Here is a 70,651-nt window from a genome sequence, read left to right on the forward strand (position 1 = left end):
CATCCTGTGTATACAATTGCTTTGTTTGTGGCAATTGGATCATCGGACTTTTTCACCAGATAAACCCTTTTTGAATGACCACAGCAAACATCCTCAAATGCGGGGGCAGTAAAATCAAACGAAGTCAGTGTGTGAATCAAACATTTCCAGTATCGGTTCCACCCTTTTCCCCACAGGCCTGCTGGATTCCTCCCTTGTCATCTAAAGCCAACGGGTGCCTATGATGACCTTACAGGGGCACCTAAAACTGCCCTGAAGCCAGGCGAAGAGGCCCATTTGACCTGCCCACTGCTGCCAGTGACTCCCCCCGGTCTCGAGTTGGGGAGGGTCTTCTCTAACCCTGCTCTGGGATGCTCAGGGATGATGAAAGTTGGTCAGGGCACATTGACTACCTCTGCCCTGCAGGTTATGATTCTTTCGGCAGCAATGCATGACTTGGAGCCCCGCCAGCCTTCCTCAACCTGGTGCCCTCCTGGTGCTCTGGACCGCAGTTCCCATTAGCCCCAGCCAGAGCCTTTGTGGCCCAAAACTTCTGGAGGGAACTAAGCTGAGGCTGTCCCACACGTAGGGCCTGTGCTGCACCTCTGGGTGGCAGCCCCTCCCTCTGTGGCTACAGGAATGATTTCCCACCCTGTGGCAATCCAGAGATGAATGAGGAGCTGGCTGTGCACCACCCGGTACATGTCGTACAGCCACAGCCCTTCCTTGCTGGTGCACAGCTCTGCTTGCTGCAGCTCCACGCAGGACAGGCCGCTCCTTAGAAGAGTGGCAGAAATGGGTCGGGAGGAAACTGCAGAGGCTCTCAAGGCAGTCTTTGAGCCTGACTGAGCTTAGGAGTTCTCCTGCGAAGGGCTGCATCGTGGGGCAACAGAGCTGCGGAGGGAGAAGGGAGCAGCTCACGAGGTCTCCAACTCAGACCACACCCTTGCTGGGAACTCAACAGATTATCTCAGGGCCCCTGGGGCCACTCAAAAGACTTCATCTCCCATCGTCTCTGACCACTGGCCAGGTTGGCTGGGGCAAATGGGAGACGGAGTCGCTCAGCATCTGTGAGGCTACAAGTTCCTCATCCCCTGTGTTCTCCTTTTTCTTTCCTTGTTCTGAAAGCTTCATGCAGGCGTAGGGTCTGTGTCTGCCCCCCCCCAATATGTTTTACATCTGTGTCACCAGGAACATCCCAAATTGTATTGTGGGCTCAAGGAACTCAGGCAAGGTGTGGTCGGGGAGACATGACTTTTCGAGAATGCACCAGGAAGAAGAGTTTAATAAATCACCCTACTTACATAACAAAATTTCTCGGAAACAGTAACTAGCAAGGCCGATTGTTACTCAGAAGTAGCTGGAAAATGTGTACAAAACACTTAGCCACCCGTATGACTCAGAGTTACCCATTTCTGTTCACTGGCGTCACAAGCCTTCTTTTTTCTTCTGCAGCCAGCGCCCTTGCCGAAAGGTAAGCTGGAGCCTTAAGTCTGCAGCTCTTTCAAGAAAACAGACTGCGTGTCTCATCTTAGTAGGAGACGGCTCGATGATCCACTTTTGCCGAAGAGATGCTCTGCAAAGTCTCTGTGAAGAGCTCTTGGCTCTATCCTTCCCAGTTCCCAAAGCGTCATTAAAGAAGCTGTCATGATGGAAAAATCTGAAAAACATCAAGAAACCACTAGCTACCTTGGCGGAAACTATTTTGCTAGTTTCTTCTCATCGGCTCCCTACAAACTCTGGTTTATAAAGAGGCCTCCAGCCTCTCTCTCTAACACAAATCCCTGCTTGTCAGCATAAACCAGGGGTTGCTCATGTGGTATCTTCCAGATGTTGTTGGCCTGTGAAAGTCTCATCCTTCAAGAAGATACTTGTGGAGGCTGAAAGGAGCCATGGTCTAACGACACCTAAAAGCACCACACTGGTTCTCCTGGGCCTAAGCTATCTTTGTTACATCCACACAGCGTTCAAAACTCCCATTATTCTAGACACATTTTGCGACAGGGAGTTTCATTAATGCGAGCAGTTTCTGAGCTCTGGGCGCAGTACTGAGCCTAAGATTTCAGATTAAAACTGCCACTGCTGGAAGAAAAGGAGGACCTTTTACTGCTTCCCCACTTCCAGCCACCCTCTGAAGACTGGAGAAGGGAACCTCGTATTCTTAGGGGGTAGGCACGGGAAGGACTAGACCATATGAAAAAGGGTCGTAAGATTTTAGCTGCAGCTCATTCATTTTCAGCTTTGTATTCTTGTTATTAAAAAAAAGCACACCTAGACATTCCGCTGCGGTGCCCATAACCTAGGCTCAAGGTGGCCTTTAGCTCCTAGAATTCCTATCTCAGTTTGTAACACTGCATCCGCACCAGCGCTAACCAGGGCTCCCTCAGAAACCGTAGCCTGAAACCATGGTTTGAAGTGAGTTAATAAAACATAGTTACGAAATAATTTGGTTAGTATAACCATGGTTATGATAAGGGGACATATGGGAAAGGGGGTTTGCGTCTGAGTAGGGAGAGAGGCGAGGAAGGGCGTTTGCCTAATCCCATCTTGCATGCTATCATTTGGAGCAGTGTTTTGTCAAAGTGGGTGATAATGCCCCCCCCCCGGGGGGGGCACAGGAACGATCCAGGAGGGCGGGAGTAGCTTTGGGTGCAATTGGGGGGCGTTGAATAAAAATAAGAGGGTAGTGGAAGCATAAAGAAGATAATTTTGAAAAACCATTAGTGCATGTTTCATCTGTTGTGTAATGAGGCTTACTGCCCATGTCGTGCACCGTTGTGGGACAGAAACAACGCCCCCCTCTCCCCCCTGATCTGGTGGCCCTGCTGGAGCTGAGGGGTTTTCCCGAGCTTTTCGGCTTCAACCAGGCCTGGGAAGTGGATCACAGCTTACCTGCCTATTTGGCCAATGGCAGGGGGGCACTGAGTATTTTTTTTCTGAAAAGGGGGCAGTAGGCCAAATAAGTTTAGGAACCTCTGATTTGGAGGAAGACAGAATGACACCCGTGCTGAGCCAATGATTATCCTTTCCAGGGCTGCAGGGAGGAGGGAGGAAACACAGAAATGAGATTTGGGTGGGCTTCCACTCAAAACCATCATCTAGGCAGGATTGGATCATTCAACCACAAGTACAGCAACCTTATATTGTTATGGCTCCCAAAAATGGAAGGTTTTCTGGAGCACAACTGGTCCATCTCTGGTGCCTTTCCACCTACCGCTTTCTTCTTTCTGATGATGAATATATGAATGTCCTCGCTCCGATACTCCTCGTCGTGCTTCTCCAAGGGAACCTTCTCCAGATCAAAGTCCCTCTGAAGAAGCTGCAATTTAAAATTGCACAAGAATAAAAGAGTGCAGCTACGTGTCCTTGGCCTCATTCAGATCTGAGCCTCCCAGAGAAATTGCACCACTTATGTAACCATAACCTCAGCAGCACAGCACAGAAATCCTCCACGCAGACTCCCGGGAGCTCAGCTGCTGCATCAAAGGCACACCTGGCCCCACATCCTGCTTCTCAAAGGGGCAAATCAGATGCCTATGGGAAGCCCACAACCAGGGTATGAGCGCCACAGCCCTCGGCCACAGCTGTTCCCCAGCACGCTGCCTCTGATTCTGGAGGAATTTTTCAGCCACTGCTAGCTTTCTTCTCCATGCCTGATCCCCTTCTAAAGCAATCTAATTCGGTGCCATCACAATATCCTGCAGTCATTTTGTAGTTTAACTATGTGCTGTGCCTGTCCTGACTCTCCCACCATTCACTTCCACTGGATGACCCCCGATTCTAGTACTATCTAAGACACAGAAAAACTATCCGTACCACATTCTTCAGACCATGTGTAATTTCATAGATAATAATACAATAACAATTTAATAGTTATATACAACCCATCTGATTGGCCTGGCCTTGCCACCCTGGGCGGCTTCCAACAAATTAGAAACATTAATCACAATAAAACATTAAAAGCTTCCCTAAACAGGGCTGCCTTCAGATGTCTTCTAAAAGTCAAGATAGTGGCTTATTTCCCTGACATCTGGTGGGAGGGCGTTCCACAGGGCAGGTGCCACTACCGAGAAGGCCCTCTGCCTGGTTCCCTGTAACTTCACTTCTCGCAGGGAGGGAACTGCCAAAAGGCCCTCAGAGCTGGACCTCAGTGTCCAGGCTGAACAATGGGAGTGGAGACGCTCCATGATACAGGTCTATCGCGTTCTCTAAACTAAAGAGTCTCAAATGTTGTGAGATTCTCCATCTCCTTGATCATTTCGGTTGCCCTTTCCTGAACTTCTCCAGATCTACAATATCCTTTTGGAGGAGAGGTGGCCAGAAAGCATTCAATGTGTGTCACAGCACATATTTTTGTTTTTTAAACAAGCAGTAAGACTTGGGGTTAGTCTAGAAGACCCTTGGGGTTCCTTCCAAGTTTACAATTCTATGATTCTATGACACTGGCAGATTTATGTTTGATTTTTATATCCCGTTCTAGAAAGCGCCTTGGGATACTTCCAGGCTTTTCTCCACAGGAACAAGGGCTCCTCTAAGACATTCTGCACTGGCAGACGACTCACCTCAAAGTATTTTTTCTCCACTTCTGGGTTCTTCCCCATAGTCCTTTCTTCATAGCAGCAAAGGATGGTCGTCTCAGGGCCAGCCAGGTCCTTCAGAGTCTTGAGCAACGGCTCCAGTGACTGTCCGTAAAGCAGAAAGCACTTGCCACTTAACTTCATTCCACACTTGCAGCTAAAAGGTGAATCTACAAGAAAAAATGTGATTTACCTCTTCGTAGTAGATGCAGTCTGCCATCAGGATGTAATCAGGTGACGGAAGGAAGTCGGATACTTCTTCACCCCTAAACAAGAAGAAGGCGGATGCAATACAGAAAAGAACATTTGGTTTTATTTGTGCCCTCTTGTTCAGTCGACAGCGGCTCCCAAAGCAGCTTTATGATTAAATGCATAAAAAAGTACAAGTCTATCTACAAGTTATGCAGTTATGTGTGGCAGAGTCTTCTGGGCAACCCCAAGAGCACAAGCCAGGCCAACCTTCACCAACCTGGTGACGCTGAGGAGGGGTTGGGCCAGATGACCTTCGCGGTCCCTTCTACAATTCTGTTAACTAAGACTAAAACTTTGGATCACATGCTGGCTGGGGCTGATGGGAGTTGTAGTCGAAGGTGTAAGGAGGGCAGCAGAGGGCAGAATGATGCAGGGCCTGGCAGATCTACCTCTGCTGACCTACCAATTTAGTTCAACGCTCAGCCACCCCCATGCAAAACCTTCTAAGCTTCAAATATACATAAAATGCTAAGTCAGTTCAAAGCAAAGTATGGAACAGCTAGAGGAAGTTGAAAGCAAGCGCATGTTCATATGATTATCTGTGACTTCACGCTACAGATCACGGCCCTACCGAAGAGTCACTCTCTGGTTAAAGTTGACTTCCACTCCCTAAAATTGGTTTGCAGTTTCTTGAGGAAATTTTAAATTACAGAACAAGAAGTTCATACGAACCATTTCAGTACCTTGGCTTGAATGGAGCCTGTGATAAGATGCCGATTATTCTCAATGTTCATTTTCAGCAAATCCTGAACTTCATCGAGATCAGTAACTGTAACGTTTGCACTACAAAAGAGGTGGGGGGGGGCTATATTAGTTGCCCGTCTCATTCTCTCTCTCTCACACACACAATATGCAAGAAACCACACAATGCACAGGTTTTTAAGCATCCCTCATTCAGCTGAGAAAAAGTCCTGTTTGCAACTAAGTTCTTCCCAAAGTGACTATGCTTAAAACTCCGTGCATGAGCTAACACAGATTCAGTTCTGGTGGGAATGAATCAGGCATGAACAATTAGGGCACACACCAAAATAACCTGGTTAAATAAATCCTGCATAAAAAGGGATATAAATGAAAATAAAAAGTGGCAATGATTAATACAATGCTGCAAAACCCTTCGGCATGTTGGAACACTATTTCAATCTCTAGTAATAAACATTAAATCTGCGCGATTAGCAGTGCAATTGTGGGGTTTTTTTGGGGGGGGGGAGCCTGGACTCAATTCCTTTAGCTCTAGGTGCAGGACCACAAGATGGGAGTGCTGGCTACTAGTGAGATGGCCTTAAAAAGACTTTAGACAAATTCATGGAGGATAAGGCCATCTTTTCTTATAATATTCTAGTAGTTTATGAAGTTGTAAACTTCCCCCTGCCATGCAGGGATCTCAGCTAAAGAATCCCCGACAGATGGAATATCCTGTCTCTGTAGGAGTACATAAAGGTAAAGGGACCCCTGACCATTAGGTCCAGTTGTGACCGACTCTGGGGTTGCAGCGCTCATCTGGCTTTACTGGCCGAGGGAGCCGGCGTCCAGCTTCCGGGTCATGTGGCCAGCATGACTAAGCCGTTTCTGGCGAACCAGAGCAGTGCATGGAAACGCCGTTTACCTTCCCGCCAGAGCGGGACCTATTTATCTACTTGCACTTCGTGCTTTCGAACTGCTAGGTGGGCAGGAGCAGGGACTGAGCAATGGGAGCTCACCCCGTCACGGGAATTCGAACCGCCAACCTTCTGATCAGCAAGTCCTAGGCTCTGTGGTTTAACCCACAGCGCTGGGTTAAACCCAGGTAGCACTGGGGTTATTACTGTTAATATTGAAGGCACCAGGGTGCCGCTGCTACCCATCAGTGTGGGCAATACTGAACTAAATGGACCAACTAGATGGGCCTGAGGACTGGAATCTTACTGTTAATTTTAAGGGAAGAGCTATAGCTCGGTGGGAAGGGCACCTATATTATTATTATTATTATTATTATTATTATTATTATTATTATTAAGGTCCCATGCTCAACCCCAAGAAGGCACCAGCGCCTCCAGGTAGCGCTGGGGTCGTTCTTCTTAAAGGTTGGAGGGTGCCGCTGCTGCCCATCAGTGTGGGCAATACTGGACCAATTAGATGGGCCAAAGGACTGGAATCTTACTGTTAATTTTAAGGGAAGAGCTATAGCTCGGTGGGAAGGGCACCTATATTATTATAATATTATTATTATTATTATTATTATTATTATTATTATTATTAAGGTCCCATGCTCAACCCCAAGAAGGCACCAGCGCCTCCAGGTAGCGCTGGCTGGGGTTGTTCTTCTTAAAGGTTGGAGGGTGCCGCTGCTGCCAGTCAGTGTGGGCAATACTGGACTAATTAGATGGGCCTGAGGACTGGAATCTTACAAGGGAAGAGCTATAGCTCGGTGGGAAGGGCACCTATATTATTATTATTATTATTTTATTATTATTATTATTATTAAGGTCCCATGCTCAACCCCAAGAAGGCACCAGCGCCTCCAGGTAGTGCTGGCTGGGGTTGTTCTTCTTAAAGGTTGGAGGGTGCCGCTGCTGCCAGTCAGTGTGGGCAATACTGGACTAATTAGATGGGCCTGAGGACTGGAATCTTACAAGGGAAGAGCTATAGCTCGGTGGGAAGGGCACCTATATTATTATTATTATATTATTATTATTATTATTATTAAGGTCCCATGCTCAACCCCAAGAAGGCACCAGCGCCTCCAGGTAGCGCTGGCTGGGGTTGTTCTTCTTAAAGGTTGGAGGGTGGCGCTGCTGCCAGTCAGTGTGGGCAATACTGGACTAATGAGATGGGCCTGAGGACTGGAATCTTACAAGGGAAGAGCTATAGCTCGGTGGGAAGGGCACCTATATTATTATTATTATATTATTATTATTATTATTATTAAGGTCCCATGCTCAACCCCAAGAAGGCACCAGCGCCTCCAGGTAGCGCTGGCTGGGGTTGTTCTTCTTAAAGGTTGGAGGGTGCCGCTGCTGCCAGTCAGTGTGGGCAATACTGGACTAATTAGATGGGCCTGAGGACTGGAATCTTACAAGGGAAGAGCTATAGCTCGGTGGGAAGGGCACCTATATTATTATTATTATTATTATTATTATTATTATTATTATTATTAAGGTCCCATGCTCAACCCCAAGAAGGCACCAGCGCCTCCAGGTAGCGCTGGCTGGGGTTGTTCTTCTTAAAGGTTGGAGGGTGCCGCTGCTGCCAGTCAGTGTGGGCAATACTGGACTAATTAGATGGGCCTGAGGACTGGAATCTTACAAGGGAAGAGCTATAGCTCGGGGGGAAGGGCACCTATATTATTATTATTATTATTATTATTATTATTATTATTATTATTATTAAGGTCCCATGCTCAACCCCAAGCAGGCACCCGCGCGCCTCCAGGTAGCGCTGGCTGGGGTCGTTCTTCTTCAAGGTTGGCGGGTGGCGCTGCTGCCAGTCAGTGTCGGAAGCCCCCCGGCCCGGCCCGGCCCGGCGGCGGAGGCGACGGCGAGGGCGCCGTACCCGAGGCTGGCGGCCATGAGGCCCACGAGTCCGGTGCCGGCGCCCAGCTCGAGCGCGGCCTTGCGGCGGAGAGGGAGCCCGGCCGGGCCCGCCGCCTGCTTCTCCAGGAAGCGCGCCAGCACCAGCGCCGCGTCCCACACCACGCAGCCCGGCCCGCCCGCCCAGCGCTGCCCCAGCCGGAGCCCCGCCGAGCCGTCCCGCCGGGCCAGGGCGCGCTCCAAGCCCGGAGAGGGCGGGCGGGCCGGAGACGCCATGGCCCCGGCCGGGGGAGAGGGAGAGGAGGGAGAGGAGGCGGCGCGAGAGGGACGGAGGAGGAGCGAGAGGGACGGAGGGAGGAGGCCGCTCTCCCCGCACAGGCACGGGGAAGCCGCCGCCAGGGGAAGCGGAGCCACGGCTGCTTATTATTACATGATATCGGCAGGCAAACGTAACAGCACACTTTGGAACTCCCTGCCTCATGATCACAGTCTTCTTCTTCTTCTTCTTCTTCTTCTTCTTCTTCTTCTTCACATTATATTGGCAGGCAAACCTAAAGGCACGCTTTGGAACTCCCTGCCTCATGATCACAATCTTCTTCTTCTTCTTCACATGATATCGGCAGGCAAACCTAACAGCACACTTTGGAACTCCCTGCCTCATGGTCACAGTCTTCTTCTTCTTCTTCTTCTTCTTCTTCTTCACATTATATTGGCAGGCAAACCTAACACTTTGGAACTCCCTGCCTCATGGTCACAGTCTTCTTCTTCTTCTTCTTCTTCTTCTTCTTCTTCTTCTTCTTCTTCTTCTTCACATTATATTGGCAGGCAAACCTAACACTTTGGAACTCCCTGCCTCATGATCACAGTCTTCTTCTTCTTCACATTATATCGGCAGGCAAACCTAAAGGCACACTTTGGAACTCCCTGCCTCATGGTCACAGTCTTCTTCTTCTTCTTCTTCTTCTTCTTCTTCTTCTTCTTCTTCTTCTTCACATGATATCGGCAGGCAAACCTAACAGCACACTTTGGAACTCCCTGCCTCATGGTCACAGTCTTCTTCTTCTTCTTCTTCTTCTTCTTCTTCACATTATATTGCCAGGCAAACCTAACACTTTGGAACTCCCTGCCTCATGGTCACAGTCTTCTTCTTCTTCTTCTTCTTCTTCTTCTTCTTCTTCACATTATATTGGCAGGCAAACCTAACACTTTGGAACTCCCTGCCTCATGATCACAGTCTTCTTCTTCTTCACATTATATCGGCAGGCAAACCTAAAGGCACACTTTGGAACTCCCTGCTTCCTGATCACAGTCTTCTCCTTCTTCTTCTTCTTCTTCTTCTTCTTCTTCTTCACATGATATCGGCAGGCAAACCTAACAGCACACTTTGGAACTCCCTGCCTCATGGTCACAGTCTTCTTCTTCTTCTTCTTCTTCTTCTTCTTCTTCTTCTTCTTCTTCTTCTTCACATGATATCGGCAGGCAAACCTAACAGCACACTTTGGAACTCCCTGCCTCATGGTCACAGACACACACAGGAAAGCCGCCTCAAAAGCAGAGCCACTGCTGCTTATTATTCACTTTATGTAAAACAGTACACTTTGGAACTCCCTGCCTCATGATCTCAGGGAGGCGCCTTCGCTGTTATAGGAATTCTAAGGTCTCATATGGTTTTCCCAGTACAGTGGTACCTCAGGTTAAGTACTTAATTCGTTCTGGAGGTCCGTTCTCAACCTGAAACTGTTCTTAACCTGAAGCACCACTTTAGCTAATGGGACCTCCTGCTGCCGCCGCGCCGCCGGAGCACGATTTCTGTTCTCATCCTGAAGCAAAGTTCTTAACCCGAGGTAATATTTCTAGGTTAGCGGAGTCTGTAACCTGAAGCGTATGTAACCCGAGGTACCACTGTAGTGATGTATGGAAGTGAGAGCTGGACCATAAAGAAGGCTGGTCGCCGAAGAATGGATGCTTTTGAATTCTGGTGCTGGAGGAGACTCTTGAGAGTCCCATGGATTGCAAGAAGATCCAACCTCTCCATTCTGAAGGAAACCAGCCCTGAGTGCTCACTGGAAGGACAGATCGTGAAGCTGAGGCTCCAAGACTTTGGCCACCTCATGAGAAGAGAAGACTCCCTGGAAGAGACCCTGATGTTGGGAAAGATGGAGCGCACAAGGAGAAGGGGATGACAGAGGACGAGATGGTGGGACAGTGTTCTCGAAGCTACCAGCATGAGTTTGACCAAACTGCGGGAGGCAGTGGAAGACAGGAGTGCCTGGCATGCTCTGGTCCAGGGGGTCACGAAGAGTCGGACACGACTAAACGACTAAACAACAACAACAACAACAAGGTCTCATATATAAAATCGTATGTTCATAAATTTACAACAAACACATAAGTATGCATATAATCCATGTGTCTGAAATAGTGCAGGAGAGCAATCATGAAACCATTTTGACTCTCCCAAATTGACCTCAAATATTTCTCTGCAACATAGCTGTCAACTTCCAGATTTGAAAATAAGGGATCAGCAGCCTCAAAAATAAGGGATCAGCAACCTCACCTGTCCCCGGGGACAGTCTACGGGATATCTAACAATCCGGGATAGCAGCGGGAAATGGCACTGGAATAAGGGAATTTCCCGCAAAAAAGGGAAGGTTGACAGCAAGGAGAGATGAAATGGGAAAATTTCCTCCCCATTGTCTCCCTGCTCACAAATCCTGTCTTAAGGGTGAATCTGTGCATTAACAGGGTGAGCCTGTGACCCAGATTCAGGAACTGAGTATTTAACCATCACAAAAGAATGGCCAGGATGCCCAGGTAAAAGCAATCAGTGATCCTGGCAGACAGGATATCTTCTGTAGATCGCCTCCTTCTATGATGTATGTACAGTGGTGCCTCGCAAGACAAAATTAATCCATTACGCGAGTCTCTTCGTCTAGCGGTTTTTTCGTCTTGCAAAGCAAGCCCATTGACAGCTTAGCGGATTAGCGCTATTAGCGGCTTAGCGGCTTAGCGGATAAGCAGATAAGCGGTTTAGCGGCTTAGAAAAAGGGGGGGGAGGGAAAAAAACCCGCAGGAACTCGCAAGACATTTTCGTCTTGCGAAGCAAGCCCATAGGAAATTCGTTTTGCGAAGCGCCTCCAAAACGGAAAACCCTTTCGTCTAGCGGGTTTTCCATCTTGCGAGGCATTCGTCTTGCGGGGCACCACTGTATGATGTTTTTGGGGGTGGTCTTGAGCTACAGGGGAGGCCATTTTCAAATGTCTATATAAGAGCTTGCACACCAATGTTCTAGGTTCCTCTCCTCCCTCCCTGCGTGGGGTGAGCGGGGGACCCTGTTGCAACAGTTTAATAAAGATCAGGCTTTGCTTCTCAACATTCTCTGGTTGGCCTCTCTTATTTTCTCCTTCTGATAGGGGACCTACTTAAGGACTCTGTAGGGGCTCTTAAGATTCCCTTATTGGGAAGCAGTATTTTTCTTATAACAGGCGCCTGCTAAAAGCACTTTTGGTTAGGAAGCTGGGGCGGCTCCTAATCTGTTTTTAGTCCACCCCTATTTCAACCACCTTTCAAAAGTCTTGCCAGGGTTTCGCAAACTGTTTTTGGACTACAATTCCCACCATCCCTGACTACTGGTTCTGCTAGCGAGGGATGATGGGAGTTGTAGTAAAAAACAAACAAAAACAGTTGGGAGACCCAAGTCTGGGAAACCAAACTATTGCTTATACCGGTAATTTTATTACATTTTTTTGTAAACCGTGCAGAGGTTTTTCATTCACCTTATTAAATAAATAAGCATGCCACCACTTTCGGGCCCTAAAGGCTACTGGCAGTCTCAGTGATAAAACATAAATCAACGCAACTCATTAACAACCAATGTCATGATTATTTTTGTTGTTTTTGGTGATCTGCTGTTTGCCGCCATGGGCGTCTTTGGGGAAGAAGGGCAGGATAGAAATGTATGATAATATTAGGAAGACACCAGAAGAAGCCTCAGTTGGGACTCGTAGCTCACTCCTCTGTCTAATCCTCCAAGATTTTCTCCTTCCCACTTTTTTGCTTCCTTACAGTGATTTATAGCCCTCTGGCCACGAGGCAGATTAATAGCAAAGCTTATTGAGAAATGGCAGACTGGTAACTGGCAGCAGGGTTTACAAATAATTCACTGCATTTCTCTTGGGAAGAGTAAATCCTGCTTGGGTGGGGTATGTGGCGGTTTGATGCCAACCATGTCGTGGAATCTGTGAAAAACCTGCATGCACAAGGAGCACCAACCCCACAGATAAATGGCCCTCTGGAAAACAAAGGCCCTGAAATGCAAGCTTTCGAATCAGCAACCTGAAAATCAAGTTTGACACCAGACAGTGAAGTAGGAAGAGGGGGAACAGGCAATGGACCTCAGGAAAGTGAGCCTGTGGACCACCAAGCCCATTGACATCTGGCGGCATTATTATTATTTAGATTATCTACCACCCTTCGTCACAAGATCTCAGGGTGGTTCAAAAAATACAAGATGGCATGGCCATATCACCAGGAATCGTGATGCCCTCTTCACAGGTTGGTGGCAGTTGAAGATTTCAAACTGTTGCGCACATTACCCAGATCTTTAGAGAGGCCTATTCCACAAAGTATTTGCTGTGTGGAGTTCAAGCTACATGCAGAGCTGCATCCCTGAATGCAGAACATGATGCTAACTCGCTCTCCCTTCCTCCCAGCCACTCTTTGAGAGCCAGCTTTCCCACACTAGCCCCAGAGTAGTTGGGGAAACCCAGCCAGATGGGCAGGATATAAATAATAGATAATAAAATTCTTATAATTTCTTCTTCTTTGGCAATCACTTGCAGCCGAGTAAGATGATCTTCCATGAACCTGTTCTTAACAGTGGGTCCGTAAGTGACTGTGGAGGCCAGTTCTGGATCCACACGTCCTTCCACAGTGGGGACATTGGTTTCTGGGCGGGAGTTGATCACGGTGTGGATTTGCCAAGCGTGCCTTCCTCTTAGCATGTTTCTCCCTTGCGTCCCGAGTTTGAGTGTCTTCAAAGCCCATGACCCCTTTGGGAAAGGCTGTTCTCCAACTGGAGCGCTCACAGGCCAGTGTTCCCCAGTTGTCAGTGTTTATACTACACTCGTACCTCGGGTTGAATGTGCTTCAGGATGAGTGTGTTTGAGTTGCGCTCCGCGGCAACCCAGAAGTAACGGAGCGCGTTACTTCCAGGTTTCACCACTTACGCATGCACAGACGCTGAAAATGACGTCGCGAGCATGTGCAGAAGTGCCGAAACGTGACCCGCACGGACACGCTTGCTTCTGGATGCGAACAGGGCTCCGGAACGGATCCCGTTTGCATCTAGAGCTACCACTACAACTCTTTTGTTGACCACCAGCATTACATTTTCCATTTTTAAGTTTGGAATAGAGTAGTTGCTTTGGAAAACGATAATCAGGTATCCGCACAATATGACTAGTCCAATGAAGTTGATGTTGAAGAACCATTGCTTCAACACGGGTGATCTTTGCTTCTTCCAGTATACTGGCATTAATTCACCTGTCTTCCCAAGTGATGTGTAAATTTTTTGGGAGACACCGTTGATGGAATCTTTCGAAGAGCTGGAGATGGCGTTTATAAGTGGTCCATGTTTCACAACCATACAGTAAGGTTGGCAGTACAATAGCTTTGTAAACAAGCATTTTGGTTTCCCTGCACATGTCCTGGTCCTCAAACACTCTGCACTTCAATTGGGAGAAAGCTGCAGTCGCAGAGCTCAGGCGAGGCTGGATTTCGGCATCAATGTCGGCCCTCGTGAAAAGATAACTGCCCAGGTAGAAGTGATTGACACTTTCCAACATTACACCATTGAGTTGGATTTGTGGCACTGCAGAGGTGTTGTTAACCCTTCTAACGAAGCTTAAATTATGCACAATGCAGCTGACTGCATTCTTGGACAGAGGAATCTGCCTCAAACCAGGTCAAACTATTTGCCTACCTTTTGCAGGGTGTGGGTAGAAACCTTTCCACCTGATACAAGATGTCAAGCTACTGAACCCAAGATCTTCCAACGGCACAAAAAGTAGACACTTCCTTGTGCTTTCTCTCTCGCTGTTTTGCCCTATGGCTGATTTTAAACTGCAGGCTCCTATCTGTGCGGACTGAATAACTCTTTTAGTACCCATGTATACCAGTGAGACAGTATAATAATGATTTGTCAGAAGAAGCACCTTGGAGCTTTTTCATAAGACCCAGAGTGCTAAACAATTACATACTGAGAAATTATATGAAAGGCACGGTTTCCCAAGTGTATTTGCTTCCCAAGTGTTCCCATAATAATTTATCTACTTAAGATTTTGTCTCTTTGGCTGGTCTAATTAGGAACAAGGTGCTCTTCCTCCTCCTTGTTCAGAACTATTTCCCCAAAATTGATAATGTAGCTCTCTTTTTTTCTTCTTTCAGGTTTCTGTACCAGCCCAAGACGTCCAGGTGAGGGATTCCACCTCAAGCAGGAGATACAGTACAATTTTACTGGGCAGCAACTGGTTACTAATTTTTACCTCCAAATGGGCACCCATGTAGATTTCAGGCTTCCAGCACTAAAACATATTGAGCCATCTCTGGTCCAATAAGCAAGGAAGGTTCTGTTTGTGGTCCCTAACCTGCCTGACAATCTTTGCAAGGAAAACGTAACTTGCTCAGACTCTCTTAAAAATTAAGACCAAATTGATTTATTAATCTGGTTAAGAACTCTGATACAAAGCACAGTAAAAGGCCACCGACCAGTCAAGAAAAGGCTTCTGGTTTCTACAGTACTTGGACCAGACTCAGGTTGCCAGCTGCAGCTCAAGAACGCAGAGCTCTGCTGGGCAAATGAAGGTCTCCCTTGTTTTTTTAAGTTTCAAAAAAGGTCCAGATAAAGAAATTCGGTATTTGCTGGTTTAAACACCACATTCCCCAAGGGGGACCTCATAATGAAACAAAAGCGAAAACCTAACTGAAGTTGCTTTGAGTCTGGAAGGCAAAAACTTTTTTCCTGGTATGCAGGAAAATGCTTACGACAGTGTACTGGAGTAACAGACTGCAGAATAGGCCTCAGATCACAGAAATGTATACAGGTTATCCATCTGTAAATATACACTATAAACAACTGTACATAATATGGCGTAATAGCTTTGTTCGCCGAAACAGCAGGCAACTTTTTTAGCTTAAGACATCTCCACTTGCCTGAACAAATAAAGGCACGACCTGACACATGCTAAATACTATCTGCTAAACTGGATGAGGCCGCCCTGCTCTGCTCATGGTTAAGCAGGACATTTGTAGTGCATGCTCTACTCTTCTTCAGTTGCCTATCCCTTCTAAGTCTTCAGCAGCAAAATCCATGGAAAATAAGACATGTTATCCACTAATGTTTGAGAACAGTAGTAATGGTCATTCACAAACCTCTTAGAATTTATATTTATAGATATTTTCTGAAAGGCAGGTAGCTGAAGAGCTGTTGTTTTTTAAAGAAATATCAGAAACATGATATACATCTTCATGCTTTGGTGGGGATTCTACCATTGGAGGTACAACCCACTAGGCAGCCTCCCAAGCAAGACCCACGGAAAAGAATTCAATGCAACCCGGTGAGCCTTGCTTGGGAGAACCTACGTCTTTTTAAAAAATACATATGTAGAAAAGGTTGCATGTGCTCCAGTTTGGAAATAAAATATCCCACTAGCAACCATAATTTTTTTTTGGCTCAGTGCAATGAACTGATGTCAGTTTAGAAGTAGTGTAGTGTGTCATTTACAGTGCAAAAATCTATATTCTTTGTACTGGCAAAACGGTCGGCACTGAGGAGGAGGAGAAGGCAGTGCTGCTGATCCCCTGAGGAGAACGCTGTTGCAAGTGGGTATGAAGGCTGAGGGCGGCAGGAGGTTGTTCTTGCTGCTCCGATGCTTGAGAACGACCAGCAGCGCTCTGGGTACAAGCGTTAACTTTCCAAATCCACTGCCTCGCTGGAATAAATTAAAAGAAAACGGGTACTTTACAGCTACGGTTCCAGTGTCCATGACTACTGCTGTGAAGGTCATTGAGGAGTTTCTGCGTTCTCGAGCAAAGAGTGTCTGTGCAAAGGAGGGTGGGATAGCTCCCTCTTGTAAGTCTTTGGTGGCAGTTTGGGCAGCAGAGGGCTGGAGTTGTGGCGCGGCGGGACCGGGGGAGCCGCGAGGCTGTTGGGATTTGGGCTGAGCGCGCAGCAGCGCCGCAGCACGCGAGGCGACGGGGTGCTCGGAGGAGTGTTGGGCGAGTTCAGGCATGTGCTGGCTTCCCGCAGCCGGTCGGGGTCCCTGTGAAAGCGTCCCACAGGGGGCGGCTGGAGATTGAAGGAACAGTTCACAAAATGCTCTGGAGGGCGAAGGGGCACTGGTGGAGGGGTGTCAGGAAGAGGAGGCGGGTCCCTGGGAGGAGGCGGCGGAGGGCTTAGCAGCAGACCAGTGTAAGCTGGGACTCGGGGCTGTATCTTTGGAGGAGGTGGGTGCCTGGGGGGGATCGCGGGAGGATCGTCATCGGATCTGGAACCGCCCTGGAAGACAAGAGAAGAGAAGTTACCCAGAATGCAGCAAGGCTCCCAGAGTAGCATGAAAGCAGAAGGATATTTAGAGCAGGGATCTTGCACTAGTTTTTTTCCATACCTCTCTATCTTCTCCACAAATCTGCTTTTTAAAATCAAATTTTGTATTCTCCCACCCCAATCTGAACAGCAGCCCCCCGGGCATGCAAGCACACACCACCTAATTGAACCTGATTGTGCAAAATGAAAGGAGCTCATCCCCTGGAGAAGGACATCTCAAAATCTCCAGTAGCACAAATAGGTCCAGCTACTTTTGAGAAGGCTGCTGCTGTGGGATGTAATTCACTGGGAGCAGTCAAGTACAACATTCCTTGTTTTGCTAGAGTGGACATGCAGGGGATGTTTGGTCCAGCCGGTCGAAACTCCCTGTTCCTCCTGGCCTGGAGCATCCTTCCTTGCATGTGACTAGTGGGTGGACGTGACCTTTCCAGACCTGGTAAAAGGACAAGCCATGCTGCCACTCTCCCTCTTTTCCATCTTCTTTTCATCCTGCGAACTTCCCAGACTCCTAACTGCAGTCATTAGGTCAACCCACAAAAGGGGAAAACCTGTTTGTATACGCTTGTAACTTTAAGCCTTAAGCCTGCCTTCAGGGATCACACTCTGCTCTGCCTGATCGTGAGGAAACTTTTTTTTTATTGCTTATGAACAAGACTGTGGTATCTTTATTCTTTTAGGAGGGATTCAAGGGGTCTTAACAGGAAAATATTAGAACACATTTCAATCGGGAAAAGCCAGATGGAACTGCGTATTGTCTTAAGAAACTCACACGAGTTTGCAACTAGTTTTCTGCTGCGTAAAGGGGAATGCACTCTGCTAAATAAAGGAACTTGCTAATGCAACTTATGAAGGATATTAATAAACAATATTAATATTGCCACCCTGAACATTCCCGCAGCTGCAGCATGGAAGCGGCTGGCACACTGCATTCCGAGTCTGTGTGTCTGTCTACATACACACAAACACAAGCAAAAAAGACCAAGGAAGGCAGGAATCAAAATTCACATAGCATTGAGGTATCTGCCCTGTCCAGAATGGGAAATTACACTTTCTTCAGAAACTTACCTAAGGCGGAAGACATACCTTGGAGTTCAAAGAATCGTGATCAAACTTCTTGCGAGGAGGCAGAGGAGGAGGCACCAGAGCCTCTTCACTTAATTTATGCAAACTCCCACATGAGCTGAAGAATGACTCTGAATGAGGGAGGAGAGAGAAGTAAGAGAGCGTGCCATGTCTGACTTTTGCTGCTCTTTACCATCAGGGCCTTCAAGGAATTCGGAAGCCAATCTCTATGACTTCAACATCTCTAACAGAGAAGTACAGCAAATTTGTGAAATGGGCTGGTTTTTTAAACAAGGAACTAGCATAGAAATATTCTCTTTTGCCGGCTGTCAAAGTCCATAGAAATTAACAAATTTGTTTAAGGGAATTCTGTAGTACTCACTTGATTGCGGCAAAAAGACAGGCGCAAATATGCTGTTGTTGCTACCTGTAAAGATAAGGTGGAAAGGAGATCATTTGCATGTCCCATTGTACCAGTCGGCTAAGAAAATAAGAGAAAGCCTGAGTACTGGTTGCTCATAGAATGCCTGCTACATAAGGACATAATTTTCTGCTACCCAAACTTTGCTTAAAGGACATTATGGGTTCTTTGGACCATTTACTCCAGCATACACCTACCTAAAAAGGACTTTCATGTTCATTTCCAAAGGGTCTTGCAGGATGAACATGCATCCAGTGCCTGATAAACCCATTTGTTTCTTAATTTATGGACAGGACTTTGAATATTCTGTGCCCAAAATTGTCTGAATTTTCTGATCAGTATTACAGAAACTGCAGGAAGCCACCTTCTACCCTAATTTCAAAGTTCAAAAAAAGGATGGGGGAGGGGAAGGCCTAAGAGCAACACATTTTTAATTAATCAGATGATGTCAGGTGTTTGGTTGAACTCCCACCCCACCAAACCACAGCCAGCCTGCTTGTTGCCCCTCCTTCATTTGAGCTCAATAAAACCAACATTAAAAACAATCAGGGCTACTGATTTTAAAACTGGCTGCAACGGTTTAGAAGACTCCGGCAGAAAGGAGAAGCTCAAAATATGCACCAAGTCACCCATCAGATATCACACGAGGAGATCAATTCCCATCCCCCATGCCTGTCTTCAAGCCAAGAGGTACAAAGAATTCACTTGGCTCCATTTTATCAGTGTAACTAATTCACTGGAGGCTACTTAGAACACAGACCATAAGAGCTGTTGAGATCCATGTCTAGGAACACGCTGAGGTCTGAAGATGCAGACACCGGCGGAGTGGATGGGATGACTGGCGAGGTTGGTGCTGACGCTGCAGACTCGTGTTCGGCTTCTGTAATTCTACTGAAACTGATCTTGTAGGGCTCCTTTTCAAGAGGTGTTGGGTGGCCCCTCAATGTGCCCGACGTGGAGCTGTGCCTGCCTGCATTGGGCCTTATTCCAGGAGATTTCAGAGAGTAGTTTGTTTTCCTGGGCTAGAGTGAGAAATACGCCATTTCAGAGATCTCCCTCCCACATATGCCTTGCAAGGAAACAAACCAGTGTGGGAAACGTTTAACGATGAAGAAACAGCTATCTGAAAGAACTGGGTTTTATGGGGTTACTCTGAAGTAAGTCTACACAAGGTTTTTCTTTTTCGTCGAACTACAGACCAATTCTGTTCCGCAAAGCAAGTAAAAATAATTTCCTTCCAACATTAGTGTGATACGAAAACCAAACGCATTTTCTCCAATTGGGGACCCCATCAATTAATATTTAACAAATAAAATACCACCCAGTTGTTCTGAAACTCCATAGAAAGAGGGGGGGGGACACTTTTAAAAGTCAAGAAATGGAGTAAACAAACTGGAGGGAAGGGATTTTTATGGGAAGGAAAAATGGCACAGCTTCTGAAGGTATTGGGGGACCACGTGCAGCCCCCCAGAATGTAGGCTGGTTGCTCTCACCTGCCTGAGGTCCAGCCACCCCTCCCTTCAGACAAGCAACCACCTGCATCTTTACGTACAAAGAAGCTCCTGCTCCACCCATTTTTAAAAAAAGTGCAAATCATATGTACACACTTTTAAACAGAATCGAAGACACCACAAGTGACTTACATATCTAGGGGGCTGCTTGCAGTTTCGAGGCTCAATCTCCAGCGATTTGTTGAACAAGTAGTCTGTAAATTCTTTCTCTGGAGAGCTTCCCATGGGGTTCAGATTTTCAAAGAACCTCTGCAAAGACCAAAACACGTTTTCAACCAAACTGAATAAAAATTCCCATTTACAAACTTGGATGTGCCCATGCCCAGGCCCGTCTTTGAGGGAAAAGGTTTTGTGTTTGAGGCAGCAGTTCGACAGGCCAACCCCTCCTTATGCCCTGCACTGAATTCACAGAATGCCATGAGAAGGAAGTCGGAGAACACCTAGCCTAGATGTTTTCCCGTCTTGAGCAACATACATCATTTTCAGGTCATGATGCTCACTTCAGATTAGCAAAGGGTGCCCAGAGTGGAGAAGTGCCCAATTCTGAACTAGGCTCATTTAACTGACACATTTAGCAAATACAGCTTGGAAAATGGATGCTCTGAGACTGCTGTTGCTGTTGTTGTTTAGTTGTGTCCAACTCTTCGTGACCCCCTGGACCAGAGCGCGCCAGGCCCTCCTGTCTTCCACTGCCTCCCGCAGTTTGGGCAGACTCATGTTCGTAGCTTCAAGAACACTGTCCAACCATCTCGTCCTCCATCATCCCCTTCTCCTTGTGCCCTCCATCTTTCCCAACATCAGGGTCTTTTCCAGGGAGTCTTCTCTTCTCATGAGGTGGCCAATGTCTTGGAGCTTCAGCTTCAGCTTCAGAATCTGTCCTTCCAGTGAGCACTCAGGGCTGATTTCCTTCAGAATGGATGCGTTTGATCTTCTTGCAGTCCATGGGACTCTCAAGAGTCTCCTCCAGCACCATAATTCAAAAGAATCAATTCTTCGGCGACCAGCCTTCTTTATGGTGCAGCTCTCACTTCCATACATCACTACTGGCAAAACCATAGCTTTAACTATACAGACCTTTGTTGCCAAGGTGATGTCTCTGCTTTTTAAAAATGCTCTGAGATATGCACAGCTAAATGTGAGCCTCAACTTCACATTTGCAGCTGCTGCCATAGCCTCAGCAGAACACCAAAGAATTTCTTTCACCTTCACATGCACACAGCCAAGACCACCCATGCTCTCCAATTACCCGTATGTCTGGTTCGACCCGTAAGCAATATGGCTGGTTTTGATACTGCTGGATTTCTCCTGTGATTTCAGCCACTTTCCTCCTCTTGCTGAAGTTGATTAATCCTTTCCCTTGTCTTTTAAGGAAGTCGGGATTCCCTTCCTCAGTCTTCAGAATATTTGTTAAGTATATTCCTAATTGGGGAACAGGAAAAGATTTTAAGTTTTCCACCTTCATGCCATCTTGTTTGCCCATGACTAAGTAGGGACATGGGTGGCACTGTGGGTTAAACCACAGAGCCTAGGACTTGCTGATCAGAAGGTCGGCGGTTCAAATCCCCGCAATTACGGGGTGAGCTCCTGTTGCTCGGTCCCTGCTCCTGCCAACCTAGCAGTTCGAAAGCACGTCAAAGGGCAAGTAGATAAATAGGTACCGCTCCAGTGGGAAGGTAAACGGCGTTTCCATGCACTGCTCTGGTTTGCCAGAAGCGGCTTAGTCATGCTGGCCACATGACCTGGAAGCTGTACGCCGGCTCCCTCGGCCAATAAAGCGAGATGAGCGCTGCAACCCCAGAGTCGGTAACGACTGGACCTAATGGTCAGGGGTCCCTTTACCTTTACCTAAGACTGTAAGGAAAGGAAGGAAAGCTCATTCTAATAGCTTCCCTGACTCTTCTCGCTATCTATGCCTTTTGGCCTTGGTGGTGCCTATCTGTAGTATACATGTCAGCTGAGTTTCTGATATTGTTTTTAAACAACTCTCAAGCATTTTGGACTGATTTGACCCTCTTGACTTTGCATTTCAACTTCGTTTGTACCAATCTCTGCTTTTTGGGAACGTTTCCTCCCTTGAAGTCTATTGTGACCATGTTGGATTTTCTTGGGAATTGGCCATGTTCGTTGTAATTTGCCAGCACTATACTGTAGTCACTGTTGCCAAATGGCTTGGCAACACTTACATCTTGCACTAGGTCTTTTGTTGTATTGTGTTTTAAATATTTTGTTGGGAACCGCCAAGACTGACTGTGGCAACCCAGTTGGATGGGTGGAATATAAATAATATAAATATAAATAATATACATACTGTTCTAGGGCAAAATCATTTAGGGTATCTAGAAACTTTACCCCTTTACCCCTTGATCCAGACATATGTAGTCTGAGAGTAGCTACTACAGCTACTCATTACTTTTCTGTTAAAATGTACAGAGAGACAGAATGAAAGAAGAAGTAACATAAAAACTTTTGCTTGTTTAATAATGTAGAAAGCTTCTTTAAAAAACAAAAAAACAGTGCCATGGTTTTATCACCCCTTTCTACACAGAGATGCGGCAAACTGCCCCTTAATTCCGCTTCTGTGCTGTAACTTACCAAAGAAAGGCACACAGGGTGGGTTGATTGACTTGAGTTTAGCAAGGTATTTTTTAAAGTGATCTTGACTTAATTCTACTGCTTCATCCAAAATTTTCTTTTTTCTCTCCTGCAGTGCCTAATTTAACAAGGAGAGAAAGAGAGCCAGACATTGCTATATTTAATACTACAGTATATTTAACACTAGCCAGAAATCTGTGATCGTACTATACATTATTTCATTTAATATCTTCATTTTTTAATTATTCAGCCAATCAAGTTACAAAGTCCGCTTTAGGGTCTGCCAAAGCTATTTTACCCAGTATATGAATCCTAGAATCATAGAGTTGGAAGAGACCACAAGGGCCATCAAGTCCAACCCCCTGCCAAGCAGGAAACACCACCAGAGCACTCCTGACATATGGTTGTCAAGCCTCTGCTTAAAGACCTCCAAAGAAAGAGACTCCATCACACTCCTTGGCAGCAAATTCCACTGTCGAACAGCTCTTACTGTCAGGAAGTTCTTCCTAATGTTTAGGTGGAATCTTCTTTCTTGTAGTTTGGATCCATTGCTCCGTGTCCGCTTCTCTGGAGCAGCAGAAAACAACCTTTCTCCCTCCTCTATGTGACATCCTTTTATATATTTGAACATGGCTATCATGTCACCCCTTAACCTCCTCTTCTCCAAGCTAAACATGCCCAGCTCCCTTAGCCGTTCCTCCTAAGGCATCGTTTCCAGGCCTTTGACCATTTTGGTTGCCCTCCAACCAAAAGTGTCTGAAGACAGACACTAGGAATACCCAGCAAATTGCAAAATGTATTGCATATAAAAAACAATAAAGATGTTCATAATACAGTAACTGCCAAAAAACACTACTATCCACCAGGCTGAATTTTGGCAGAGCAGAAAGCAAAATGGGAACATAGGATCTCTGTGAGCTCTGAGATACACAGGCTTGCTTTTGGAAAAGCAACTCTACCCTTTCCATCCCAGCTCCCCATGTACAACCACATATATTTTCCCAGAGCAAAACCATGCCGATTTGTATTGCACTTCATTAGCCTTTAAATGTGGATTAATTTTAGTTTTTAAAAAGCTGGCTACACTTCCAACACTGCTACAGACACCAAAGCTTACCTCAAATGTGTGATCCAATCTGTACACGGAGACAGAATTCATTGCACTTACAATCTCCAGCACACCATTAAAATTATTCAAGTCTTGGAAAACCTGCAAGATTTCTATAATCCTGCCCAAAATGGCCACTCGCTCTTCAAAGTTCTCTGTTTCCACAATGCACCTAATTTAGGAGAAAAAGGGAGAGAAATTCCATACATTTTTAGCTACCATGCTAAGTTCAAGTTGCTGGTTTTGGTGTATAAAGCTTAGAATCAGGATATCTGAAAAAATAATCTCACCCCTTATATACCAAATCAATGGCTGCACTCTGCAACTGAGAGCCTCCCGCCATCTGTTCAGGAGGGTCATTCTGCTGAGTCCATTGAGGGAATGACTTGCCTAAGGCCACTCAGTAACCTTCATGGCTGGGCAGCGCTTCAAACCCACGTGTCTCTGATCCTACCCAAATGTTCTGTTTATTATACCACACAAATATCAAAGCTAGAACACGATGAAGACCACGTCTGTTTTCCAGAAGGATGCAGCTGCCAGTTGCATACATTAAAATTAAATAAAAAGTGCTTCTTCCTTTTTATCATTAGCTGTTCCCACAAAATTATCTCTTCAGTTCCTCAAAGTTTAAAATCTAATTTGGAAATATGTGTACACAGGCTATCTCAGGAAGCGGAAGAGGGCAATACGCTGTGACTGTCACCTGCAGTGGGGACATTGCAGGTGGCTCCCACCTGCCCCTCAAAGCCATTCTGTACCACGATGATCAGGCGGGATTTTTTTGTTTTGTTTTTTTAAAAAATAATAATATTTATTAGCTGTTTAAAAATTACAAAAAGAAAGAAAAAGAATTAAACAATACAATACAATACAATACAATACAATACAATACAATACAATACAATACAAAAACACTACATAAAACATTGAATTAACAAATCAAAACAAAAACAATTAAAACCACATCCAGTATCTTATCTTTCATTCGCTTGTTTCATCGACTTCCTCACACCTCCCTTTTTGTATTCCACTTCAATTTAACAGTTTCAGGAAATCCTTTCCATCTTCCTCTGTTTTCTGTCCTGTCATTCTTAACATATTCTAACCTTTTCCCCTTTTTTCCCCTTTAATACATTAACAATCTATCTGTACCTAATTCCTTATAACATTTCTGCTAAAGCCGAATATTCATTAATTTTACAGTATTTCTTTAAATAGTCTTTAATTTTTTTCCAATCTTCTTCCACCAACTCTTCTCCCTGGTCTCGGATTCTGCTGGTCATTTCCGCAAATGTCACCGAAAAATTAGGTAGAACATGAATGAATGGCCCTGTTGATCATGGCTTATTATTCTAGTTTATTTCATCAGGTATCCTTCTACTTTCAAATATTTTATAGAAAATATTTCAGGCAATAAGTAACAAGAAGAAAGGTATGGGATGACTATAATCAGATTAATCTGAAAAAGGCAAAGTTACCTGCAATGCTTTTTTTTTTTTTAAGGGGCCCAGGCCTTACTAACAGAACGTAACAAATACAGTCGAACCTTGGAAGTCGAACGGAATCTGTTCCGGAAATCTGTTCGACTTCCAAAATGTTTGAAAACCAAAGCGTAGCTTCTGATTGGCTGCAGGAAGCTCCTGCAGCCAATCGGAAGCTGTGGAAGTCCCGTCAGATTTTTGGCTTCCAAAGACAGTTCGCAAACCGGAACAGTCACTTCCGTGTTTGAGACGTTTGGGAGCCAAGTCGTTCGGGAACCAAGCTGTTTGACTTCCAAGGTGTGACTGTAATGAAACTGTAAATGTTCAGTAAACGTTTTATAATGCAAAAGTAAGGGGTTGTGTGAATGGTGTTATTATACAGTTTAGTCACTAGGTGGTACTGGACTTGGCTGTATATGGAGTTTCCTGCTCCTATTCTGCTCTGGTCTGAAAGACAAAAAAGTTATTGTCCGGCTCCCTGACGAAAAATGTGTGTTCTCATAGCCTTCTATGACAAGAGCCTCCTAGGGCAGTGACCAAAGTGATTCCTCTACTTGATTCACTACTTACTTTTCAAACCAAAGCGTAAGATTTGTGGTATGCCTAATCATTTTCAGCAGATTTGGAGAATTAATTTCTTTATCTTCTTTTGTCCATACACTCCCAACAAGTTCAGATGGCTGGACAGCCCTGAAACAGAAACAGACAGGCCCATGAATATGAGATACGGAAAGCTGAGGAAGAGTCCAGGCATTAATGCTACTGGAGGGATGATACCGAATATCAAGAGATGTGATATGGTGGTCACATGTCTGCTACTGTGGGCTGCTGCTGCCTTTTATGTTGCTCAGCAATTTTCCAGAAAGGGGAATCAAAGGTTACATGAGGACATCAATTTCAGCTAATTAATCAGTGGCCCAAGTCTTCTAAATCTGAGGTCTGACAATTCCATCATTTTAGGCTTGTTTTGTTTTTCAAATGACACGGTCATCTTTTCATGTATGCTTTAGCTGAGATTCCTTCATTGCAGTGGGGGACGCGGGTTGTGCTGTGGTCTAAACCACTGAGCCTCTTGGGCTTGCTGATCAGGAGGTTAGCGGTTCGAATCCCCACGACTGGGTGAGCTCCTGTTGCTCTCTCCCAGCTCCTGCCAACCTAGCAGTTCGAAAGCACACCAGTGCAAGGAGATAAATAGGTACCACTGTGGCAGGAAGATAAACAGTGTTTCCGTGCGCTCTGGTTTCCGTCACAGTGTTCCATTGTGCCAGAAGCGGTTTAGTCATGCTGGTCTGTGGAGAAACGCTGGCTCCCTCGGCCTGAAAGCGAGATGAGCGCCACAACCCCACAGTCACCTTTGACTTAACCATCCCGGGGTCCTTTACCTTTACCATTGCAGTAGGTTGGACTAGATGACCCTTAGGACCCCTTCCAATTCTAAGATTCTATTTTTCTATAATTCTATAATTCACCCTCCCTATTAAGTATCAGATCATGTGTACAAGAAACTAAGTATTAGATGCGCTAACTAAATAAGTGCAAGATTAAAAAAAACAACATTTCTACTAATCCTCTCCTTTCAGAAACCCCCAATTATGGCTTTGCTGTATAAATCTTTATGATTTACACTGTACTTTGGAAAGATCAGAGCACCCACTTTAGAATAATCCAAGCACCCTCCCTTTTTCTGGGTAACTGGACGAGGTTGGATGCCTCCCAAATACCTAATGGAGAATAAAAAAACCACTTTACATTTATTATCCAAGCACTCTTTAAAGGTAAGAGAAATTATAATCAGAGACTCCCTGGTTCATCTGTGTGCATGAAGCTACCTTGAAATGTACTATTGGTCCATTTAGTCCTGGACTGTCCCTTCAAGTCTTTCCCCCATCTTCCTACCTTTTAATTGGAGCTATCAGGGACTAATGCTTTTGAATTATGGTGCTGGAGGAGACTCTTGAGAGTCCCGTGGACTGCAAGAAGATCAAACATATCCATTCTGAAGGAAATCAGCCCTGAGTGCTCACTGGGAGGCCAGATCCTGAAGCTGAGGCTCCAATACTTTGACCACCTCATGAGAAGAGAAGACTCCTTGGAAAAGACCCTGATGTTGGGAAAGATGGAGGACACAAGGAGAAGGGGACGACAGAGGACGAGATGGTGGGACAGTGTTCTCGAAGCTACCAGCATGAGTTTGACCAAATTGCGGGAGGCAGTGGAAGACAGGAGTGCCTGGCGTGCTCTGGTCCAGGGGGTCACGAAGAGTCGGACACGACTAAACGACTAAACAACAACATCAGGGACTAACCTTGGGACAATGTGCATCCCTATGGCTCCTCCCTTGACTGCTCAGCTACTTTGATATGTTGCACCTGATTGGTGCATGACACAAATACCACAGACTGACGGTGCCCACTTGGCATATACTGGTATGTGAGCATGTACAGTCCTCATACTGCTACCTATACCATTCAGACTGAATCTGTACCAATGAACCTGATAGGAGAGGAGCACTCTGCGGTTCGTCAGGTGATGGAGGTCCAACAGAACACACTCTACCTGTAGAGATCAGATTCCAGGAGAGTCAGCTGCCGAGCAATCTCTATGGGGTGCAGCGTCATGAGGTCAAACGTCTCAAACTGGCGACTGATGTGCCACTCAATTGGGGGTGGAGGGCTCTCAAAAGTTATGTTGTGGCTAATGCCGTTTGCATGAGCTTGCTTCTTCCTCCGGATGATCTTAACAATGGATTCCACCCACTTCTTCATGGATTTGCCTGAAAGACATATTGGATACGGCGGGAAGATCATACAGATGCTTTAATTATTTTGTGGCAGGGTTGCTCAGTTTCATATTCACTGGTTTGGGATTTTACAGTGGCTGAATTTATGGCCAACTCTGCAGGAAATGAAACGGCCACCTTCTGCATGCAGAAGTATGCGCTGTACCACGGCACAGAGCAATTAATCCACTGCCCCCCATCTCTGGAAATCTTGTTCAACAATCCCCTCTAACACCTTATGTACACATCTAGTATTCTTCATCAGCCCTGCCTTTTTGCAAGCTCTGTATGCCACGTAAGAAGATAAAAAGAGCCCTGTTGGAACAGGCTAAAGGCTTGTTTAAACCAGCATCCTGACTTCACAGCGGCTAACTAGATGCCGATGGGAAGCCCAGGAGCACAACCTGAGCACAAGAGCGCACTCTCCACCTGTGAGTCCCATCAGCTGGTATTCAAATGCACACTGCCTTTGACAGTGGAGTCAGAACACGGCCTTCATGGATAATAGCAACTGACAATCATAATCTCCACGATTTCATCCGATCCTCTTTCAAAGCTATCCAAGTTGGCTGGCCATTGCAGCATCTTGTGGGAGTGAACGCCATAGTCTGATTATGTGCTATGTGAAGAAGTACTGTATTTTTCCGTGTATAAGACTACATTTTCCCCTAAATTTTTGAAGTTTAAAGTAAGGGATTGTCTTATACACGAATAGTGCATAGTGCATTTTCTTAATTTTGGGTTAAAAAACTAGGGGGCATCATACATGGGGGCATCTTATACACGGAAAAATGTGGTACTTGTCTGGTCTGAATCTGCCAACTATCAGCTTCATTGGATGAGTTATAGAATAGGCTGGGGAAAGCAGTTTAAATATATCAGTGCTATCAAGATCTTCCAAAGGGCTACACCTTTATGTACACAGTGGCCCAGTTTGCACATAATGCTAAGAGAAACCATGGCTTAGCTTGAACGAGCAAACATGCAGGCTCCCGGAGAGCCGACTGAAGCCACTTTGCTCCTCCCGTTGTTGCACACATAGCTTTCGACAAAAAGCACGGGTGAAGTTGCTCTTAAATCATTTACAGCACTACTTTATATGTGAACTTTTCCTGGAAGAAGCAAGACACAAATTCAAAGAGCTTCTGATTGAAGTTATGAAATTGAGATGCTTTTCCTGTTGCAAAACAAAGTTAAATGGAAAGGAAACTGACAGCATGTCGCTGGCTTGCAGTGCTTGTAAATACCATTGTCTTCTGAGTAAGCACAGCCAAGCAGAATTTTCAGAATTTCTTAAGATGCTAAATCCACACAGCAGATGAGATAGAGCAATTTAAACAAAAGTTAACTCAAGACACATACCTCTTACAGTGGAAATAAATGTTTCCAATTTATCAAGTAGCTCCTGATCTCTCTCAAAGTCATAATAATGGTGTTCCACCCAGTGCCGAAACACATTTAATATCCTGGGGTGAAAAGAAGTGGGAGGTGAAGAAAAAAATGCCACCAGTTTAGTTTTCATAAAGCCAGACTGAGGCAGACACGTTCAACCAAGGAGAAATCAAGGCTGGAGATGGATGGCATTTTCTAATTTTTTTAAAAAAATGTGGATTATTTTGTGAGCCACCAAGTTATTTTCTGATTAGAGGATTAAAGTCCCCTGTGTCTAACAAACTGCAAATGTCTCCACACAGACACAGGGACTAGGAGCACACATCTTCTCCCAAAATGGCTTGAACTGTGTAACTCTCATTATTGTTACATTATTGAAGCCTTGTAGGCAAGGCTTCAAGTGGAAAGTTGTAAATAAAGGCCTAGATATCAGACACACATATGAAGACCCACAAAACGACTTCCTAACAGTTAATCCAAAACGTTGAGTTGCATCAATGCTAGACAAACTCAGAGTAGAACCACTGAAATTAATGGACATTGCTAAATTAAAGGTAAAGGTAAAGGGACCCCTGACCATTAGGTCCAGTCGTGACCGACTCTGGGGTTGCGGCACTCATCTTGCATTATTGGCCGAGGGAGCCGGCGTACAGCTTCCGGGTCATGTGGTCAGCATGACTAAACCGCTTCTGGTGAACCAAAGCAGCGCACGGAAACACCGTTTACCTTCCCGCCGGAGCTGTACCTATTTATCTACTTGCACTTTGACATGCTTTCGAACTGCTAGGTTGGCAGAAGCAGGGACCAAGCAACAGGAGATCACCCCGTTGCGGGGATTCAAACTGCCGACCTTCTGATCGGCAAGTCCTAGGCTCTGTGGCTTAACCCACAGCGCCACCCGCGTCCCTATTGCTAAATTAGGTTCATCCATTTCAATGGGTAAAACTTAGCTGGCTACAACCCATAATCTGCCTTAGAGGTATGCAATTTGGAATCTCCCCAGTCCATGTATTATTTCAGACACATTTAGGCACAGGTTAATTCCCAAGATCATGCTCATGTTTTTCATAAGGGAAGCAGAAACATCTTCCAACAATATTAGTGAAAATTCCCCCTTCCCCCCTGTAGTGCCACAGTAACACCTCCAATATTACGTGGGCCTCTGGTCAAACAACAATCTAGAGTCCACCATTTGCCCTGGCCTATCTGTGACTTATGAATTAGATACTTTCACTATTATCTTTCTCACTACTACTTAACATTGACACAGACCTTTATACTGTTTGCATTAAGTTTGTATTGCTAAATTGCTATAACCCACCCTGGGACCTTAGAGTGAAGAGCAGGTAAGAAATCAAATTAATAATAATAATAATTTTTACTACAAGCCTGGTAATGTAATTTATATTGCTTTGCGTGGGGAACCCTGTAATCATACCTAGCTCTTTAAGTGCTTTACACATTTAATCACTGTAATTCTTACAATATAATTTGTAAGGTGAGCCAATTTATTACCCCCATTTTGCAGACAGGGCATCCTGCGAGAAAAGATTTTCCCCCCTAAGGACACCCAGTGAGAGTTCTGAGTTTACCAGATCACATTTTCAGCTGCTATGCTGCACCTTCTCTCTTGGTGCCTTGTCTACTGATTTCCAGGGTAAGCTCCCAGGCTGCAGTTCTACCACGTCCTTACGCAAGAGGAAGTCCCACTGAACTCAAGGGGTCTGACTTTGTATAGTATTGCACTGTCTGGCCTACCCACATCAACCAGGTCCACTCCCAAGCAACATGAGCATTGTGCACTCTCACATGAAATGAGGTAATCCCCGCATTCTCTCCCCTGATGGTTTAAGTCAGTTTCTAAGAAAGAGATGAAAGCTCAAACCTGAGTTGCACTGGCTGGACGTATTCTTTGCGAAATCTTTTAAGGTCTGCACTGATTGGCTGTTCTCCTTTCTCTATTGCCAGCCTATCGGCTTCTGTTGGCTCAGGCTCTGGGATTTCAAATCTAGTAATAAACAGGAGTTGAAAGGTGAGTTGCATGACATCCAGAATACAAAGAAAGGAGGACTACTTTAGAATACATTCTGATCCATAACAGGGTGGGGGGGGGGCTAAAGTGCTAACATTGAGACATATTAAAGCTGTTGATTCTAGGGCACTGAATTCCCTAACCTGCAAATAGCCTGTTATTTATTAGATCTATCTTAATTCTGATATTCCAATTTTTGCATCCCCCAAAGACTTTTTTTTATAGCAAAAGGTCAAGAATATGTTTCTATATCTTTTGATGCTTTTGCAAAATGAAGTTCTGCTCCCTTGATATCTCAACAATTACCTTTCCTGGCTACTACTTTAAATTCCAGTAATGGGAATAATATTTATCTCCCAGAGTCATTCTGGACATGATTAGCATGTCTTAACAGACCCATCGAAGTTGCACAAATGAAGTGCAGTTTCCAATGTTATAGAAAATTTGCAGAATGACCATTTTTTAAACGGTTACCAAGAAATAATTTCTTAAAAACTAGTACACAATAGTGTACTTTCAGGGATAATTTCTACAGTAACTAAAAACTAAAATTGCTGATCCACTGTAGGAAGAGAGTCTCTCTCTCCAAGTCCTACTGCATTTTCTTCTCAGACTGCTATCTGACCTCACATTCTCTGAACAGTTGGGACGAGCCTTAGTGCTGACAATGCAATGCTTCTTAACAGGCCTCTCACAAAAATCATACATTCATAAAACATTTTAAAAATGACTTGATCAGATTCCTGCAATCTCTCTCTTTTGTTTTCAAGCCTTTCTTCCCAGCTGGGAGGTTTATAAAGCCAACTGAGAAGCTAAGATCCAGAACTGTGTTGTTAATAGGCCAAATTTGACACCACCCTTCTTTCCCTCTCTTCACTTTAGATTTATTAGGAATATCTTTTGCACAGAAAATCAAACTTCAGCAACATTATTTTTTCAGTACACATTCTGCTTTCAGTTTAGGCCAGACTGTTTCAGCTTCAGATTGCCAGAGACCACACAAGCCTAAAAGCATTATTTAATTAAACACTTAATGGACTCTGGAGAACAGAAGAGAGTTAGGAAAAGCCCTTAGAATAGACAGCAGCTCCAAGATGATTGTGCCAACACAAGAAATCCGCTTACACTTCTTATTGCAAATGTAACAGCTAAATCAATTGCCAAGTGACTGAGGTTTTTTTAACTTACCGTTCTGTCAACAAAGCTAGGAGTTCTTGGGGCTTACAAAATGAGCGGTACGTGGTAAGAAAAGTACGCACAAAATTAGGATCTAGAAAAACAAACAGGAATAAGTTTAAATACAATTATCACATGAAAGATCTCTGACCTGGTTTCAGTTAACAATTGCTCCTTTCCCCTGTGACAATATGGAATGAAGAGCGATATCAACCCTCCAGGTAGCAAAGCCAGATACCTGCATACATGTGATAGGTCAGTCTTTCAATGAGCTTCACTACAGTTCCACCTTTGATAATGGGAATTCCGTTGCGGCTCTGAAGGTTGTCTTCAAAAACGATATTCTCCTCGGAGTCCTCCACTGCAAAGCGGTAGACATTCGGACTGGGGAGCCGCAGGGGCTGTTCATTCTCTTCTTTCAACAGCACCGCATCCAACATTCGGTCGAGGGTGCTGCGGTATTGCAGGGAGATCAATGCAGCCATCCAATTGTTCTTCTCCTCACTAGACTTGGCCGCAAACATGAAGCTGTTCTCATCTTTAGGGACCAGTTCAAAGGCGTTCTTGTATTCACAGGTGTCATCCTTATCAACTATGTGGACTTTCCTCATGACAATCTTTTCCTTCAGTCGGTACTCTGCGTTGCTGTAGCCCGGGAGCCGCGACTGACCATGATTGGCTTTGCAGCTGATCATCAAGCCATCGAAAAGAAAGACGTGTCGCTCGTGTTTGGCTCCAACTCTTGCCAACGTCCCTTCCATTATGAATTCATTACAGCACTGGCCGATATCTTTGCCTTCCCAGCCATCGATGTTCTTCTGGATCTCATTCATTTTTTTAATGGCAAGGTGCTTGCTTCTTACTTGGCGATTATAGAACCAAAACACTGGCTCCCTAAAACACAGAATATATGATTCAGGTAGGCAGCCGTGTTGGTCTGACACAGTCGAAATAAATAAAGAAAAAATTAAAAATTGTCCAGTAGCACCTTAGAGACCAACTAAGTTTGTTCTGGGTATAAACTTTCTAAGGTGCTACTGGACAATTTTTTAATTTTTTAATTTATTTCAACACAATATATGAGTTTAAGAGTTTTCCCCAATATCGACAGTTGTTAGCTAGGAGGAAAAACATTATCAAGGAGCAGGTTAAGCTGCTTGATTTCATTTAAATACTCCTCTGGCCACATTCACCACCACAAAAATGAGCTTTAAAAACACATGCAAGTTAAGCCAAAGCACCACACACACCCCAAACTAGCATGGGGATCACACACATTAGCTGTATATCCTTGCCTGCTACTGAATTCACGACTGAATGGGAACCACAGACAGCCCAGGTTCCAATTTGTGTATGCACGATGAATGTAGGTGTTTAGAAAACATGCTTGCTTTTTAAGCACAAAAGGTGACATCTAGTGCCAAACAGATTTCTGCTTGCACGGGGGGGGGGCTTCACCTTCCTCTCCTGTACATGCCCACCCCCCAATTTTGAAGAGAGGAGGAGAGAAAAGGGAAGACCTGCCATGCAAGTTGAAACCCACTGTGAACTTGGGCAGGTGGATGGCTCCCATCTCGTGAACAGGTCCTAAAAGAAGAGAAACTACAGTGGTGCCTCGCAAGACGAAATTAATTCATTCCGCGAGTCTCTTCGTCTTGTGGTTTTTTCGTCTTGCGAAGCACCCCTATTAGTGGCTTAGCGGCTTTTAGCGGCTTAGAAAAAGGGGGAGGGAAAGGAAAAAACTCGCAAGACTCGCAAGACGTTTTCGTCTTGCGAAGCAAGCCCATAGGGAAATTCGTCTTGCGAAGCGCCTCAAAAGACTGAAAACTCTTTCGTCTAGCGAGTTTTTCGTCTTGCGAGGCATTCGTCTTGCGGGGCACCACTGTATTAGGAAGGTCCTAAAAGAAGAGAAACTATTAGGATGCCTCACCCACAGCCCCAACTCCTGCAGTGCAACCCCCCTCCAAACTTCAGCCTACGAACTGCTGTTCCCAAAGGTCTCGGGCTATGGCCAAGTCCACCGTTAGGCTACTTCCTTACCCAGGCCGGCGTCTAGGTGAGTGCTTGTTATAGATGCGTTCCATGCTACATTGGAGATTCAGGAGAGCTGTGATGGCTTGTTTCAAGCATTCGCAGTCTTCTACATCTTTACTACAGTATTGCAATTGCTGAAAAGAAAGACATTTATTTCCATCAGACCTGAGCAATTGCTGAGGGCAGGAAAAAAGGATTTGTGTAGCAGGGAAGTAGATTCCATTAGCTTCCTCAGGGCTTTCCTGTGAGCAAATGTGCATAGGATCAAGCAGCATGTCTAAAACATCTGTGTGACCGTCATACAGGTACGTTTTCTGGCAGTGGGCTGCTCCAAATTCTATGACAAAATTCCAAGCAGTCATGATACGGAACATTCCTTCAAGTCAAGTCACCGAAAGTGGAGCATTCCTTTCAATTATTCACTTCCTCCTGCAGACACTGCAAAACTATTCATTGAAATTATCTCTAGGAAGCTTGCCTCACCGGTGAAAATGAAAGCTTTTGAGGAACAGTGGGCTCAGGACTTTTAATTACAAAGACGGTGCCTAGGAGCTATTCGTTCTTTGATACCTGACTGACGGCAATCCTTACTTTATACTCCTGTAGGGCATAACACTGACATTTGGGCTTTGAAAGGGGCTTTCTTCTGCCTCTAGCCCTACTTTCTTCAAAATCAGAAGCCAACATAACTACAGAATTGTAGAGTTGGAAGGGATCAAGACCCTCTGCAATGCAGGAATATTTTGCCCAACATACGACTTGAACCCATGACCCTAAGATTAAGAGCCTCAGACTCTACCAGGTGAACTATCCCAGCAATTGTGAAGTACACAACAGTCTAGTCCAGGGTTGGGATGACTGGAACGGCAACTGGTCTTCCAAAATGCATTTAGCTAAAACCTTGTGGCCCACCGATGTGTTTTAAAATGAAACACAGGCCAGGAGGTGCTGGGAATCACGTCGGGATAGCGCTGTTGCACTTGGGTCTTTGTTTTGGGGCATTTGGTCAGTCACAGCGAGAAAAGAATGCTGGACTATGTGGACCTTTTGCCTGATACAGCAGGCGCTTCTTATACAGTAGTACCTCGGGTTACATATGCTTCAGGTTACATACACTTCAGGTTACAGACTCCACTAACCTAGAAATAGTGCTTCAGGTTAAGAACCTTGCTTCAGGATGAGAACAGAAATCGTGCTCCTGCGGCGTAGCAGCAATGGGAGGCCCCATTAGCTAAAGTGATGCTTCAGGTTAAGAACAGTTTCAGGTTAAGTACGGACCTCCGGAACGAATTAAGTACTTAACCCGAGGTACCACTGTATATGATAAAGATTTCTGAGCAGCTGGCATAACTAACCTACTTTAAGTTTACCCTTGAACATGTACTCTTGCCTAACACTGGAAGTCTGTTGCTGGATCAGATCGAGGTCCTCCTAGTCCAGCATTCTTTGCCTAAGAACAGAAGCAGTGCCAAGAACGCTCTATACTTCACCAACAGATCTGGCCTCGATAGACACAAATAAGTCCCAACTTCTGCTTTCCTTCTAAGAGCATGTGCTTACCTGTAACAGTTCAAAGTAGTGCAAACAGTGATAAACAGGAACCAACATGAGCCGAGGAAGGACATACTGTACTGCTTCTTTAAAGCCATCAGCGATTGACTGAAGAATAAAAAGCAAGCCATATTTAAGTGGTTTGTCAAGCAAAAGACAGGAGGAAACAGTTTAATGGACTCCCTTGGGAGGTTTTGAATTCTCCTTCCTTGGAGGTTTTTAAACAGATGCTTTAGCTGAGATTCCGGCATGGCAGGGGGTTGGACTAGATGACCCCTGGGTGTCTTCCAACTCTATAATTCTATGATTCTAACCTTGATGGATTTGGTATGGTGGGGCACAGCAATCCAGGAGGGTTTTCGAAAGATCAGAACACAACGTGCATCTAATCTTCTTTAAGGGAATCCTAGAATCATGGAGTTGGAAGGGACCCTGAGGGTCATCTAGCCTAGCCCCCTGCAATGCAGGAATCTTTTGCCCATTGTGGGGCTCAAACCCACCGCCCTGAGAATAAGAGCTCCATGCTCTACTGACTGAGCTATCCCAGTCAGAAGCGGAAAGAGCACAGCTCAGGGGCAGAGCTTATGATTTGCACGCAGAAGCCCCCAGGCTCAAATTCCAGCATCAGGTAGCAGGTGAGAGGTAAGATCTCCATCCAAGACCCTCAACAACTTTTTTAAAAAATTGACAAGAAAATTATACAAACAGCAAAATGAAGGAGTCTAAGTTAACATTGCCTTCTACCGATAAGAAATAATAATAGCTATTACAACAATGAAAATACTAATACTACATTTACTTCTCCTTTTGAACTTCTATTCTGGTTACAATACATTACTATTCTATAAGAATCTATTACATTCTTTGCTGTCCCATATATTATTTTATTTCCCAAATTCAACCTAACCCTCCCCTCCTCCCCACTGCTTCCCTTCACCTGTGTGAGATCTTCCCAACATAATATTTTTTGCGAGCTGCTTTAAAAAAATAAAATAACATGAAAACTGATAAATTATAATTACTTCTTTTGTCCTTACACACTTAACAATTGCCTATTAAGAGTTCTGCTTTAACACAATATTTCTTCATGTGTTTCCCCTATGCATTCCCATTCTGTATAGAATTTTTGATTGGAGCAGCCCCTGATGGATGCCGCCATTTTGACCCTCAACAACTTTCAATAGTCAGAGCAGACAGTTAGATTGCAGAACAGGGTTAGTTCAGACTATGATCCTGGCAGCTTCCTGTACTCTTCTCTCTTCCACGCTCCCATTTTTATAAACTGGCTGAAAATGCTCATTCCCAACCACACTTTTAGAGACCCTTGGGGAAAGGCTGTAACTCAGAGGCAGGGAACCTTCATTGCATGCAGAGGGTCTCAGTTTCAGCTCCCAGCATCTCCCAAGTAGGGCTTTAAAAGACTCCTGCCTGAAATCCTCGGCAGCAACTGCCTCTCATTGTGGACGATACTGAGCTAAATGGATCAAGAGTCTGACTCAGCATAAGGCAGCTTCCTGTGCTCCTCTGCTTTTACTGTTTTTAAAAACGATGTTACGAAATAGATTTTTAATGAAGATTCATACTAGTATGAAAATGGTTGAGGTAGCAGCTCCTCTGCAAATCCACCCAGCAGCCTCTGCTGAAGAGTGGCTGGGGAAACCCAGCCAGATGGGTGGGGTATGAATGAATGAATGAATGAATGATGATGATTCTGTCTAGGATTGCTGTTAGCTTAATGGGGTTTGGCCAGCAATCTCTATGAAGCAGGCAAATTCATCGTCTAAACCAGGAGTTCCCAAACTGTGGTCTGCAGACCACCAGCGATCCAAAAACATCGTTCAGGTGGCCTGAGGCATGCCTGTGAAGAATTCTGTGGGACTTAAATTGCAATACAATACGATAAAATGTAAGAAACAAAAGAAGCAACAAAAATACGATTTTAAAAATCACACAGCATCTAGGACAGCACATTGAAATTGCTACAACAGGCGGCCGGGGGGGGGGCAATATTAAGTGGTCTGCTCAGCAGTTTTCAATTGATCCATAAGGGGGAAAGTTTGGGAGCAATACACACAGGCAACCTATAGGCAATAAATAAAGGAAGGAATAAGCAAGGAGCTACTTCATTGTCAGAGGCAGAGTTTAGGGCTTCAACAAGAGCTAAGGAGATGGACAGCAGTAACGACTTGTAACATGTGCAGTGTAATGGCTAGAGTGTTGGACTCTAACCTGGGAGAGCAGGGTTCAAATTCCTCACTCAGCCATGAAACTCACTGGGTGATCTTGGGCCAGTCACCAGCTCTCAGCCTGGCCTACCTCACAGGAAGTATAAATGGGGAGGAGAGGAATCATGTATACCACCTCTGAGCTCCTTGGACAGAAAGGTGATATATAAATATAATCAGTAATTAAATAATACTCTTCCTTGCCTGAAAGTAACATGGACTACACCTGCAGCAAATTGAAGTTTATTTCTCTGAAGAACAGAAGGTAAAAACAAAGAAGCACAAGGACTGAAGCAGGAAGGTCAGAGGAAAGAAGATGAGAGTGGGGGCGGGGGCGGAGGGGGCACTGCATGGGAGAGCACAAGAAGAGCTGGCAGGATCTCATAGTGGTCTATCAGAAGGCATTCTGAACCACTGAAATTAATGCATCATTTTCAGCACCTTTCAGACAAGAGTGGTTCTGACTATCCAGACCGAGGACAGCTGCAACAGGTGGGATGGAAGACTCTTAAGCATGGGTAGGCAAACTAAGGCCTGGGGGCCGGATCCATTCATTCTTTCCCCCCAAAAATATAATCTGGCCCCCACAAGGTCTGAGGGACAGTGGACCGGCCCCCTGCTGAAAGAGTTTGCTGACCCCTGCTCTTAACCCTTCAAAGACTCCACCAACACATGCAGAAAGAGAAGGGTGGCGATGGCCATGGACGGAGAGGTACAGAGGTGGCACTGTGCCAACCGAACCTGTCCAGGTGTGAAGAAGGCCGTCTCCCCGGATCCAGGATGTGGTGGGCAAGTTTGCCAAGACTTATCAAGATCACCGGTCATTATCCCTTCTTCCTCATCCACATGGGAATGAATGACAATGCCAGGCATAGCTATGAACACATCACATATGACTACAAAGCTCTGGATCTTGGGGCTCAGGTGGTTTTCTTGTCAATTCTATCTGCAAAAGGTAGAGGACCACAAACAGAGAGAAGAATGCTTCAGGAGAGTGACCAGCTACAGAGAGAGAATGGGCTATAGAAAAGTCTGGTTTGTGGGACAACAGTTAAAACTTTCTTAATGAACGACTTACTGGAGAGAGATGGGGCTTCACTACACAAGACCTGGGGGAAATGTGCCTGGAAGAAGCATGAGGAACTTGGTCAAGAGGGTTTTTAACTAAATTTTGTGGAAAGTGGAAATAATAGCTTGCGGGTGAGTACAAAAGGGAAGCACTTAACACCGGGATCCGGGTACTACAGGAGAAGCTGGGGGAGATTTGGGGTGGAGTGCCTAGCAAACCCCACACTATAAATAACAGGGGAGACAATGAAGCATCGCTCCTTGGATTATCCAAGACTTCTACTGACTCTACACGAAGGCACAAAGAATGGAAAAATAAACAAGACGAGCTTGGACTCCCAGGACAGGAAGGTAAATATAACAGGATAGGTATATCTAAGACTTGGAGGAATGACTCTTATGATTGGAATGTAGCAGTGGAAGGACAAATTGTTCAAAAATAATGGATGCAACAGGAAGGGAGGGGGACTAGTGCTATATGTCAAAAATATGTTCATCTACACAGACATTCTAGAGAACAAACAAGGTAGTCCCATGGAAGGCACCTGGGTAAAAATTAACCAAGAAAAACAACATATTGTGGTTGGAGACTTCTACAAAGCACCAAAACAAGGGGAAGCTGTGGCTTCCTTTTAGAAATGACAGATGTTTCAGAGAAGCAAGAATTAGTATTCGTGTGGCCTTCAAGTACCCTGATATATGCTGGGAGACAAACTCCATCGAGCATGGAATCTCCGAACAAATTCCAGGCATCCTCTTTCAAAAGGCAGAGGAAGGAATGAAGGGATTGGCTGTCCTTGACTCGCTCTTAACCAATAGCGGCGAAGAGTTGGCCAATGACATTAAAGAAGTAGGGATGTGACCACGCAATCCTGGAATGCCTGATCTTACGTAGAATCAATGTGAACGTAGTTAAATATGTACCTTGGATTTTAGAAAAGCCGATTTGAATAAGCTCAGGGATATCCTAAGGATTCCATGGCTAGATCTGCTAAGGAGCCCTAAGTGGAAATTCCCAAAGGGAAAGTTACTAAAAGCACAGCCACAAGCAATTAAAATGAGAGAAATGGGGCACATTTTTTAAAAAAATGAGAGAGGAGCTGAAAATACAAACAATAGGGCACTTCTAATAAATGGAAGGAAGAGCAGATCCCCAAGGAAGAATAGAGACAAATGACCAAAGCCTGCAAGGAGCGTGTCAAGAAAGCTTGAGCTCAGAATGCATTGAGGCTGGTAATGGGTGCCAAGAGCAACAAAAGGGACTTTCCAGCTATACTGTATTTGAAACAAGAAGGAATAAGGAAGGCCTGCTGCTCAGTAAGGATGGTAGAATATGAACAAGCAAAGAGAAAGCAGAACTGCTCAGCTCTTATTTACCGTATTTTTCGCCCTATAGGACGCACTTTTCCCCCTCCAAAAATGAAGGGGAAATGCGTGTGCGTCCTATGGGGCGAATGCAGGCTTTCGCTGAAGCCTGGAGAGCGAGAGGGGTCGGTGCGCACCGACTCCTCTTGCTCTCCAGGCTTCAGGAGAGCCGCAGCGCCAGCCCCACAAGGTCGGGGGACAGCGGGGAGGCGGAACGCCGCCATCCCGCTGTCTCCTGATGTGGTTTGGAGGCTGACGGCGGGGAGACGCGTGCTTATCCCCGCCGGCAGCCCCGCAAGCTCCGGGGACGGCGGGGAGACGCAGCGCGTCTTACCGCTGTCCCCGGACCTGGTCTGCAGGCAGGTGGTGGGGAGAAGAGCGCTTCTCCCCGCTGCCGGCCCCACAAGTGCCTGGGGGGGAAATAATTTTTTTTTTCTTTATTTCCCCCCCAAACAACTTGGTGCGTCCTATGGGCCGGTGCGTCCTATGGGGCGAAAAATACGGTAGCTTCCACCTTCTTCCAAAAGAGGAACAGGGTTCAACCTTACCCATGTAGTGTGACTGGTGAGGGATCGGGATCCCTGCTCAAGACTGATAAGAACTGTGCAATCAAGCCTTTGGGGCCAGATGAACTACTATCAACTTTGAGAAAAGGTGAGGAGTGGACTAGAGACAGGTAAATGTTGTCCCAATATTCAAAAAGGGGAAGGAAGAACTAGGAAAATGTCAGACTTGTCAGCCTGGTTTCATTACAAGGGAAGATACGAGAACAGATTATAAACGAGTTGATTTGTAAGCATTTTGATAGAAATGCAGTGATCAATAGGAGCAAGCATGAATTTGTCAAAAATAAATCCTACCAGGTTAATCCCATCTCTTTTGGGTCAGGTTACTTGCTTAATGGAGCCAACAGCACAACACATGGAACCCTGGGGTAAACTATTTTATACATTCCTATGTATTTTGGGAGGAATTCAACGTCACACTGATGCGCTCATTCTGTCAAGGCAAGCACTTCAGCTTGTCAGATGAAACAATCCTTCTGCCGCTTCCCCCTGCACAGTGTTCCAGGGGTTCACCTGATCCGTTCAGAGCTAATGTCAGGTGTGGGTGGGAAGGAAGCGCTGTTGTGCAAGCAGAAGTCCTTGTGCAGTGTTTCAGTTCACAGGCCTCATTAGTGGAATCCCACCCACTGCAACTCTCTCTTTAAATTTATTTTATGATATAGATCGTGATATAATTAGACCAATGAAATGTGTATTAATCTTGTCATGAACTTGTATGACTGCTCTATATTGTATTTTGCTCTGTATTCTTTATTCATTCTCATCACAATACTGAAATAAAAACATTTCTTAGAAAATGGGAGCTAGAAGATCCACTATCAGGAGGATTCACAGCTAGATCAGAAACCATCCTCAAAGAGTGCACATCCAATAGCTTCTCATCAAACTGAAGTGTTTTTTGAGATGCCACAAGGCTCCATCTGGGCCTATACTCTTCAACACTTTTATCAATACTTAGCTTGAGGTAGCCAACAGGGCCAGATATTCTGAACTACAACTCCCATCAGCTCAAGCCACCATGGCCAATGGAAAAGATGATGGGAATTGTAGTTCACAGTATCTGGAGGGCACCATGTTGGCTACCCCTGCATGTTGTAAACATCAACATGCAATGCAAGATGCACATAAATTCTCTGGGACAGCAGAGATGAAGGAAGCACACTCTGACCTTTGCAACCATCCAGTGAGAGACTGCACCCTTTGCCTCCCAGGCAAGGGGGGAAACAGCCTGGCCTCTTCCACAAGTCCAAGAAGGAGCAGCCATGTGGGAAAATGATTGCTTGTACATAAGAGCATGAGCAAAGTTCTTATTATTGCAGGGTGATTTCATAGCTAAAAGCATCCTTGGAGCATGATCAACGCGTGAATAGCTCGTGCTGTCCCAAATGATTGGTCCACGTAACATAGCCTGATTGACTACGTGGTCTAGTGCGATGGCCCTTATCTGCTGGCTGAGAACAAGTTGCATTCCTTGTATTTTGTATCTTTCTGACTTTACACAATAAAGGCTGTGCTGCAGCAGCTCGAGAGCAGCCAGATTTCTGCAACCCATTTTGGTGTGAGACTGATTATTTCGGATGGCGAGCAGGTTCTCGACACAGCCGCAAAGAGCTATGTTATCTACTCCCTCCCAAAAGAATACTTCTTTCCACCTTCCCGTTGCTTTAAAAAGCACAATCAGAGGGGAACATGCTCTGACCACATTCAATGCGTTGCCATATTTCAAAAAGTGAACACCCAGACACAAAAGTTGTTGAGCCAAAGTTGTTAAGCTATTTTGAGCTTTTTTAAAAGGAAAATCAGCAAAAATGGGATTGCCGACATGGCTTGCCATACATCCAGATTTTCCTGGACATTTTTGCAGATTTCTGCCCGGACAAGGCTTCCCACTACAGTATTCTAGGTATGTCCGGGAAATTCCGGATGTATGGCAACCCCACCATTCATCAAACAAAGACCTAAAGGTTGCTGTATTTTGCATGTGTGAGTTTATTATTATTACTATCTGCTGTATATTGAGAACCATTTGATTGAAAGGTGGGGTACAAAAGAGCTACATAAATCCATTCCTACCTGGAAGTGAAGAGCCACAGCAGGCTTAGTCATCAAATGATTAAAATGTTCATGATATTGCGGTGAAAGGATGTCCTGCGACAAGGTCTCATACGGGTCAAAGGCTTGTTCCTAGGAAAAGAGTAAGCATTCCAAGTACATTATGGACAGAGGGAAAAGCACATTATGGGGCTATACAAGGATGGTGGTGGTTATATTGATTCTGTCTTTATGTGGGTAATGGCAGCCCAACCACATCATCTGTATATGTGCTGCCGAAGCGAGCACCCAACCACATCATCTGAATAGTGTCTCTTGAAGACTGACTGGAGTGGGATATTTCAAATCTACTTAAACTGCATCCCAGTAGGTACTTTGTAAGGACTGGGCTCTGAAAAGTAATGAATAAATAAATAACTGGAATACATTAATAGAGCGGACAACTTTATTTAGCTAGTAGGGATATTTGGGAAGCACATCTGGATAATGTAAGATTTTGGGCCACTACATGCAAAAGACACAAAGAACTTCAGTACATTAAGGCATGAGTAACTTCAAAGCATTGCTGCTCCTTCTGATACTGGACATGTACTCTAATATATCAGGCCAACTATCAGGAATGATGGGTGATGTAGACAAAAACATCTGGAAGACAGCACATTAGCCCCCTTCAGCAGGGTAAAGCATTTACAGTATTTTTCGCCCTATAGGACGCACTTTTTCCCCTCCAAAAATGAAGGGGAAATCTGGCTGCGTTCTATGGGGCGAATGCAGGCTTTCGCTGAAGCTTGGAGAGCGAGAGGGGTCGGTGCGCACCTGAAGCAGAGCGCCGGGCAGACATCCGCAGGGCTCCCCACGCTGCGGATAGCAGCCTGCTGCCCGGTGCGAGGGGTGCCCTGAAGCAGAGCGCCCCTTGCGCCGGGCAGACATCCGCAGCGTGGGGAGCCCTGCAGGAGTTCCCCGCAGGGTTCCCCACACTGAGGATAGCAGCCTGCCGCCCGGCGCGAAGGGCGCCCTGAAGTAGAGTGCCCCGCGCGCCGGGCAGGCATCGGCCAGCCCCACAAGCTCGGGGGACAGCAGGGAGGTGCAGTGCCGCCATCCTGCGGTTCCTCGACCTGGTTCGGTTTCCCCGACCTGGTTTTTGGGGGGAAATAAAGGGGAAAAAATTTCCTTTATTTCCCCCCCAAAAAACTAGGTGCGTCCTATGGGACGGAGCGTTCTATGGGACGAAAAATGCGGTAATCAGTCTGTTTTGTACAGGCATATTTTTACAGGTAGATCTGACAGCAAAAAGAGGCTAATGCAGCCTAAGGCCACCACATAGGCTTCCTTTTGAAATATAGCAGCCATACATGTTACTTGTGAGTAAAAGCCACATGTAAGCGGGGATGAGGGTGCTACGTTCCATTCTTATTTTGCTCTCCGGGAGTTGGAGGGTGAAGTTGGGGCAGGGGGACTCTCCGCTGCAAGAAAAACACATTCTAATCCAGGAAGGAATTTGAGCTACGACACTCATGCTCAGCAACACAACAAACTGAACGGCTCGGCCAACTCACCTCTGCAAGGTCCTCAAAGCAACTTCCAGCCAGGGGGTGAGGACTGCTCTCATCAGTCATTTCCACAGTGTCCTCAATTAACCCCAGGAGCTTCACTGTCAGTTCATGAATATCTGTGATGTTGCTAAATATCATATCAATATCCTAAGGGAAAGAAAATCTCCCTGAATATGCACACATCTTTCTCCATCCTTATTTAAACGTTTAGTTGTTTGTGACTGAAAATATACGCCAGGATCTCAATTAAATCGCAAGATGAAGGATCGGAAGAAAATGCTGCAGGTCATTTTGGAGTTCAAGACCACATTGCAACTCACAGCATTTTAACAGTCTGCTCCCTGCCTATCCCAGAAAATATTCTTATGATAGGAGATTTGGCCGCTCCTGCGTGTACCAACAGAGTTGTAGAGAAGAACTACTGTTCCCTTGCACAGATTTCATTCATTTTAATAAGGCCTGCATGAAGATTCTCCATGTGCTGTGTGCCACCAGAATAAACATATTCACAAGACAATATGCAACCTCTCTTTTCAGAAAGGCATTTGGGGTTTTATCATTACTGCAGCTGTTACACTATACAAGGCTAGGTTTCAATTGTGGTTTCCAAGCATTAATTTTTCATCACTAGTTTTCATTGTTGTATCTGAATGATGTGAACTGCCTTGGTTCCCTGGAGAAAGAAGTAATTCCTTTAAAAAACCAGCAGTCACGGGGCTGCCTCTGCCTTTGCCCTCTCTGTTAGGGCCAGAGAAGTAATTCTCTAGGATTTTCATACTGACATTCCCACAATAAATCTGTGATAAAGGGAGGAATGCACTCTTAAAATGCTGCTGCAACCTATCTTCATAACTTCCTTTCAGAATTAAAGGCTATTGCATGGGGATTTGCACTCTAGGCCATCATCAAGTTATGGCCAAAGGAAACCACACCAACCAAGAAACTTCTCAACAGTAACAGTCCACAGCCAACAGTCCAGGCCCCTTAAAAGTTTCCAAGTCAGGTGTTCCTTGTGATAGCCAACCTAGTCTCTGCCTCTTCTCACTTCCACCTTGTTTGTGTCTCAAAGCACACAATTGTTTAAAACACAGAAGGGCTGGCACAGTAAAAGACTTGACTTACATTAGGTGTGAACAGCTTTCTGTTAGACAGGAAGGCTTCTCTAAACACTTTTATTATTAGATTCAGTTCCCGGAGATACTGTCTTTCGTCTGCAATTTCAGTCCTGACCAGGTCATAGTAATTGAGCACACCCGAGGAAGAGGGCTCTTCTTCACAGAGAGAAACCAAGCCAATGTCATCCTGATCAAACATATCCATTAACACCTAAGAAGAAAACACACATTTTATTCACGCTCGACTTTTCTATAATCAAATATGAACTTAATGTCTGATTGCAAGCAACTGAATTTAAGACAGTCTTACAGGGTAATGTTACTATTTTATGGCAAAAGGGTTCACAATCTCTGGGTAGATTCTGGTAATGAAGAAATGTGTCCTGTAAAGTCTGTTGCTTATACAGAAACAAAGAGGCTGTCGTTATTTTTTAAACATGTCAAGGTGGATTAGTTCTTAAGCAGTAACAAAAAACAAAAATCACTGCCCTATAATGAATCTGGATGTGTATGAAGCACTTGCCAGCTAAGCCCAGGATTTCCATGGCACCTCACCTTATCAGCGCACATCGATACTTTAATGTCCTGCTGCGAGATCTCAAAATGTCGTATGTTGAAAACATAATTGCCAGCGAGTTTTAAGATGTCCGCCGAAATATACTCCAGGACAGCCACGATATAAAGGGACACATGATAATCTATTTTATAGCCAAGCACCTCCTGAAATTCAAGACAAAAAGGGGAAGTGTTAAAAAAAGATCACATTGATTTTTCCTCTGATTTAAACGAAGTCAGAAACCAGAAAGGGAGACGACAGTGACATGGATTCCAAGAATGCATTTGAAGGTAGCGGCAACCATTATAGCAGCACTGCTGCCACAGAACCACCTTCCTGCCTCCTCCTCCCTCTTGGCAAGGGATTCTTCGGAATCATCCCCCCTGTTTCTGCTCACTTACTTGCTTCATTGCATGCTGAGTCACGACAAAACACACTGCAAAGCTTGTGAATTTTAAAAAATTGCCTCACTGCCTTTTATTTAACTGACTGGTTGTTGTTGTTGTTATTATTACAAAAATACATTCTTTTATTTGTATGCCACCTTGTATTCCAACCATGCTCAAGGCAGATTGCAACATGAAATAAATATATAACTGCGACACAACAAAAGTAGTCATAAACAATAAATACAACATAAAAAATACACAACCAAATGGAACAATTTCCATATAAATCAAAAGATGCAAAATAAAGATACAGAAAACCAACAGCAACAACAATAGTAAAAAATCCCCCGACTCCCGGCAAACACCCCAGCCCACTATTAATGTTGTTATTAATTAATTTATAAACAATTACTCAAGAACTGATAAAAACATAAAGAAAAGAATAATTAAAAAACAATTAAACACTGATATAATTATTATAATTACTTATTAAATTTCTATACCGCCTTTCATCCGAAGATCACAGGGCAGGTTTACAATACAAAAACACAAAAATGCATACCATAATAACGAACAAAAATGATAACCCCGCGTATGAGTATAAAAACTATATACATATATAAAATATATTAAATCCATACAAATAATTACAATAAAAACAGCACGACACCTGCCCTTTAATTTAAAGCAGCCAGTTCCCAAAAGCCTGTTGGAACAAGAAAGTCTTCAGCTGCTGGCTGAAAGGCAACCAGGTGAGAGACAGTCTAGATTCTTTACAGTGGGAGTTCCAAAGTCCAGGAGCAGCCACCGACAAGGCCGTCTCCCACATTTTAGAAGACATCTGAAGGCAGCCCTGTTTAGGGAAGCTTTTAATGTTTGATGTATTACAGTATTTTAATATTTTTTTTGGAAGCCTCCCAGAGTGGCTGGGGAGGCCCAGCCAGATGGGTGGGGTATACAAAATAAATTATTATTATTATTATTATTATTATTATTATTATTATTATTATTATTATCATCCCCACCAAGTGGTCCTGTAGAGTGGCAGGGCTGAGTGAAGGACGTCCCCAGAAGCGTGGAAAACCCAGGTAGGTTTGTATGATGGAGTACAGTCTTTCAGATAGCTTGGAACTAAGCCGTTTAGGGCTTTATAGGTCATAACCAGCACTTTGAATGATGGCTGGATTCTTATTACTGTTGGGGGTTTTTTAAAATATAAATTTGGGGCATTGCTTGCTTTAAAATGTTTCTGAAATTTAATAAGAGATTGAAAATGGCATTTTAAACCAGCTGGTAGCTCTCAGTACAACATACCTTTAATAAAGGATGTATTTTGTCCACAGGCAGCAAGAGGGGGCTTCTTCGTTTCCGCTTCTCAATAGCGGACTGCGCGTCTGCAATCGCCCACTTATCAATGGGGTGAGGAAACGTCTTTTGAACTCGCTCCTGCACAAATGTAAAAAAAAAGGGTTTTAAAATAGCTGCTGGATTCTAAAAGGAAAAGCTGCTGCACCCCCCCCCCCGTCCCACAGTTTCTTTCAGTGGCCACAATAGCATGGGAATTATTTCTTTGAGGCCATATCCCTCTCCTCCCCACAGCCTTTTGCACCCAAACCTTTCTTTCAAATTGCTTCTCAAAAACCTATTATTGAGTTTTTCCTGCATGAAGACAAACCACAGTGGAGTAACCAAGTACAATATGAGAAAACAATTTTAATAGGGAGAAATGTAAAGTATTGCCCTTGGGCAAAAAAAATGAGAGGCACAAATACAAGATGGGTGACACCTGGCTTGAGAGCAGTACATGTGAAAAGGATCTAGGAGTCTTGGTTGACCACAAACTTGACATGAGCCAACAGTGTGACGCAGCAGCTAAAAAAGCCAATGCAATTCTGGGCTGCATCAATAGGAGTATAGCATCTAGATCAAGGGAAGTAATAGTGCCACTGTATTCTGCTCTGGTCAGACCTCACCTGGAGTACTGTGTCCAGTTCTGGGCACCACAGTTCAAGAAGGACACTGACAAACTGGAATGTGTCCAGAGGAGGGCAACCAAAATGGTCAAAGGCCTGGAAACGATGCCTTATGAGGAACGGCTAAGGGAGCTGGGCATGTTTAGCCTGGAGAAGAGGAGGTTAAGGGGTGATATGATAGCCATGTTCAAATATATAAAAGGATGTCACATAGAGGAGGGAGAAAGGTTGTTTTCTGCTGCTCCAGAGAAGCGGACACGGAGCAATGGATCCAAACTACAAGAAAAAAGATTCCACCTAAACATTAGGAAGAACTTCCTGACAGTAAGAGCTGTTCGACAGTGGAATTTGCTGCCAAGGAGTGTGGTGGAGTCTCCTTCTTTGGAGGTCTTTAAGCAGAGGCTTGACAACCATATGTCAGGAGTGCTCTGATGGTGTTTCCTGCTTGGCAGGGGGTTGGACTCGATGGCCCTTGTGGTCTCTTCCAACTCTATCATTCTATGATTCTATGATTCTATGATTCTATGAAAACAAGAAAATGTGTGTTCTATCACAGTTCTTCCACAGGTTTGTTCATAGAATCATAGAATCTTAAGAGTTGGAAGAGACCCCGAGGATCATCTAGTCCAACCCCCTGCAATGCGGGAATCTCAGCTAAAGCATCCATGACAGATGGACATCCAACCTCTGCTTAAAAACCTCCAAGGAAGGAGAGTCCACCACCTCTCCTGGGAGTCTGTCCCACTGCTGAACAGCTCTTACTGTCAGAAGGTAACTTGAAGTCATTGGTTCCAGAGCAGGAGAAAACAAACATTCTCCCTCCTCCATCTGACAGCCCTTAAGATATTTGAAGATAGCCATCATATCTCCTCTCAGTCTCCTCTTTTCCGGGCAAAACATACCTAGCTCCTTCAAGCACTCCTCATATGGCAACAGAAAAGCAGTTTCTTGTATATACGTTTTGCCAAATGCAACTCACTGAACACAAGGGCTTGCCGTAAGAGCAAAGCAACTCTCCAACCCTTGCACTGCTTTGTGCTCAGAAGACACTGCTGATTCATTCCAGCCACAGAAGACAACTGCACAGACTGCCCAGTTCCTTAAACCAGGGCTTTGCCTGTTCCACAGATCTGCACCTGCACAATGCAAGCATAATTTTCAGTGTCTATTTTCTCAGTTCAGGGAAACAGACCACATTCTCTCCAGCAGTCTTGCTCCTGTCATGATTCAGCTTGGATTGCAGTAAGGGCTTTTCAGTTCCTCTTTCTCGTACCAACATTGTTTGGTAAGGAAACACCTGGGCCTTTCCCCTTGCATTCATACCTCTACATCTTGAAAAGTCCGTGGCTGTGCAATGCATAGCTTGTTTAGCAACTGAAGGATTAACTCCTCGATGTAGTAGAGGGAATCTTCCTTGGCTGAAAGGTTGGGGTGGACTTGCTGCTGTACCTGCACAAAGATTTTATTTTATTTTAATTCAACCAGAAAACAGAGCGACAGAGATACTGACAACAAGGCCCTGCTCATCATTTCAAAGCCCCAGTTTCTCCAGCATATCCCAAAACAAAATGTGAGAAAATGAATTCCTGTGCAGTGATAAAAGTTAAATTTTACTTCATTAACTAAAAGTCTCTCCCTAACTGCCCATAGCCTTGGTCTGAGAAAATGACAATGCTGTGCTGCTAAAGAATTGCCAGTCATTCAGCAAGTTCTCTAACAGAGAACCTTCCAATTATGTCCCTTATTCTAATCTAGGAAACAGAAACTAACTCAGTGGTTCTGCTGAGACTACGAGGAGGCAAAAGGGATCAAAGTGTCCAATTAAAGTAGAAGAAGTTAAACATAATTGCTGAAGTACAGACTGTTTATTTTGAAATCTCTTACATGAGAACCAAGTTAATAGTTACTTATAACTATTTATAAAATTGCTGACAGGCTCAGAAACTCTTAAAGCAGCCAGCCCTGTTCTGTCCATCAGACACACTATCAAAGCATGATGAACGTAAGAAATTAAGCCTTGGAATTATGGTGTTGTTAACTGCCACTCCAGCTACTTCCCTGACATAAACATTTAGCAGTGTTACAGCAACTTGTTCCTTAAGTTGTTAACTTCTTCCTTTCCCCCTGGGTTTTCTGCTGATGTGTACTTTGTGCTGGGAAAAATATATTGTCCTTCTCCCATGCTCCCTTATTTGCATATAGCTTTCCCCTGATGAACGTCTCCACCCATCTGCATCCTTGACATGCGTCTTCTATCAAGCTTGGACTGCCATTAGATTTTAGGTCTCAGGGCAGATGAAAGGTTCTGTTGGGTGTGAACAGAATGCAGTGTTTGAAAAGTTTAAAGCATATAAACACAAAGTTAGTATAGGCTTAGAGGAAGCAAAGACGAGGAACTGAATTGAAAACCTGCTCTGCTATTGGCTGAGGAAGAGGATACCCACTCAAAACACTTCAGTGTTTATTTTTAGCTACTATAATTTTGTTTCTAGACTGCCCGCCATCCAATGATCACGGGGAGGTGTACAACAATATATAAAACCAAAAACCAAAAACTGCAGACACATAAAGCATATTATGCAATAGAGTCATCTCCAGAACTCCAGTGTCAGCCGAGCTGTCTCTCAGTATGTTCTTTTGCAGGGTGACCCTATACATGTTTAAGGTAAAGGTAAAGGGACGCCTGGCCATTAGGTCCAGTCGTGGGCGACTCTGGGGTTGTGGTGCTCATCTCGCTTTATTGGCCGAGGGAGCCGGCGTACAGCTTCCAGGTCATGTGGCCAGCATGACTAAGCCGCTTCTGGAGAACCAAAGCAGCGCACAGAAACACCTTTTACCTTCCTGCCGGAGCGGTACCTATTTATCTACTTGCACTTTGACATGCTTTCGAACTGCTAGGTTGGCAGGATATACATGTTTACCCAGAAGTAAAAGTTCAGTGTGGCTTACTCCCAGGCAAAAAGGCATAGTACTGAAGCTTTGCTTTGAAATACCTGATGCGCCGTGCTTGTGAAAGCCCAATTCATTCATAAAAATTGGTAAAGCAACATTTAAAAGTTACTTTAACTTGGAATAAATAGCGAATTTGCATGCGTATGGATCTCATAGAGGTCAATGGGTTCCAAGCAGAAATAAATCTGTACACAATCGCAACCAATGCTGTATTTACTCAGTCAGCCCATATTTCGGATGGATCTGAAATATCTTCTACAGTGGTACCTCGGGTTACAGACGCCTCAGGTTACAGACACTCCAAGTTACAGACTCTGCTAACCCAGAAATAGTGCTTCAGGTTAAGAACTTTGCTTCAGGATGAGAACAGAAAGTGTGCTCCGGCAGCGCGGCGGCAGCCCATTACCTAAAGCCCATTAGCTAAAGTGGTGCTTCAGGTTAAGAACAGTTTCTGGTTAAGAACGGAACTCCAGAACGAATTAAGTTCTTAACCTGAGGTACCACTGTACATGGCTTTCCTCCAAAAAAGATGTCACTTAAAAATACCTTAAAAACAGTTTTCCATGTGTAAAATCAAAGGTTATTTCTTTAGATAAACTACAGCTACTTGTGTGGGGAAAGGAACTATTGCTTTCTATTTATTGATTGAGAAGACATTCCATCAGCTGGCTCACGCTAAACTGCCACTGCTGAATCCCTTTCTGGGCCCCAAAAATGGGCTGAGGACCTATGATGTTTGCTGCTGCTGCTGCTGCTGCCTTGTTAAAGGTAAATCAGATCACAGCCTGCATGAGATTCCCAGGAAGCCTTGATTTAGTTGCTCTTTACTCAAAAGAAAATTGGAATGGAAATGCAGTAAGAATGAATCTACAAGGGTAAATTAGAATTTCGACACATTTCAGTCCTGAACCCAGTGGGACTTATTTCTAAGTAATTATGCAACAGAACAACAAAGGTGGCATCTTACTTTCATAGATTTGTTTTAAAATAATAGTCCCAATACACCTGCTGATTTATGTTCAAGGCATCACTGAAAGATGTACTAGTGGTCTTCTCATTCCTCCTTCTCTGTTTCTGAGATACACAATTTTTTACAGCCATACTAATATCTGGAGCTACTATAAGAACACCTGCCTGGGCAGCTCACCCTCAGAATGGAAAGGGGGGAAAATACAGTATATGGCTGCTAGAGGTACAAATCAGTTTATAATAAACATAGTTGCATATGACAATCTCCTGTACTTCAGCAAGAAATAATAGCGCTCTATCGTCTGTTAGTATACTTTTGCAAAAGAAACAAAGATGCAAGGTTCTTTCTGAACATCTGGTGGAGTTCCTAGTACTCAATATTTCCCTTCCAATCTGACACTCAGCAGTTGCTCTTTAACCAGTGGAAAGTGCTTTCGAGGTTCCCCTGTTCCTCTTCCCCCTTTTTTCAGAAAGTTGGGGGGGGGATATAAAAAAGCACCCAGAATTACACAGCAGTCTCTTTGGGGAAAGTGTTTTGATACAAATTTATCCAGAAGTCTTTTGTTCAACTTCAGTCTAGAGTTTTGCCAGAGGTGGGTGGGGAGTGCCTGAGAAGGGATACCACTGTTACAAAATTGTAACCACGCAACAGCTTTTGCCTCAAGCAGACAAAATAATTCTGAGCCGTTTGCCAGTCTCCTGTGCCTGGAGACTGACTAGTGCTGGGCTAATAGTAAGCAACATGAATCCTGTACATATATGAAGAGGGGGAACAGACATCTGTGCCGTGATGGAAATGGTGCAGATATGATCATCTGTGTGTGTGTACACAATGACAATTGTGCATTTTTTCCTGTGTGTGTGGGACATAATGGGCATGGAAGATACTGTATAAATACAAAAATGGGGGCTGCAACCTATAGGTGGATGCTCTACAAAGAATGGGGTACAATGGTGCCTCGCAAGACGAAAAGAATCTTCTAGCGGTTTTTTCGTCTTGCGAAGCAAGCCCATTGACGGCTTATCGGCTTAGCGCTATTAGCGGCTTTTAGCAGCTTATCGGCTTAGCCGTTTAGCGGCTTAGAAAAAGGGGGGGGGAGGGAAAAAACCCCGCAGGAACTCGCAAGACATTTTCGTCTTGTGAAGCAAGCCCATAGGAAATTCGTTTTGCGAAGCACCTCCAAAGCAGAAAACTCTTTCGTCTAGCGAGTTTTCCGTCTTGCGAGGCATTCGTCTTGCGGGGCACCACTGTATTTCGATTGAAGAATATGTGCACAGTGCTTGCAATAAGCAAACTTGCATATTTAGGAACAAAGGCAGGAGAGTGGAGAGTATTTGCAACAGGTCTCTGACACTATTGTTTCTGCAGAGGAGTGTGACAGTAAAGGACCATCACATTTCCAAGATGAGAGCCAACAGCTCTTCTTTGAGAAACCCCACAATCTGATCCTTTTATTTTTTTAAAAAGCTTCGGCCTTACCTATGGCATAACCTTAGAAATGTTATTTATTAGAAGCTGTTCACAACCCACCCTTCACCCAAATGTCCCAGAGTAGGAATATAAACACGATCTGAAACAATGGCATCAAAGCAAACGACTTCAGTTGCAAATATCCCGTTGCAAGGGAAGCAAGGAGAGAAGGAAGCATAAACAGAAACGTGCTCAATTCTTCTCCTCACCCACTAAAGCCTGGACAAAATTGTACGTCTTGGGAAGAAAAGTGCAGGGTGACGGAGAGTGCAAGGAGATTGCTGTGTTAGGATTGGGGTGGCAGGTGTGTGGAAAGAGATCCTAAGGGGAAAAACAGGGCTGTGGACACGGGGAAGGAGCGCCTGGATGGCTCAGCTTGAAGGAGAGCAAGATGCACTTGCCTTGGCCAAAACATCTGGAGACCCCCATCAGAACCCAAGACAGCTGGACTGGCTGGGGCTGATGGGAGTTGTAGTTCAGAACGCCAGGCGGGTGCCAGCTGTTTTTAGTTGCAGATGATGGAAAAGCTCATGTTTAAGGAGGATTTCTGGGGCAACCGAAGATTTATCTACAGTCATGCCTCGGGTTACAGAAGCTTTGAGTTGTGTGATTTCGGGTTGCACACCGCGCTGAAGCCAGAAGTACCAGAAAGGGTTATTTCCGGGTTTCGGCGCTTGCGCAGAAGCGCTAAATCACGCTTTTCACATGCGCAGAATCGCAACTCGCACGTGCACAGACAAGGCGCTGCAGGTTGTGAACGTGCTTCCCGCATGGATCACGTCCGCAACCCGAGCGTCCACTGTATTTTATTTCAACATCTATTCCACCCTTCCCAAGGAGAGGTGAAATTGGCCAATGGTACCCTGACACGGGGACGCGGGTGGCGCTGTGGGTTAAACCACAGAGCCTAGGGCTTGCCAATTAGAAGGTTGGCGGTTTGAATCCCCGTGACGGGGTGAGCTCCCGTTGCTCGGTCCCTGCTCCTGCCAATCTAACAGTTCGAAAGCACACCAAAGTGCAAGTAGATAAATAGGTACCGCTCTGGCGGGAAGGTAAACGGCGTTTCCGTGCGCTGCTCTGGTTCGCCAGAAGCGGCTTAGTCATGCTGGCCCCATGACCCGGAAGCTGGACGCCGGCTCCCTCGGCCAATAAAGCGAGATGAGCGCCGCAACCCCAGAGTCGGCCACGACTGGACCTAATGGTCAGGGGTCCCTTTACCTTTTTACCCTGACACGAGGCTAATGAGCCGTTTGTGGCAGATAACAGGCCCTCCAGCAGTTTGGGGACTACAACTCCCATCATCCCTAGCTAACAGGACCAGTGGGCAGGGATGATGGGAATTGTAGTCCTAAAAAACTAATGGAGAGCCAGGTTTGGCCATCACTATTCTGGGGGGGAAGGTGCCAGTATCCTTGAGGACCCCCAGGTTAAAAAACACTGAAGATGATAGATAGATAGATAGATAGATAGATAGATAGATAGATAGATCGATCTCCAATTGTTCTCAAAGCTATTCTGTTTTCTAGTTCTGCCACCCGCCTGATAGTTTTTGGACACCTTCGTATACTTTCATAAACACAGCAAAAATTAGTTGTGGCGACAGCGAGGGGCTGGGAAACTCAGAGCGGATTATTATGGGGTGGGCGTGGGGAGGTCCTCCGCGGGCGTGTTCGCAGGTGCGCCGCGAGGCGCCTCTGAGGTAAACGAAGGGGATGCTGTCTGAGGAGAGGGCAGAGGGGCCTCCTGATTGGAGGAAGAGGGCGAAAGGGGCGTTCCCTGGAGGGACGGGACCGGTGGCTGGCGCGTCCCGTGTCCCCCCCCCCACCTCCTTTCCGTGAGGTAAACTTGGGAGGCGGGCGAGCGCTAGGGAGGGGGAGGGGGAGCGCTGGGCGGATTGGGCGGTGGGGTCCCGTTGCCTAGGAGACGACGTTGTCGCCGGGGTAACAGAGGGCTCCCGCCGCCGCCCCCCACCCCCCAGGTGCGCGCGCAAGAGAGACCGACAAGACAGACTGAGGGAGAAAGAGAGAGGGGGGCGCGCGCATGACGGGGCGCCCGCCCGCCCGCCGGCGGAGAAAAGGGAGGCTCGGAGCGAGCGACTGACCTTGCGCAGGGCCGGCACGAGGAGCCCCCGCCATTTCTGCCCGTTCTCCTCGCTGAGGAACTCGTAGGGGGGCGGCTGAGGCGGCTGCATAGCCCCCTCCCCTCCTTCCCGCCCCCTCGTGAGGAGAGGGGGGAGGGGCGCTCACCCCCTCCCCGGCCCTGGCTACCCGCCGGCGAGGCCCAGCCCAGCCAGCCGCGGGCGCATCCGCGTCTCCCCCAGGCCGCCGGCCCCGCCGCAAGCCGCAGCAGGCGCCGCCGCCGCCGCCGCCGCTCCGCTTTCCCAAGCCTGGGCCGCGGCCGCCTCCGTCCCGGACACACTGCGCAGGCGCAGCGGCCGGCCTCTGGTATTTTATTTTTTCCCCTCTCCTCCTCACTCTTTCCCCCCCTCCCTCTCGAGCTAGGCCTCGCCTCGCCCTCTAGCGGCCCAAGAGGGGAAAGGCAGGGGAGGAAACCTAGAGGCGGGTGCCAATCAAAAGGGGGCGGGGCCCGAAGAGGGCGGGACCGCAGGCTCGTCTCTTCCTCGGCGTTGGGGAAAAAGGGGCGGGGAAAGGAGTGCAAATAGCTTTGCAGAAAGTGAAAGCGGGGACGTCGTCCCGCAGGCTTCTCCGTTTTGCTTTGCGAGCGTTGGGGAGCTATCCTGGCCTAGGACTATAAAGGGGTACAATGGTACCTCGGGTTACAGACGCTTCAGGTTACAGACTCCGCTAACCCAGAAATAGTGCTTCAGGTTAAGAACTTTGCTTCAGGATGAGAACAGAAATCGTGCTCTGGCAGTGCAGCGGTAGCAAGAGGCCCCATTAGCTAAAATGGTGCTTCAGGTTAAGAACAGTCTCGGGTTAAGAACAGACCTCCGGAACAAATTAAGTACTTAACCCGAGGTACCACTGTATTTAGGGACGGAGTAGTGTTACACTCCTGCCAACCTAGCAGTTTGAAAGCACGTCAAAGTGCAAGTAAATCAATAGGTACCATTGCAGCGGAAAGGTAAACGGCGTTTTCGTGCGCTGCTCTGGTTCGCCAGAAGCAGCTTAGTCATGCTGCTACATGACCCGGAAGCTGTACACCGGTTCCCTCAGCCAATAAAGCGCCGCAACCCCAGAGTCGGCCATGACTGGGCCTAATGGTCAGGGGTCCCTTTACCTAGTGTTGCCACCTTTGTTCTGGCAAAATACAGGGTGGGGTGGGGGGATTTCCCCCCTATCTGGTGCTGAAGTGACTTCAAAGTAATCCATTACAATCTATTGCAGCCTCACAGAATGACCCCTCTGGAATTTGTCACACACACACGCACACAGACATACATGAATTTGTAAAGCTGTGCTTGGCTACCCAGAGCTTAAAACCTTTCACACACTCCTTCAAGCTCATGCATTTGGAGAGGATCCCTAACTTGGCAGAGAGAGAGAGAGAGAGAGAGAGAGAGAAGACCTGAAATTCAGGACAAAACTATCAATACGGAATGTAGCATTTTAATAATAATAAATAATAATAATAATTTTTATTTATACCCGCCCTCCCCAGCCAAGGCCAGGCTCAGAGCCTTTTACATGGACATTTGGGACAAGGTGGCAACCCTAGGAGGGGGCAGCTTCGGCTGTTCCAAAATTCCAGCGCAGATGGAATATTGATCGGGCTCTTTAGGGCACCTTCCAGCAGACAGCCGGCATGGCCCATAGTGTTAACAGGCCTTATACTCCAAGGACACTTCCAGACTGTAATTATTTTGGGGTGAGAGCCAGTCGTGTACCTGCAGGTTCAGGTTGTGCACTTAAAAGTTGATTGGGAGTTCTCCACAAGACTTTTTGCAGTAAGGAAGCAGAGGTCAAAGTGCACTGGAAAGTGTGGAATGGCTCTTGCTTGACACAATGCCACCTAACGTTTCTGCAAACAAATCAGAATGAATGCTCAGTAAACTGTTAACATAAGAAGAGTCTTCTGAATCAGGCCAATGATTGATCTAGTCCAGCATCCTGCTCTTGCAGTGGCCAACCCAATGCCTCAATGGGAAACCTTCAAGCAGGAGGACATGAGTGCAGCAGCTCTGCCCACCTCTGATTCCCAGCAATTGGTATTAAGAGGTGTACTGCCTCTGATAGTGGAGGCAGGACATGAACATCATGGCTAGTAGCTTTGGATAGCCTTGTCTTCCATGAATGTGTCTAATCCTATTTAAAGCCACCCAAGTTAGTGGCCATCACTGCCTCCTGTGGGAGTTCCATAGTTCAACTATGCTGTGTGAATGAGTCCTTTATGTAATGTGAATCTTCCAATATTCAGCTTCATTGAGTTCTGAGAGAGGGATAAAGTCTTCTCACTCCACTTTCTCCAAGCCATGCATAATTTTATACACCTCCATCATATCACCTCTTGCCTTTTTCTCTAAGCTAAAAAGTCCCAAACGCTGCAGCCTTTCTTCATAGGGGAGTCCCTCCATACTCTTGATCATTTTGCTTGCCCTTTTCTGAACCTTTTCAAACTCTACAGTGTCATTGTTAAATGAGAACTGTGCACAGTATTCCAAATGCGGCCACACCATAAGATTTGTATAATGACATTATATTGACAGTTTTATCTTTGGTTCCTTTCCTAATGAACCGTAGCATGGAATTTACCTTTTCCACAGCTACTGCACATTGTACTTGCTGTCATCATCTAACCTCCCTGTAAACTTTTTGGAAACAAATTAGGATGAATATTCAATAAACAGTTTGTCTGGGAGTTACCCAATAACATTTGCAGTGCTACAGGTCCCCCGTGCTAGCTGTAGTAGAAATTATTATGAGGTGAATGCAAACGTGGCATTGTATTTTGTTAACATTTGGATAAAAGTGTACTAGAGGTTAGCAGCTGACGATCCCAGGGTTAAATCCAGGCACAGGCCCTGTGGATCCTGCAGTTGCCAACACAGGGACAAGTAGGGGTATGGAATGAGCAGTATTCATAGTATAAACAGCTGGGTTGATTGCCAGTTTGTTTCTTGGCCCAATTCACAGTGATCACAATGTTTAAAGCCACAAGTGACTCAGAATGCAAATATCTGAAAGACTGCCTCCTTCCCTACAGACCCTCTCAGGTGTTAAGATTGGCAGAAGGGTCTGCTTGGTAGTTTGGGTGGGACAGCTGCCTGGGAGCATGTTCTCTGTGATTAATAATAATAATAATAATAATTTATTTATAACCTGCCCATCTGGCTGGGTTTCCCCAGTGGTGGAATTCCCTCTCCATAGGTGTGTCCAGCCCTTTCATGTAGTTTTTATGGGATGTTGAAGATGCACATCTTTGACACATGAAATATGTATTTTAACACACACCCCCACACACACACACACCCCCGGACTATTCATTGTAATATGTTTTAGCTTTTTTATAATGTATTTTTTAACTGTTGTAACCCGTGCAGGGAACTAATGGTGAAGTGCAGGTAAGGAATCTAATAAATATTTGTGGAAAATTGCAGCCAAACATAACTATGTATGAGTCCTAGTTAGTGCAGGAAGGGGTTAAGACTACAGAGTTAGATTTGTAGACTCACTCCTCCTCTGATAAAGGGGAAGTGAAGTCTTTTCTTCCTGTCCTCTCTCTTCTTGCCTTCAGCCCCACTCACCTCACAGAGTGTTTGTTGTGGGAGAGGAAGGGAAAGGAGAATGTTAGCTGCTTTGAGACTCCTTAGGGTAGTGATAAAGCGGGATAGAATCATAGAGTTGGAAGAGACCACAAGGGCCATCAAGTCCAACCCCCTGCCAAGCAGGAAACACCATCAGAGCACTCATGACATGGTTGTCAAGCCTCTGCTTAAAGACCTCCAAAGAAGGAGACTCCACCACACTCCTTGGCAGCAAATTCCACTGTCGAACAGCTCTTACTAAATATTAAATCCAGACTCTTCTTCTATGAGGAAGGATGTGTCTTAGCTTTGATCCCAGCTTCGAGCATGGGTTGGAAGTTATCTTTCTGTTTTTTCTACCCAAGAGTATTCTGCCTGTGTTCTCCTTGGTGCTGCTACATTAAATGCATGAATCTGACCTTTGGAACATTTTGTAGTTAAAGCATTTTATGCTTACTGTGTGATCTGTTCATTGCAAGAGGGGTAGAAAGTGAGGCACACAGTTTGCAAGTGAACTAAACATGTTAAAAGAGTCTAACATCCTAGTTTCCTCCCATATGAATATAAAGATGTCATCAAATCACTCACGGGATGAGAGTCTTGGATGGGAGTCTTGGACTCCTTGGTCCTGTACTTGGCTCCAGTTTTTAAAGGGACATATACAGAGAATGCTGATGATGCAGGGAATAGACACTAAATACAGATGTGTACAATTACTGTTGCTCACCCAATGAGATTTATGGCAAAGCAGGGATGTAACCTGGAGTTTCCTGGTGTTAGTATTCACTAGCTCTTACTGTTACAGGATTTATAACTGGTGAAGTGGAATTTTGAGTTTACATCTGGGGCTTCCCCTACTGAGGTTTAGTTTGTAATGTTATTTCGTTTCTTATATCAGGATTAATTGTTTCATTTTTCTCAGGGCCAATGTGGTCTGAAGATGATGGAATGTAATTTGCCCTGCAGCCTCCCTCCCTCAGGTTAACTGTGCTACTGAGCCAAGTTTCAGATGTTGTTATTAATTTGGAAAAGCCTAAACAATTTATGGCCAGCTTATCTAAAATAATGTTAAAATAATGACTTATTCCATATAGACCTGCCTGTTCACTAAAATCTTTGGAGGTTGCCCTCAGCCTACAGAGGTCTGGCAAAGCCTACCGAGGTTTACTTCTTAGCAATTTGGAGAAGGGCCTTCTCTGCAGTGGGCCCCTGTTGAATGTGTGTTGAATGAGCTCCCCAATGACGTATAGCAGGCACCTAATGTGGTGAGCTTTCACCAGCTGTTTAAAACATATTTACCGTATTTACCCAGGCTTTTAACATAACTGTATTCAACTGTGACAAACTTGTACAGGAGGTAAATGTACATGATGGGTATTTTTGAAGATTTCCTGGATAGGAAAAGTATCAGTTCTAAAAATTACAGTATTACTGAAGGCATTGCTTTTATTTTTGAATATACTGTTGCATGTACTGCTTAATGTGATTAATTGCCAAAAGTTAATGTCAAATTGTGTGGGGATTAGCTGCAGGAAAAGCTTTGTCATGACTGATTAAAAAATGAGGAATAACTTTCCCATGCATATAGATAGATGAATAAAGTACAATGCAGGTATGCTAACACATCTAACAGAATTCTCTGGCATGAGGAAATGTCAACGCAGCCTTTGCAGTGTAGGACTCCCAAAGCTTAAACTTCCAACAAAGCCTTGCAGGCCACCTGCAGTCCTACACCAAGGTAGATCCCTGTCAGTGAGGTGTGCCATGAGGTCCTGGTACATGCTCCATAGCAACTTATTTTAAAAAAAAGTCCAGAGAGCTATGATTCCAGAACTTAATTTTGTGGAGTTTCAGATCTATGGATGAAGGTTGGTATACAAATTTAATAAATAAAATAAAAACACATGAAATATTTGTTATTTGGCAGCGAATCAGATTAACCAGGTATTGTTACCTGTGACTTCTTACCACAGTGTTTTCTTTTTTAAAAAACAAAATAACCCTGTGCATCAGGTCCTTGTGCGTTATAAATTGTGATGGTTCCCATTTTGGGTCCCTGCAAAACTGTTAGTTGCATTGGTGATTTTCTCTGGTGTTTCTCATCTCTTCAGTTCATTTGGGGCAATGTCTTTTTGTTGTTGTTGTTTGTTTGGGTGTCCTTATAAAATACACGGTCGTTTATTGCTTAATACTATGCCTACTTCTTTAGGCATAGTATTAAGCCACAAACTTTCTGACATTGAAATTGAAACACATACACATGGAAAAGAGAGACCACTGTTGTTGTTAGATGTGTACAGTACTGTGTATTGAATGCTGATCCCAGGCAAGCCCTGCCTGAAACCATCTGACCTTCAAGCCTCATATCAGTCACGCCGTGGCCTAGGGACAAAAACACCAGCTTTTCTTTGACTGACCACTGTTCAGCAACGTGGTCCATCAACAGGGTGACCAACCCTCCAATCCCTAAACCAGCTGAGCAAGCTTAACACCACACTTTAAGAGTTCCATTTATGGAAATAGTTATTAGTTACCTCCTCCTAAAGTTAGTTTCCATAGAAAGCAAATTGTAGTCCAGCCTATTAGAACAGCCAAAGGCTTAGTTTCTGTGCCTGAATGGCAACCACAAAGAAGTCTGTGCCCAGTTCTAGAGCCCTGGAGTAATGCCTTCTTATCGTATGAATGGCTGGAGCAGAAAAGGCAGTGATGTCACAGACCTGCTACTGAAGCTTCTAGAACAAAGGCAGTTGGAGTGAGAACATGAAGACCACTACAGGGGGAGAGTTGGTGACCACCTAATCCAGGGCTGTTGTTTTGTCATAAGGGCCATGATTCCAGCCGGCTGTAAATAGAAAACAAGAAACAAAAAAAGTCTGCCACCCATCCAGACAATGACGCCATCTACATACAAGTTGCAGCCCTGATGAAAAGAATAAAACAACCCCCGTGAAGTGGGATCAGACAAGGTAGCTCTCATGTTTCCTTTATAGCTTTTTAAACTAAAGGTGGAGATTGGCAAGAGGTAGATACTTGGCTTGCCAAATCTGCACCTGTGGACCTCAAGTGTCTACTGTAGCAGTTTGTAAGTGAAAGGAAGAATGGATGACTCTGAACCTGCATTTGACCAAGTAATCCCTGGAAATGAAGAAATGCTAGGTGCTGAGGAACAGAATTGCAATGAGATGTGCCAACCAGAGAGTGAAACATCTTTTAGGAAACAATCCCGCAGCAGCAGCCCTCACATCCTAGGCCAGGAACAGGCTATTAGTTTACTTGAAGAGACAGAGCAACCTGTTGTGCAAGACTCCAGATATGAGAAACTGGAATCTCGGCGTAGCAGTCAGCAGTCCATTCATGGCCAGAATCCGCAGAGCAGAAAATCTTCCCAAGGTAAGGCCTTAGACAAAACTGAATTAATGGATGAACGGTGTTGGATCAGCGAAAAAACAGGCATAAAAATGATATCTGGCAGTCAGCAAACTAGTTTTGTTTGGGGCCCAGAAACACTTGAAGAAATTCTGCGTCCTTTTCATGAGGCTGCAATAAGCAGGGCTGCTTACGCAAATACAAAAGTAGAACCACCAGTAGCTCAAGACTCTCACCACAGTATTCAACAACCAGAGGGGCAAGAATCAAGGCGAGCTAGTCAACAGCTGATAGCGCAAGATTCTCACCACAGTATTCAACAACCAGAGGGGCAAGAATCAAGACGGGCTAGTCAACTACCTATAGCAAACGAGTCTCGCCACAGTATTCCACAAGTGGCAGAGAGAAAGGAATCAATAGAAGGTAGGCAACAGAATGCAGTACACGAATCTCGCTGCAGCATTCAGCAGCCAGAGGGAAAGGAATCAAGGCAAACTAGTCAACAGGCTTTAGCAGAAGAATCTTATTACATTACTCAACAGCCAAAAGAGCAGGAGTCCAAGACTGGCAACCAGCTGCCAAAAAGACAGGGGTCCTACCAAATGCCAGAAGATAAAAGAATAAAGAGACTGAAAAAAATGCACAGAAATATAACTGACCAGGCACAGCAGACAGATAGTGCAGAATCTCTGAAAAGAGAACTGTTTGAAAAGAGTCTACAGACAGATAGCCGTGGCAGTTCAGCAATTAGTGCAACAAGTGAATTGCAAGGTTCCCGCCATGGCAGCCGCCAGTCTAACTTGCAAACAATTGATCAGGAGAGTTTTCCAGTTCAGTTACAAGATCCCTCTTCGGGCAACCAGCCCTCTGAAGCACCAGGGATTTACCATGGCAGCCTCCCACATGAACTTTCCTCCAATGGCACCAAGCAATTTGATGTTCAAGACCTCCACCGTGGCAGTCTTCCAGCTCATTTACAACATGAGGTACAAGAATTCCGCAGATGTAGCCTCCCTCTGGAATTGCTAGATTCCCTCCGCAATAGCAAGCAGGCTGAAATTCAAGAGTTCCGTTATAGCAATATCCTCACTGCAGTGGAAGATCTCGGGGAAACTCCTCTGGAGGCTGAGGAAGAGAATTTTCAGAGCAGTCCCCCACTTGAACTGGAAGTATGCCCCCAACCTAATCAACAGGATATTGAGCAGGACTCCCAGCATGACAACCAAAAGCCCCAAGAGACAGAATGCAAGGTGGATCGTGAAACTGAGACCGAGGGGCCCACTTCTTTGGATAGTAAGACAGCACCACTGAAGCAAAAGGCCTCATTTGCTCAGCAAACATATAGTATCATTTCAGTTGAGGAATCTACCTGGCTAAACAGAAGATCTGGCAAATTAATAAGAAACCTCAGTCAGCAGACTGATTGCAGTTGGCTCCAGGCTAATAGAGAGAAAGAAAAGAAGCTTGGTGATCAAGAAATGATGACAAGTTGTGAAACTGGGGTTCAAAAATCAACCTGCCCCAAGTCTGAAGAAGAAGTACAAGCACCTGCCTGGAAGGATATTGAGAAGCCTATGGAAGATGACCCCTGGCTGGTCAGAAAACAGTCTGCTGTACCTCAGAAAGACAGTGAAGTGTTAATGGGACTCAAATCTCGAAGAGGCAGTGAAATGCCAGAGTACTTGAGGAGCACTGGACAGCCCAGCATGCCTGAGAATTGGAGGGACGCTGCTGCTCTAGAAATCCCAAAGGACAGTGAACAGCCCGAGTTCACTGGACCCGAGAAGACAGGTAATCTGTCCGCTGTGCCTGAGTTGCTGCAGAGCAGTAAACAGCTCTTCATGCTTGACTCACAGAGGGGTAGCCAACAGTCCCTTGTGCTGGAATCCAAGCTGGATAGTGACCAGCCTGCTGTGCCCAAGTCCTGGATGGGCAGTGAAGAGCCTGTTATGCCTGAGCCTGAGAAACACAGCCAACCACCTACTGCAGCAGTATCCTGGAGGGGAAGTGAGCAGCCCTTTGTGCCTGAGTCCCGGAAACCCAGTGAACTCCGCACCCTGCCTGAGACTCAGAAAGACAGCCAGCCACCTAGTGCAGCAGTGTCCCGGAGGGGAACTGAGCAGCCCTTTGTGCCTGAGTCCCGGAAGCAAAGTGAAATCCGCACCCTGCCTGAATCTCAGAAAGACAGCCAACCACCTAGTGCAGCAGTGTCCCGGAGGGGAACTGAGCAGCCCTTTGTGCCTGAGTCCCGGAAGCAAAGTGAACTCTGCACCCTGCCTGAGTCTCAGAAAGACAGCCAACCACCTAGTGCAGCAGTGTCCCGGAGGGGAACTGAGCAGCCCTTTGTGCCTGAGTCCCGGAAGCAAAGTGAACTCCGCACCCTGCCTGAATCTCAGAAAGACAGCCAACCACCTACTGCAGCAGTGTCCCGGAGGGGAAGTGAGCAGCCCTTTGTGCCTGAGTCCCGGAAACCCAGTGAACTCCGCACCCTGCCTGAGACTCAGAAAGACAGCCAGCCACCTAGTGCAGCAGTGTCCCGGAGGGGAACTGAGCAGCCCTTTGTGCCTGAGTCCCGGAAGCAAAGTGAAATCCGCACCCTGCCTGAATCTCAGAAAGACAGCCAACCACCTACTGCAGCAGTGTCCCGGAGGGGAACTGAGCAGCCCTTTGTGCCTGAGTCCCGGAAGCAAAGTGAACTCTGCACCCTGCCTGAGTCTCAGAAAGACAGCCAACCACCTAGTGCAGCAGTGTCCCGGAGGGGAACTGAGCAGCCCTTTGTGCCTGAGTCCCGGAAGCAAAGTGAACTCCGCACCCTGCCTGAATCTCAGAAAGACAGCCAACCACCTAGTGCAGCAGTGTCCCGGAGGGGAAGTGAGCAGCCCTTTGTGCCTGAGTCCCGGAAACCCAGTGAACTCCGCACCCTGCCTGAGACTCAGAAAGACAGCCAGCCACCTAGTGCAGCAGTGTCCCGGAGGGGAACTGAGCAGCCCTTTGTGCCTGAGTCCCGGAAACCCAGTGAACTCCGCACCCTGCCTGAGACTCAGAAAGACAGCCAGCCACCTACTGCAGCAGTGTCCCGGAGGGGAAGTGAGCAGCCCTTTGTGCCTGAGTCCCGGAAACCCAGTGAACTCTGCACCCTGCCTGAGTCTCAGAAAGACAGCCAACCACCTAGTGCAGCAGTGTCCCGGAGGGGAAGTGAGCAGCCCTTTGTGCCTGAGTCCCGGAAACCCAGTGAACTCCGCTCCCTGCCTGAGACTCAGAAAGACAGCCAGCCACCTAGTGCAGCAGTGTCCCGGAGGGGAACTGAGCAGCCCTTTGTGCCTGAGTCCCGGAAGCAAAGTGAACTCCGCACCCTGCCTGAATCTCAGAAAGACAGCCAACCACCTACTGCAGCAGTGTCCCGGAGGGAAAGTGAGCAGCCCTTTGTGCCTGAGTCCCGGAAACCCAGTGAACTCCGCACCCTGCCTGAGACTCAGAAAGACAGCCAGCCACCTAGTGCAGCAGTGTCCCGGAGGGGAACTGAGCAGCCCTTTGTGCCTGAGTCCCGGAAACCCAGTGAACTCCGCACCCTGCCTGAATCTCAGAAAGACAGCCAACCACCTAGTGCAGCAGTGTCCCGGAGGGGAAGTGAGCAGCCCTTTGTGCCTGAGTCCCGGAAACCCAGTGAACTCCGCACCCTGCCTGAGACTCAGAAAGACAGCCAGCCACCTAGTGCAGCAGTGTCCCGGAGGGGAACTGAGCAGCCCTTTGTGCCTGAGTCCCGGAAACCCAGTGAACTCCGCACCCTGCCTGAGACTCAGAAAGACAGTCAGCCACCTACTGCAGCAGTGTCCCGGAGGGGAACTGAGCAGCCCTTTGTGCCTGAGTCCCGGAAACCCAGTGAACTCCGCACCCTGCCTGAGACTCAGAAAGACAGCCAGCCACCTACTGCAGCAGTGTCCCGGAGGGGAAGTGAGCAGCCCTTTGTGCCTGAGTCCCGGAAGCAAAGTGAACTCCGCACCCTGCCTGAATCTCAGAAAGACAGCCAACCACCTAGTGCAGCAGTGTCCCGGAGGGAAAGTGAGCAGCCCTTTGTGCCTGAGTCCCGGAAGCAAAGTGAACTCCGCACCCTGCCTGAATCTCAGAAAGACAGCCAGCCACCTACTGCAGCAGTGTCCCGGAGGGGAAGTGAGCAGCCCTTTGTGCCTGAGTCCCGGAAACCCAGTGAACTCCGCACCCTGCCTGAGACTCAGAAAGACAGCCAGCCACCTAGTGCAGCAGTGTCCCGGAGGGGAACTGAGCAGCCCTTTGTGCCTGAGTCCCGGAAGCAAAGTGAACTCTGCACCCTGCCTGAGTCTCAGAAAGACAGCCAACCACCTACTGCAGAAGTGTCCCGGAGGGGAAGTGAGCAGTCCGTTGTGCCTGAATCCCAAAGTGACAAATCACTTGGGACCAGAGCCAAGTTGGGTGCTGAAAAAGAGTCTGAAGTGCCAAGTGCTGCTGCAAGTGAGACAAGTCAAACAAAACGGAAAACTTCTTTTTCTGCAAAGGCTCAACAAACATATAGTATTATTTCCCTTGAGATAAATACTTGGATTAACAGAAAAACTGGCACATTAATGTCTTGTAGCAGTCAACAAACTGAGGGAAGCTGGCTTCAGGATTATATAGCAAAAAAACTAAGGCGTGCATCTAAAGGAAGTATGGATAGGAGTGCTGCACCTGAACCAAGTAAGCCTGGATCTGAGAGTGATGTAAAAGATGAAGTAGAGCAGGAGCTCACGTGTAAGAAAGAATTTCCAACTGAGAATAAGGGGGCAACAGCAGAGCTAATTGCAGCCCAAACCCTAATGTCTCCTGAAGAAGCAGAAGGAGAACTGTTGCAGCTTGAAAACAAACTTGCAGTGAGGAGCCAACAGAATGAGATGCCACCATCCCAGGGAGAGTGCATACAGGAGGATATGCCACAGTTCCAATGGGACAGCCAAAAGAGGGGGGTTCCAGAGCCAGATATGGTAGAGTCCCGGTGGGGCAGCCAGCAGGTGGTGGTGCAGGAATCCCAGCGGGGCAGCCAGCAGGCAGCGGTGCAAGAATCCAGACGGGGCAGCCAGCAGGCGGAGGTGCAGACGGAGGTGCAGGAGTCCCGACGGGGCAGCCAGCAGGCAGTGGTGCAAGAATCTAGACGGGGCAGCCAGCAGGCGGAGGTGCAGACGGAGGTGCAAGAATCCCGGCGGGGCAGCCAGCAGCCAGTGGTGCAAGAGTCCCGGCAGGGCAGCCAGCAGGCGGAGATGCAGGAGTCCCGGCGGGGCAGCCAGCAACCAGTGGTGCAGGAATCCCGGCGGCGCAGCCAGCAGGCAGAGGTGCAGACGGAGGTGCAAGAGTCCCGGCGGGGCAGCCAGCAGGCACAGATGCAAGAGTCCCGACGGGGCAGCCAGAAGGTGGAGGTGCAGACGGAGAAGCAGGAGTCCTGGTGGGGCAGCCAGCAGGCGGAGGTGCAAGAATCCAGACGGGGCAGCCAGCAGGCAGAGGTACAGACGGAGGTGCAGGAGTCCCGACGGGGCAGCCAGCAGGCAGTGGTGCAAGAATCTAGACGGGGCAGCCAGCAGGCAGAGGTGCAAACGGAGGTGCAGGAGTCCCGGCGGGGCAGCCAGCAGGCAGCGGTGCAAGAATCCAGACGGGGCAGCCAGCAGGCGGAGGTGCAGACGGAGAAGCAGGAGTCCTGGTGGGGCAGCCAGCAGGTGGAGGTGCAAGAATCCCGGCGGGGCAGCCAGCAGACGGAGGTGCAGGAGTCCCGACGGGGCAGTCAGCAGGCGGAGGTGCAGGAGTCCCGACGGGGCAGTCAGCAGGCGGAGGTGCAGGAGTCCCGGCGGGGCAGCCAGCAGACGGAGGTGCAGGAGTCCCGACGGGGCAGTCAGCAGGCGGAGGTGCAGGAGTCCCGACGGGGCAGTCAGCAGGCGGAGGTGCAGGAGTCCCGACGGGGCAGTCAGCAGGCAGTGGTGCAAGAATCTAGACGGGGCAGCCAGCAGGCAGAGGTGCAAACGGAGGTGCAGGAGTCCCGGCGGGGCAGCCAGCAGGCAGTGGTGCAAGAGTCCCGGCGGGGCAGCCAGCAGGCAGCGGTGCAAGAATCCAGATGGGGCAGCCAGCAGGCGGAGGTTCAGGAGTCCCGGCGGGGAAGCCAGCAGGCAGCGGTGCAAGAATCCAGACGGGGCAGCCAGCAGGTGATGGTGCAAGAGTCCCGGCGGGGCAGCCAGCAGGCGGTGGTGCAGGAATCCAGACGGGGCAGCCAGCAGGCAGAGGTGCAGACGGAGGTACAGGAGTCCCGGCGGGGCAGCCAGCAGGCAGTGGTGCAAGAGTCCCGGCGGGGCAGCCAGCAGGCAGCGGTTCAAGAATCCAGACGGGGCAGCCAGCAGGCAGCGGTTCAAGAATCCAGACGGGGCAGCCAGCAGGCAGTGGTGCAAGAGTCCCGGCGGGGAAGCCAGCAGGCAGCGGTGCAAGAGTCCCGGCGGGGAAGCCAGCAGACAGAGGTGCAGACGGAGGTGCAGGAGTCCCGGCGGGGCAGCCAGCAGGCAGTGGTTCAGGCGTCCCGACGGGGCAGCCAGCCGGCAGGGGTGTCACAGTCTAGACAGGGAAGCCTGCAGGGCAAAGAGCTGAAAATGGAGCAGGAATACAAAACCCAGCAGGTTTTGGGTGATGAATTTCATTTCAGTAACACCATATGGAATACGTTAGGAAATCCAACCCAGCAGCCTGATGAGTCTGCAAGCAAAGGAACACTTGGGAGCTTATCGTCATACACAGAAGGTGAAGATGCAGCTCAGCAGACATATAGCATAATTTCTCTAGAAGATGGAATCTGGCTGAACAGAAAAACTGGTAAGTTCCTGTTCAGTCATGGTCAGCAGACAAACAAAAGTTCACTTTGTGGTGTTAATGGAGGAGCTGTGGAAGATGGCAGCGATACAGTTGGAAGTACAAAACCATTGAAATCTGATGTGATGCGATCTGTAGGAAAATCTGGCGAAAACTCCTGCTCTAGCAGTGTACAATCTGAAAGTTGTTCATCAAGCATCAGCATTGTACAACCTTGGGAAGAAATGCAGGATCCTTATGAGAAAGTGATAAGCAACCACCAGAGCGCAACTACGCTGCTGAGCGTAGATACATATGTTGATCTGGATCATGAATCAAAGGTGACTTACAGTGTTGTTTCTGTGCCAGAAGGAAGCTGGATCAATATTAGAACTGGCAGGCTGGTGGTATCTCATACTCAGCAGACAGACGAGTCTT

General features: G+C 46.3%; 3 protein-coding genes and 1 long non-coding RNA gene across 53 annotated transcripts in view; 2 read left to right on the forward strand and 2 right to left on the reverse strand.

Annotated features, from left to right (window-relative positions):
* Positions 1-1,244: 1,244 nt before the first annotated feature.
* On the reverse strand, positions 1,245-8,590 carry VCPKMT (valosin containing protein lysine methyltransferase; the record flags this gene model as incomplete). Its single annotated transcript, XM_081880219.1, has 6 exons — positions 1,245-1,639; positions 3,194-3,298; positions 4,542-4,661; positions 4,750-4,822; positions 5,481-5,591; positions 8,337-8,590. 6 exons carry the CDS (start codon positions 8,588-8,590, stop codon positions 1,625-1,627), a joined length of 678 nt encoding a protein of 225 aa, XP_081736345.1. The 3' UTR covers positions 1,245-1,624.
* A 5,107-nt stretch (positions 8,591-13,697) lies between these two features.
* LOC309350068 lies at positions 13,698-15,809 on the forward strand. The gene is made up of 2 exons (XR_014160286.1): positions 13,698-14,381; positions 14,762-15,809. It is a non-coding gene; the product is annotated as an uncharacterized lncRNA (long non-coding RNA).
* SOS2 (SOS Ras/Rho guanine nucleotide exchange factor 2) lies at positions 15,008-56,627 on the reverse strand. The gene is made up of 23 exons (XM_081875783.1): positions 56,417-56,627; positions 50,247-50,372; positions 48,265-48,396; positions 46,561-46,725; positions 46,013-46,216; positions 44,894-45,037; positions 43,359-43,469; positions 36,071-36,169; positions 34,517-34,644; positions 32,715-33,370; positions 32,489-32,570; positions 31,154-31,276; positions 29,239-29,342; positions 27,654-27,870; positions 25,668-25,787; positions 23,623-23,785; positions 22,506-22,623; positions 21,160-21,332; positions 20,046-20,162; positions 19,163-19,424; positions 18,364-18,408; positions 18,003-18,112; positions 15,008-16,871 (listed from the first exon to the last, which is right to left on the reverse strand). Exons 1-23 carry the CDS (start codon positions 56,504-56,506, stop codon positions 16,377-16,379), a joined length of 3,984 nt encoding a protein of 1,327 aa, XP_081731909.1. The 5' UTR covers positions 56,507-56,627; the 3' UTR covers positions 15,008-16,376.
* Positions 56,628-67,667: 11,040 nt separating this feature from the next.
* The window catches only part of LOC309349653 (uncharacterized protein), a 3,295-nt gene continuing 311 nt past the window's right edge, over positions 67,668-70,651 (forward strand). Inside the window, exons 1-5 of one of the 50 annotated variants that reach the window (XM_081875945.1) lie at positions 67,668-68,802; positions 68,851-69,582; positions 69,619-69,671; positions 69,708-69,852; positions 69,901-70,651. The exon at positions 69,901-70,651 is cut by the window's right edge and continues 311 nt beyond it. In XM_081875945.1, the coding sequence (XP_081732071.1) occupies positions 67,984-68,802; positions 68,851-69,582; positions 69,619-69,671; positions 69,708-69,852; positions 69,901-70,651 (2,500 nt within the window). In that variant the 5' untranslated portion in view covers positions 67,668-67,983. The other 49 variants (XM_081875951.1, XM_081875961.1, XM_081875946.1 and 46 more) reach the window with 49 other exon arrangements.

Source organism: Podarcis erhardii (genome assembly GCF_964252035.2).
Source record: "Podarcis erhardii genome assembly, chromosome: 1".
NCBI lineage: Eukaryota > Metazoa > Chordata > Lepidosauria > Squamata > Lacertidae > Podarcis > Podarcis erhardii.

Bases quoted from the DNA above. Each gene is read 5' to 3' on its own strand.
- SOS2 (XM_081875783.1), bottom strand. From the start codon at position 56,506: ATGCAGCCGCCTCAGCCGCCCCCCTACGAGTTCCTCAGCGAGGAGAAC. The intron at 50,373-56,416 runs GTCAGTCGCTCG...ATCTTTGTGCAG, and splicing joins TCGTGCCGGCCCTGCGCAAG to GTACAGCAGCAAGTCCACCC. The intron at 34,645-36,070 runs GTAAGCACATGC...CTTTCTTTTCAG, and splicing joins ACTACTTTGAACTGTTACAG to CAATTGCAATACTGTAGTAA.